The sequence below is a fragment of the Peromyscus californicus genome, unplaced genomic scaffold (assembly GCF_007827085.1).
Source record: "Peromyscus californicus insignis strain IS unplaced genomic scaffold, ASM782708v3 Scaffold_8__1_contigs__length_139910024, whole genome shotgun sequence".
Classification (NCBI taxonomy): domain Eukaryota; kingdom Metazoa; phylum Chordata; class Mammalia; order Rodentia; family Cricetidae; genus Peromyscus; species Peromyscus californicus.
The window spans coordinates 127,570-199,658 of NW_026294606.1; the positions used below are offsets into that span (position 1 = coordinate 127,570).

The 72,089-nt window shown below is 38.3% G+C and overlaps 1 protein-coding gene across 1 annotated transcript; it reads right to left on the reverse strand.

The window, feature by feature from the left end:
• Positions 1 to 10,415: 10,415 nt before the first annotated feature.
• Mfsd14b (major facilitator superfamily domain containing 14B) lies at positions 10,416 to 56,884 on the reverse strand. Its single transcript, XM_052727730.1, has 12 exons — positions 56,415 to 56,884; positions 41,329 to 41,424; positions 30,924 to 30,986; positions 30,222 to 30,349; positions 27,587 to 27,701; positions 22,507 to 22,725; positions 21,011 to 21,124; positions 18,975 to 19,046; positions 17,337 to 17,449; positions 14,935 to 15,032; positions 13,178 to 13,320; positions 10,416 to 12,193 (listed from the first exon to the last, which is right to left on the reverse strand). Exons 1-12 carry the CDS (start codon positions 56,526 to 56,528, stop codon positions 11,945 to 11,947), a joined length of 1,524 nt encoding a protein of 507 aa, XP_052583690.1. The 5' UTR covers positions 56,529 to 56,884; the 3' UTR covers positions 10,416 to 11,944.
• Between the last annotated feature and the right edge of the window lie 15,205 nt (positions 56,885 to 72,089).

Genomic DNA, 72,089 nt, shown 5'->3' on the forward strand with positions numbered 1-72,089 from the left:
ATTGTCACAATTGTTCTTATACTATACATTGTTTCTATAGCTGAAGTTTTTCTGTGTCCCAGCCTGAAAACTTCAGCTACAAATGGCACCAAAACATGGGTCCTAAAACCTGAGAAAGCTTTAAAAAACAAAAAACATTTCTAAAACGGAGCTAAAAATAGCTTCCTATTTGTGTCTCTAAGAAAGCTGTGATACAGAGTCTTCATAGTCTGCAGACTTGAGCTTTTCTATGGCTGGTTCATGGCCCGTGCGGGCTTGATCTGCAGCATGGCAGATTTCTGCCACAGTACACAGATGCATCTCCAAGCCACACATTATACTGTGTGGTACATTTAGCCTTTGCTAGTACAGACCAAAAAAAAAAAAGAGGTTTCTGGGCTTCCCACTGCTGGATGGAAGCATAGACCTACTGCTTCTCAGAGTTGGCGCTGAGCATGGTTCCCAGAGCTGGCTGTAAATGTAGTTCTGCCATTTTGGAAAGCTGAGGTGGGCAGAGCCAGCAGCCAAAGCTGCCATTTCAGTCCTAGTAATGCTGCAGTTCAAAGCAATAGATACACAATAAGGCAGATTCAGATGGAACAAGACTTTAAATGGTTTACAGTGTATGTAAAAATATACATAGGCTTGGAAGAGAGAAGAAAATGAATATAGACAGTTATATAAAGAAATAGTTTTAAAAAATAAAGTCTTTAAAGAGACAGTAAAAGTAGTATAAAAATAAGCCACATAAAGAGAATCTGGATTCTGTTGTCTTTGATATTTTTAACTGCAGATAAACATTTGATTGTAAAGGTTGCTCAGTTAAACCAATATGTGTGTGTGTGTATACATATATATATATATAAATTTTATATATATATAAATAAATAAATTTTTATTTATTTATTTATTTATTTATTTATTTATTTATTTATTTATTTATTTATTTATTTATTGGTTTTTCGAGACAGGGTTTCTCTGTGTAGCTTTGCGCCTTTCCTGGAACTCACTTGGTAGTCTAGGCTGGCCTTGAACTCACAGAGATCCGCCTGGCTCTGCCTCCCTAGTGCTGGGATTAAAGGCTTGTGCCACCACCACCCGGCCCAATATGTATATTTTAAAGGTACTTTGACTTCAAAATTTAGATCTAAGGATATGTTGCTTTGGAAAGGAGGCTCTATTTTTGTTTCCACAGGAAGCAAGAGGCTAAGGATTTGTTCCAGGTTAAGATGGATCAGATTTGATCAAGCCAGACCTCCTGAACCTTAACAGATGGTACCTATCAATAAAGGTTATAGTTGGTCTTCCCAGGGCTTGACCATTATCTCAAATTTTCTCAGGATCCCCATAAGACTACTAGCACCCCCTATCAGCAAGAAGTAGCCTAGAAAACTATGCCCACATTCCCAAAAAATGGATTATGGATGTTTGTTTTTGTTTAGGTTGTTGGTTACAAACTGTTACTGATTATAAATGCAGTCTCTTTCTAAAGAAGAAAAGGGGATAGTATAGATATGATAGGATGAAAGGGTAGATTATTGAACCTACTTTTAAAGAGCAACAACTTGTTTAAAATGTTTTATATTGGTATAGATTTGTATATTGATACAAATTTAAAGTTAATTTTGTTAGACTGTATATATATTTCTACTCTTGTTTAAGGTATGTTTGTGCAGCTAATTTAAATTGTAAGGGATAATTAAGAAATACAGATTAATAATTAGTCTTCTATGATAGTCAAACTTATAGTCATGTTAAGTTTTCTAGGTATACATAGATATATTTCAGATAGATAGGTAATCTTCAAACACTTCAAAGACCTACAGAATATGGCATTTAAAATGTTTTAAAAACTTAGACTTTCTGGACAGTGAGACATGTCTGCTCCTGGCAGGACTGATTTACTTCAGAGAGGAGGATGGGCATTGAAGACACTCCATATGAGTTTATCTTCTTCTTGACAAAACTAGCCATTTGGGCAAAAAACTATTCTTGCCTGGTCTGCTTGAAAAATGTTGTATAGCCAGGCGGTGGTGGTGCACATGTTTAGTCCCAGCACTTGGGAGGCAGAGGCAGGCAGAGCTCTGTGAGTTCGAGTTCAAGGCCAGCCTGGGCTATAGAGTGAGTTCCAGGAAAGGCTCCAAAGCTACACAGAGAAACACTGTCTCAAAAAACAAAACAGAAAAAAAAAACAAAAAAAAGAAAAGAAAAGAAAGAAAAAGAAAGAGAAAAAGAAAAATATTGTATCAACTGGACATGCAGGACCCATAAAAAGGATGATGAATGAACTTTCCAAGGCAAAATGGTCCTTCAGGTTCCTGCTTCACAGAAGAAACTGCCAGACAGTCTATGGGACACAGAGAGAAGGGACTGAGAGACTCAAGGCCTGTAGGCTAAAGAATCAATGCCCCAACATTGCAGAAGAACTATGGATGACTGTCTAGGCAGGCAGCTGTCCCTGCCATTTTCAGATTTTTGAAAGTTGCTTACAATGCACTTCCTGTTTACTTAGGTAATATTGTATCCTTCTGAGGTCTTTGATGTAGTTGAAGACTAGATAGTTATAATTTTCCTTGGTTATGATAAAAGATAAATTAGATATGAAACCTTAGACTCACAAATATAGGATAAATAGAATATTTTCTTTGAATTTGCCAAATATGAATAGACCAGATATTGTAACTGTAATTCTCACTTGATAATTGTTCTATTATATGTAATTTTACTATGTTAAAGTGAAAACCTTCCTGTTTAATTAAACAGAAAAGGGGAAATGCTGTGGGATAATGCTTTTGTACACTGGTTTAATAAAATGCTGATTGGCCAACAGCAAGGCAGAAAGTATAGGTGGGATAAGCAGACAAGGAGAATTCTGGGAAGAGGAAGGCTGAGTCAGGAGACACCAGCCCACCGTCCAGGGAGCAGCATGTAATGGCACACAGGTAAAGCCACGGAAAACGTGGCAACATATAGATTAACAGAAATGGACTGAGTTTAAGTGTAAGAGCTAGTCAGTAGTAATCCTGAGCTAATGGCCAAGCAGTTTTAATTAATATAAGCCTCTGTGTGTTTACTTGGGTCTGAGCGGCTGTGGACCAGGTGGGACACAGGAAAACTTCCAGCTACAGTTTCTATTTTTGCATAACGTGTTACCTCTACAACTTGTTTATTTTTATAATGTGAAGATTTAGTCCTTAAGCTATATAGGTTAATAAGAATTACAGGTTAATATCACCTATGTTTGTCAAACAGATTATAGCCATGTTAGTTAGGTTTTCTAGGCATGCAGAATTATGTTCCCAAATAGATAGGTGATCTTCAAACACTTCAAAGACCTACAGAACATGACATTTAAAATGTTTTAATAACCTACAATTCTTTTGATGTGAGACACATCTGCTCCTGGCAGCACCAGTCTACTCCAGAGAAGATGATGAGCACTGAAGACACTCCATATGGAGTTTGCTTTCTTCTCGGCAAAACTGGTCTATTAGGCAAGAAACTACCTTTGCCTCAACTGCTGACAGAAAGTATGCTGTCCTTTCTGGGCAAGCAAGACACAAAGAAAAGCAACTGCCAAACTTTGCCAAGATAGGGTAGGACAGTCCTTCAAAATTTTCTGCTTGTTAAAAAGATGAAGATATTCTGGGCCTATAACCCAAAGTTGGATGCGCCAACATTGCAGAGAAACTTTGGGTGACTTTCCAGGCAGCCAGCTGTTTCTGTCATTCCTTGCAACTTTTGTAAGTCTCTTCCTTGCACTTCCTGCTTACTCAGGTAATATTATTTTCCTTTTCAGGGTTATCTGAAGACTCAGTAGTTATAATTATAATCCTCCTGAATCTTAGCCAAGGACATATGTGGTGGTATTGTGTTCCCCAAAATATTGTGTACCTTAATAAACTTATCTAGGGTCAGAGAACAGAAAAGCTGCAAGATACTTAGGCTAGAAAATGTTAGCACACGCCTTTAATCCTAGCATTCCAGAGACAGAAATCCTTCTGGATCTCTGTGAGTTCAAGGCCACATTGGAAACAGCCAGGCATGGTGACTCATGCCTTTAATCCCAGAAAGCAGCCTTTAATCCCAGGGAGTGGTGGTAGAAAGCAGAAAGGTTTATAAGGTGTTGAGGACCAGAAACTAGAAGCATTTGGCTGGTTAAGCATTTGGCTGGTTAAGCTTTCAGGCTTCTAGCAGCACAGTTCAGATGAGACCCATTCTAGATGAGGACTCAGAGGCCTCCAGTCTGAGAAAACAAGACCAGCTGAGGATCCGGTGAGGTGAGATAGTTGTGGCTTGTTCTGTCTCTCTGATCATCCAGTGTTCACCCCAATAACTGGCCTCAGGTTTGATTTTATTAATAAGAACTTTTAAGATTCATGCTACAGACATATAAGGTAAAAAACTTAGATTCTTCAGGAAAGGACAGCTATTAGAGTAATCTCTATAAAAATTGCCAATTACCTATGGTCTGGATGTCTAGGATGTATTCCTTACTTGATAATTGTTCTTGTATGTAGTTTCAATTTTTGTTAAGATTATTACCTTTCCTTCCTTCTGGACAAAACATGTTAATAGTTTTTATTGTATATAGTTTTTACTAGGTTAGGATTAGAACCTTCCTTTTTATTTTAGACAAAAAGGGGGTAAGTTGTGAGAATTCTGCCATTTGACCCATTGACCAATTGAATGGAGCATTTTGGCCTTATGGATATGGTCTTCTCTGAAGATTTGTGACCCCTTAAAACCGTGAATCAAGGGTTGCAAGCTCTTTTGCTTGGAGCAAGGGTGAGCAGCGGAGAAGCATAGCTTACCATTTTGCTTTCATCTCCCTTGCGCATAACCAGCAAGGCAGCAGCAGCTGAATCAGCAGTGGTATCTCAATTCTGTTCTGTGTTTTGAGTGTACCTTATTGAATTCATTCCTTAATAAACCTTACCTGGCCCTATACTTCAGTGTCCCACATTAGCTAGGAGTTCACACACTACTGGACACCTTCCCACTTCCACCACCACGCACCTCACAGTCCTAGGGATCCAGCCATGTAACTCTTTGCCACACAATAGCCTTTCTATACTCCTAAGTATCAAGCCTTGCTAGATTTTCAGCTAGAATCCCACATAAACTGTTAGGGATTAGGCCCTGAAGGTATCTGACCACCATCATACATACATTTCTAGAAATCCAGCCTTGCTGGACTTCCAACCAGCATCTACCAGTCATACACTGTTAGGGTTTTAGGCCATGATAAGACACTTGACTACCACCCAATTTACCCTCTTAGGGAATCAGGCCATATGGGATACCCACCACAATCCTGCTACTCTAGGTGTGAGGTTCTGCCAGGTCTCAACCTGTGGTTTAGGACCCCTTTGGGAGTCATATATAAGATACCTTTCATATCAGAATCATACATTATGATTCATAACAATAGTAAAGTTATGAAGCATCAGTGAAATAATTTTATGGTTAGGGGTCACCAAAACATGAGGAACTGTATTAAAGAGTTGTGGGATTAGGAAGATTGAGAGCCACTGTGCTAGACCCTTCCTCTTTCTCCACATAAAGTGCTAAGGATATGGGATATGGCTCTGTTGGACATCTCACACACACACACACACACACACACACACACACACACACACACACACACTTTACCATTCCACATATATGTCTAGTTTTAGAGGCATGCTGGACACACTCCTGCCACTGCTTCACTTCTAGGTACCTGGATTTCTATCTAGCCTTCCAGGCTGTTGTCCCATATATAACAACAGCTATCAGAAACCACTGGACACCTTACCTTTACAGCCAGTTCATATACACTGCTAGTTATCAAGCTCTACTAGAGACCCCATCCTCTGATGTCCCATACATACTAGTATTTATCAGTTCCATCCTTCCTGCATAAGGTATTGGGTATTAGGCCAAGCTAGACAATCCCTCCTGCCCCCCAGACACACTACCTGGCACTACCACATATAAGCTTCTACATTATCATTCCCTGCTGGACATCTTACCTCTGGGTTGCCATCTCACATACACTGTTATCTTTCAGGATATGCTTGAACTCCACCCCATCCCCCATCCATGGAAACCTTGCATACCCTGATCCTTAGTAGCATAGCAGAGAGCAATGGGTGTTGGTTGGTACCTAGTAGGGCTTGATATAGAGTAGTGTATGTTGGTTGGAAGCAGCAGCAGTGAGATGTCTTGTAGAGTATGTTACGTAGTATTTTACGTGAATTTGTTGCACAAGTCCTAGTTGATCTTAATAAAAACCTGGAGCCAGATATCAGGGTGAAAGCTGAAAGATCAGAGAATCAGAGCAAGCCACAGCTACCACCTCTTACCTCACCAACTCCTCAGCCTGAAAGAGCCAGAGTTCCTATCTTCTCCCACCTTATATTCCTTTCTCTGCCCAGCCATATCACTTCCTGTTTCAACCTTCCTAGTGCTGGGATTAAAGGTGTGTGATCCCAAGTGTTGGAAATAAAGGTGTGTGTCACCAATGCCTGGCTCTGTTTCTCTTTTAGACTGGATTAATCTTGGGTAGCCCAGTATGGCCTTGAACTCACAGAAATCCAGATGGATCTCTCCTCTGCCTCCCAAGTGCTAGGATTAAAGGTGTATGCTGTAGCTAGAGTTTTCCTGCCTTGCCCACAGTCAGGACAAATCTCTGTCTACTGCCAGTCCCACAGCCACTCAGACCCAACCAAGTAAACACAGAGACTTATATTGCTTACAAACTGTATGGCCATGGCAGGCTTCTTGCTAACTGTTCTTATACTTAAATTAATCCATTTCTATAAATCTATACCTTGCCACGTGGCTCGTGGCTTACCAGCGTTTTCACATGCTGCTTGTCCTGGTGGCGGCTGGCAGTGTCTCCCTCACCCAGCTTCCTGTTCTCTCAATTCTCTCTGTTAGTCCCACCTATACTTCCTACCTGGCCACTGGCCAATCAGTGTTTTATTTATTGACCAATCAGAGCAACAGATTTGACATACAGACCATCCCACAGCAGTATGCCACCACTGCCTGGCTTCTATGTTTAATCTAGTGGCTTGTTTTGTCCTCTGATCTGCAGGCAAATTTTATTTGTTCAAAATAACATGAGTTACTGGTCCATAACTACTATCTAGCTGGGCCTGATACCCAAACATATAAGAGATGGTGACAGGAAGGCATCTAGCACGGACTTTAAATTATCAGTGTATGTTGGTCAGCAATAGGTGAAGCATGTCTAGCATGATCTGATACTTAATACTTTATGTGGGACAAACAGGATATATTCAGCTAGACCTGATACCCAGGAGTATGTGAAGTGATGGTGGGGTTGGGGGTGCTCAGCAGGGCCCAATACAAAACACTTTGGGGGGATTTTGGTGTAGGAAAGTGTTATCTAGCAATGTAGGTGGTGAGTTGTAACGAATGTCTACACAAGCTCTGGTGAATAGTAGAGATGCTTAGCAGCAATGGGGTGAGGTTGTCTAGTAAAGCCTGATACTTAGGACTTTATGTGGGACACTGTGTTTTCGGGGAGGGGGAGCCTTTTGGACTTGAAACAGCACTGTATGTGAGCCTTCAGAGTATCCAGCAGAGCCTGATTCCTAGCAATATATTTGAGCTGCAATGGTAGAGTGGTGGCCAAGAGGGTCTCTTACCTTGTAGCATATGTGATGATGTGGTAGGTAGGAGTATTCAGAAGGGTCTGAATCTAGTATATGTGAGGTTTTGCCAAAGGACAGTGTCCAGCAAGGGCCTGATAACTAGTAGTGTATTTCAGTTGGCAGAGGGGGGTGTAATGTTGTCTGATAAGGTCTGATATCCAAAGTGTATGTGGTACAGCTACAGTGGTGAGTTGCCCAGTAAGGCTTAATACTTAAACATTTATATGGGGTGCCAGAAGAGGGGTAACCACATAGAATAAAATCAAGCAGGACAGCAATAGTAGAGGGTATCCAGAACATACAAATGTAGCACAAATTGTTAGGTCTTATTAATAAAAAACCTGGAGCCAGGTATTGGGGTGAATGCTGAAAGATCAGAGAAACAGAACCAGGCACAGCTAACCTCGCCTTGCCAATTCCTCAGCTGATCTCATTTCCTCAAACTGGAAGCCTCTGTGTCCTCATCGGAATGGATCTCAGCTGAACTGCTGCTCAAAAGCCTAAAAGCTTAACAGACCCTAGTTCCTGGTTTTCACGTCTTATGTACCTTTCTGCTTCCTGCCATCACTTCCTGGGATTAAAGGCGTGAGTCGCCATACCTGGCTGTTTCCAGTGGGGCTTTGAACTCACAGAGATCCGAATAGATCTCTGCCTCCAGAATGCTAGGATTAAAGGTGTGTGTGTCACCATTTTCTGGCCTCTATGTCTATCTAGCGGCTGTTCTGTTCTCTGACCCCAGGTAAGTTTATTAAGGTACACAATATATTGGGGGACACAATATCACCACATACAAACTTCTAGTTATCAGCCCTTGCAGGACACCTTCCTGCTGTGGGATGGTCTGTATGTCAAATGTGTTGCTGATTGGTCAATAAATAAAATACTGATTGGCCAGTAACCACACAGGAAGTATAGGCGGGACTAACAGAGAGGAGAATTGAGAGAACAGGAAGGCGGAGGGAGACACTGCCAGCCACTGCCATGACAAGCAGCCTGTGAAGATGCCGGTAAGCCATGAGCCACGTGGCAAGGTATAGATTTATAGAAATGGATTAATTTAAGATATAAGAACAGTTAGCAAGAAGCCTGCCACAGCCATACAGTTTGTAAGCAATATGTCTCTGTGTTTACTTGGTTGGGTCTGAGTGGCTGTGGGACTGGTGGGTGACAGAGATTTGTCCTGACTGTGGGCCAGGCAGGAAAACTCTAGCTACACCTCCCACTCTATGTATACTTGAGGTATCAACCTCTGCTGCATTCCATCTCTGGTACATAAAAGCTTCTAGGTATCAGGCTATTGCTCCCTAGCCTATACCCCACATATATTGGTAGCTAACAGGCCCTGATGGACTCCTGCCGCTCAGTTGCAGCAGAAGACCTCATTATTTTGGAGATGACCATCAAGAACAGCTGCAGCAGTGGAGTGGAGCCAGCTAGAGCTTAGAAGACAAGCTGTGTGTGCTGCAGAGGGTAGAGGTGGAGAAATGACTCAAGCCCCTTGGAGGAGCCCAGATCATGCATGAACCCCACATGGAATATTGTGCTATTAACACTTTTGGAGCTTGGCTTTGCTTTGATTGTGACTGTGCCTTGGTTCTTCTCTCTTGAAGTAAGAAATTATTTACTTTTGATTTTACAGGAGCCCACAGTTGAGAGACTGAATTTTAAAAGACACAAGGTTTTAAAAGAGATTGGCTATTTTAAAGCTACTGAATTATTAATGTGTTCAAATTTGTAAGGACTTGGATTTTTAAAGTTACTTATATTTTTAATGTAAAATCTTGGAGATGAATGCAAAAGGAAAGGTTGTGGCTTAACAGTGATGGCAATATGTTTGTGTGTCAAGCGGATAAGAGGTCAATGCTGGGTGGTTTTATGTCAACTTGACACAGGCTAGTCATCTGAGAGGAGGGAACCTTAATTAAGAAAATCCCTCTATAAGATGGGGCTGTAGGCAAGCCTGTAGTGCATTTTCTTAATTAGTGGTTGATGGGGGAGGGCCTGGCCCATTATGGGTGGTTGTCATCCCTGGGTTGATGGTACTGGGCTCTGTAAGAAGCCATGAGGAACAAGCCAGTAAGCAACACCCCTCCATGGCCTCTACATCAGATAGGTTCCTGCTGTGTGAGTTCCTGTCCTGACTTCCTTCAATGATGAACAGTGATATGGCAGTGTAAGCCAAATAAACCCTTTCTTCCCCAACTTACTTTTTGGTCATGGTGTTTCATTTCAGCAATAGAAACCCTGACTAAGACAGGTAGTATCCAGCAGAACCTGACACCTAGCAGTGTATTTGGTATAGTGGCCTTGGGTAGAAGTCATCTCCAGAAGATCTTGATAATGAAGAAGTTTATATATGGTAGTGATAGGAGGGTGTCTAGCAGGCCATATAAATGTATACTGTACAACAGTATGGAGTTTCTGGGTGTGGATTTGTGGAAGTGAGTGCAGAGCCCATAAGGCATCAGGTTTCCTGGAGCTGGATGTGAGTGATAGATTCTGGGAAATTAACTCTTTCCTCAGCAAGAGCAGCAAGCATTCTCTCCAGCCTTTTATCTATTAGGAATAGGAGAGATACTTCTATACCCATAGCAGCATTGTTCATGTATGATTTACATTTGGTGGGTAGTTTTCAAGGAACTGTTAAAACCATTTTTTACAAACATTTTTTTTTAATTGGCTGAAGGATTACTAACTCAGTTATGTTGATAGCTACTCAAAAAGAACCCAAAAAAGTAATGACAGACTTGTTTTTAAGACATGTAAGTATCCATTGAAAATTTATTATGCATTAGGAAGCTTAACCTAAAAACCAACAGCATAGTAAAAAGATATGTTATATCTGTTCATGGCAGAACAGGCATCAAAATATATTTTCCTTTAAATGTATTCAGTCAGTACACAATCCTTTATAAAAGTTGTATATATTTTTCTGTCAACACCTTCATTATTTATATAAATACAAGATTTACACAGCACCCCCATCAAAAAATTAAAATCCTTACAAATATCTACATGTTTTCATACCTATAAAACTTTCAAAGGAGTGCTTTGTTAAAGATAGACCCTAGTTAATGGTCCATTTACTGTGCAGCAAAATATAAAATCTGTAAAGTTTTCTTTGTCCATAAAACACCTCAAAAATTAGCAAGATACTTATCATGAAACTGAGCTTCACTAATCCTTATATTTTTGAAAGGAATTTGATGAGCGCATTCCCATGAGATTCTAAATTCAGAAAAACAAACTGAGATACAGATTAGCTGAAAACGAACACATTCTATATTAACAGTTAAGGCAGGAGTATAGCAAGGAAAACAGAAGTAGGACATAGGAGACATGGGAAGGGGCATCCACTGCTATCTGTTACTCTCAACCCCTTTTAGGAATGTTCAAATTGTTAAAACAAAACAAAACAACAGCAAAAAGTTTTCTTGAAGTATACTCTGATTTCTTTGCTGCCACTAGAATGCTTCATGGTTGGCTGCTTTGCTTTGAGTAGGATTTTAGTATGTTGCCAAAGCTAGCCTCAAACTTGCAATCCTCCTTCTAAAATCTGTAAGCAGCTGGGCTACAGGCTTGATTTTTTTTTTCTTCTTCTTCTGTAAAATTACTTTATATACCAAGAATCTGAGCTGTTTGTTCAACATGATTTGAATTTTCTAAGAAAGATTTCCTTTATCTAATGAAGGTGATCATTGACCAACACTACTAAGGTTCATTTCAAGAAGCTTAAGAAGTAAAGAAAATAAAGAGAAAGCAAAAATAGGTTTTCATCTAACCTTTGGACAAAGTAGATCCCTGATACCAAGTGACCCTTAAGAATGGCCACTCATCAACACCTATGGACTAAGAGGAATAATTCACAGAAAAAGAATGAAAGAAGGCAGTTAACACTATCGTCCCATACCTTTTACCAAAAAGGGCACAGAAAAATTGCTTTCACTCTTATTCTAGTTACTGAAGGAAAGACAACCTTTCCTATCAGACATGATTTTTCTATTAAAAGTTTTAAAATCTAAATTCCAGATAACCTTGAGAGTTTCATATTATTTTCAGTGAAGCATTTTCAATCTTTCTTAGAATATATAAACAGGAAGGAAAAGAATGGGAGTAAAGAAACAGGAAGAGGCAGGAGAGTGAAGGGCACAGGCATGAGAAGAGTAACTTAGGAAACTTGGCCCAAAGGATGCTGCTAGCATTGCCCCGCCAGCACCATGAAGTCTCCAGGTGGTGTAGCTTCCTCCATGGCTCTCAGAGATGGTGTCTGCAGAACCTCCCTTACTGCTGGGTTATAGTTCAGTGCACTGATTTCCAGGCTCTTCAAAGGAGAGCTCCCAGATGCTGCTGTCTTGCAGTAATGGCTCAATGTCCTCATCACTGTCCCGTTCAGGCAGGATGCTTGGGCTGCCACTGATGCTGCTGTTATGTTTTTGAACTCCACTGGTTTTACGGTATTCGGGGATGAATAAGGCAACCAGAAAAGACATAAGAACTATACAGGCTCCAAACAAAAATGGCGGGCCTGGGATGAAAGCTCCCTGATGGATAAAAAAAACAAATGAAGACAGAAGTTTGGTTAAGTTTTTGTTTGTTTGTTTGTTTTGCTTTTTAAAGACACAGTCTTGTGCTATTTAGTCCAGTGTGGCCTTGACATCACAACTCCTCTGCTAATATCTCTTAAATGCCAGGATCGTAGGCATGCATTATTATATCCAGCATGGTTAGGCTCTTTTTTTAAACTCCAAGCTAGTTTTTAGTTTTTTTTTTTTTAATGCCACCATACAGTTAATCGTTTTTCAGTAAGTCTATATTTCATTAATCAAGACAAATTCTAACAGAGTTTAGTGTTTGAAAAATAACTCAGGGCAACCAATCACTGCTTTTTATATAATTTCTAACTAATAGAACCTATAGCCTATAAACTTACAGAAGCAGCAATTTTCTTTCTGTAATCTTATCTTGTGACCTCAGATCATGCATTTCTACATATGAATATTAGTAATTTCAGGTTCGTACAGAACTCCATATTAAATGTTTCTCTTTATAAAAAATGGAAGCACATTAGCTTAATTTTGAGCAAGTTTTTTTTTTTTTTTTTTTAAAGACAGGGTCTGTTGTATCTCAGGCTGGCCTCATACTTAGATAGCTAAGAATGACCCTGAACTTTACTTTCTGATTGTTAGAATTACAAGCATGCACCATCACACTTTTGAGTTTTGTACATTTTAGGCAAGCACCTACCAACTGAGCTATATCCCAAGTCCCTTTGGCTAGATTTTTAGGTAATTTCACATCTTATTTAGGTTAAACTTAGCCACATAATAGCATACTATTCATAGGGACTATACAGGTGAAAAGAGAATCTAAATAAGGTACAGATACATTTTAACCCTTTCTGATTCCAAGCAATGAACACAGAATTTGCTGCTGTCAAATGCAATGATAATAAATAGGAATCTAAAGCCACAAGATTGTGCTATAATCAAACAGAACCATTATTATAACACAGATCATCAAATTACCTGTAGGGGATCATCATTAGAATTCAATTCTGGGCCCAACTCGTTCAGTTCAACATGGAACATGTAGAATATGAAGCCATACAGTGCTGGTCCTAGGCCATTGCATAGCCCTCGTATTCCTGTTATGATCCCCTGGGCAACCCCTAAACCACAACAAGAAGGGAGTCAGTTGTCTCAGAAAAGTGCCTCAACATATGGAGCTTATCTAGTACTCTCCATCATATTATGACACACAGATTTGGCTAGACTGAGCCATCATCATAGTATAGTCATTAGAGTTCATTATGATATTTTCATTTATTATACAAATGTTTGCTTGGTTACACTATGTCTATTTAATAGTACTCTCTGTACTAAGGTGGACAAGGAGAAAAAAATTCAGTTTCTGAAAACCTTTTGTACTAGATCTACCATTTAATGGGAAATAAGAAAATATTAAATTATTATTTCCTTATTAGGTACTTTCAATTTTTCTACTGATTAAGACTTCCTTTCTGGGCTCATTTAGTTGTTCATTTACAATAAAAATATGTCCTCCATTCAGACATCCTTGGCCACATGTGAATATGAAGAGGCTCCCCCTGGCCTTGAGTTATCATCTGCAACCTTCCATCTCATGCATATGTCCATTCAAAAATTCTGGAAGCACCAAATTCTAGATACCTCAACTTTCTAATACAGTAAGCAAAACATGAGTTTGAACCAAATGAATTCAATAGATACTTCTGTAGGCAAAAAACAGGAAAGTATAATAGTATTCATACTCAGCTGAGTTACTGCAGTTAATAGTGACAATACAAAGGGTGCCACTGAAGTCCATAAATCTAAGAATGGATATGTATAACAGCAAATTCATTATGTGGGAAAACAGGTGTAATGATAATGAATAAATTATCTTTTAAAATTTAATTTTTGTTGAAATTTTTAAAAGTCCTGTTAAGAATTTTTAAAAATTTCCCTTTAGGGAAAGAGATGCAGCCTAGTATATTCTAGGCATTTTGGGTTTGTTACTGGCACCAAACCAAACCACTATGTACATTTGTGTTGTTACACAAACACACACACTCCTCTAAAATTCTCCATTTTCCTGAATACAAATGAATATTACAATGAATATTTACAATGAAATAAAAATATAAAACAATAAATGAGATAAAATCTCCTACTTCCTGACAATAGTATGTATGAGATAATGTATGAGAGCTAAAGAAGAAAATAAATCAAAACTGGCCGAAAAGGAAACAGCAGAGGAAGGAAGAATAAAGTTTGCTTTCTACACAGCAATTCTAACTTACTTCATCTCTCCCTATATCCAATTACTAACAACCAGAGTTTTCCTAATCTCTTCAAAGATCCATTTCTTAAATTAAGCTCCTGAGACTGAATTATTTCAAGTTAACTTTTAGCGACTATGTGGATATTACATTGCTAATTTGCTATTATTATTTAATACAAATCTGTTGAAATAAGATTATAAGCTGGATAATTCATATGTAATCAGAACTGAGACTAGAAATGGATCTTTTCTATTTCTAACTATTACTAATAACCAGAATGGCTGAGTGTGGATTGCTAAAATGTGAGTGTGAGCAAAGAGGAAAACAGAACTTCTGTTCTTGACAAAATGAGTAGGTATGCTCCTGTGAAAGGGTCCCACTGCAGTCAACTGCTCTTGTTATGGAGAATGAAGGATTTCGTATTTCAGGGAAGAGAGGTTCCAGCTGAAGGTACAGAATGTAAGAGGTACCAAATCTCACCTTGTTGATCTGACTCTGCATTCCGAGAGATGAGGGCACTGACTGCTGGGAATGTAATGCTGGACATGGCAGCCACAGTTCCTGCTGCCCACATCATCCTGAAAATATTAACGAAGGCTGCAGTAAGGTTTTAAGGTACTTTTGATCAATATAGTCAGTGGTAACAGTGCAAATGCTTTGTATTTCCTCATGTTTCATTTTATTTATTTTACCCTCTTTTAAAAATGAATTTCCTGGACAAGGCATAGCTTTCTCAGTAATTCCAGTAATCTCAGCATCCAAAAGGCGTAGGCAGAAGCAGTAAGAGTTCAAGGCCAGTCTGAGCTACAAAGTAAGTCTCTGTGTGAAAGAATTCACACCACAAATACTGATCAGAGGCTGGGATGCAGATCAAAGAATATTTTACTTCCTCAAAAATCTCTTCTCCCAGGTTGCCCCATTGTCATTTCCAAGTATAGGCTCAAGTTCTTAAAAGGATGTCTATTCTTTTGTTTTTAAATAAACACCACATCTCTATCTGCCCTCCTCATTGTCTCTCTATTTCTTGAAAATTGATCTTTCACAACTGCCCTTGGGCTGTGTGGTCTGTCAGGCTTGATAGCACTGTCTGTTACCAAATGAATAAACAAAGACTGTTTGCTTCAGACCTCTGTCCTTTTCTCAGTGGAGAAAAAAAAAGGTTTATGTGTGAGTCATGATAATGTATGAGAGCTAAAGCAGGTCCAAAGGCTCTTGTGCCTCACTGAGGGGGTGGTCTTTATTGACAATCAAACATTTTATCATCATAAAGTCTTTTTAACACTTAAAGTGTTTTGACTAGACTAGCTAAATACTGAACCAGAGTTCATAGGACACCCTGCCACATACACACAAAAATAATAGAATAATAGAATCATCAATCTAGTTAATCTTAGGCAAAATGTAACACAGAACAAATGGTTCAAATGAAATGAAATTCAGAATTTCACTATCTGCTTCCCAACTAACCTCTAACCAATAAAGCATTTCTAAAAGCTCCATTTATGAATGCAAATGAGGACTAATTCATGTCTAAAATGCAGACTGAGACTCTGCAGTATTTGGCAATAAGGTACCTAAGAATACCTGCCATACAAGAAAATGGAACTCAGGACTTTGTTTTCCTTTTTTCAATAGGCCTTAATTTGGCCTTTCTTCCCATTTACAGGAAGCTAAAATATGAATACTTAAAAGAAAATTGATGCAGGATACTTACATGACTTTGGAGGAGATATTGGTATTCATCAACTGATTTATTTTATGATAATTACTGCCTAAGTTAAGTATACCAGCAAAGCATGCTGTAATCTGTTGCTATTCAGTGTCTTTTGTTTTGATTATATGTCATATCCTGAAAGTGGATAAATGTGTTTAAGAAGCAGAAGTACAGCTCTAAACAGGACATCCATATCACACCTCCTCCCACAGGGCTCAGGGATCATTTGAAAAAAGGTAAGTCAAAAGATTTTAACAGCCAGAGGTAGTGGACATGTTCAGTGAAGCAGGATTTGCAAGATGTGACAGCACTGTTGCACACATGAACTCACAGCAAGACTTGCACAAGATCCAGTCAGCCAAAATACCAGCATGAATGGAGGAGAGGCTCATGAAGTCCCATCCCAATCAGAGGAGCTAATGACAACTGATGGCTTCTAGGGGAAAGGGGTGGTGGTGGGGGTTAGTTTTCTTCAGGGATGCAGCCCCTGAGAGGTTACTCATGCTTCAGTAGATGTCCTATATCTCTGCATACACAAATAGTACCAAGTGGACACAGTGGGTTTAAAAACAAAAGATCACATGAAGTTAGCGGAAGTGGTGGTGGGCACAGGGGAAAAACTAGAATGAGGGAAATGGGTAATATATCTGATCAAAACATATATACATGTATGACATTCTAAACAATTAAAAGAAAAAGTAGAAACAAAGCCAGACATAGTGGCTCAAAACTATAATACCAGCATTCAGCAGGCATAGGCAGAAGAACTGCTACAAGTCTGAGGCCGGCCTGGGCTACAATGTTTGATTGTTTCAAAAAACAAACACAAACCCACCCACCGTCAAAGAGAGAAAGGAGGGAGAGGAGGAGAATGTGTGTGGGAGAGGGGGGAAATCATGAGTGCACAAGAACTTTATTGGAGGGCTGGTAGATGACACACATTCAATTAAGCAATGACTCCAGAATTAGTGAAATCTTTACAAGTCATCTCGAATCTTATAGCTTCACTCCTGCCCAAGGGTGAAATGCTGAATACATCAAATAGTGAAGTAACCCTTCTTTTAACATAGTCAAATAGCTTTAGATCCCTTAAGGCTCATCACATCTGTAAATATTCACTGCGTTTTGCTTGCTTGTTTTGATAATATGTGAATTAGGGGAGGCTTACCAGGCCTGAGATCCAAAACCATACCAGGCAAGTTGGAGCATCTGGAAACCCAAGCCAAGGAGGACAGTATTCTTATTCCCTAGTGAGCTCATCAATTTGCTAAGGAAAACTGTCTGTAAAGGAAAGAAGACAACCTTGAGAAGCCATATAAGCACATATGAATTTGATCACAAATTCAAATTCAGAGCATAAACTCTTTTAGTGAAGTCCACTCACTGATGGCCAAAGACTTTTAAGGGCACACTCTGTTTATAACCCACGAGGGCAGGCAGTAGTAGTAACTCTTCAGGGGTGGAGTTCAAGGGCTCCAGTGCTGGCCTTTGACCTCCTTCCAGAGAATCCTATCTAACTGGTCCTCTGCTAGTACCTCCCAAAAGGTTAATATAGCTGCACTCCAGTTATCATGACTGAGAGGATTATAACTTAGTTTTCTTTGGGGAAAAGTCAACAAGCACTTAATGTCCAGCAAGGTTTACTATTCACTCATAGTTAACAATTTCACAAAATCAAGAATGATATGAGCTTCATTTTTAATAAATATATATTCTGTTAAATATAGCTTGTAAGGACAGTATGGAAAGCAAGATAAAGACACAGGCAAACAGCTAAGGTTAATGTAAAAAACAAATGAAAATCATAATCAACTTGGAAGTTTAATATAATTTTCACTTGCTAATACAGCTAAAACAAAAACATCAAGGAAACAGGTTTTGTTTCTATGTACTCCTAAGAGCCTTGTCATTCTTTCATTTGGTAGGACCAGTTTGTTTCCCAGACTTCTCATTTCCTCTGCAGAGAGTTAATCACAGGAGAACATGTAGCTTGGCCTAGATAGCCATTTCAAGGAACAGCCTCTGGGCAATCCATATAAGCTACAGTGACTCTCCCTGAAGCACAGCAGGACATATACCCTTGCCTTTCTGGATTGACAATCATAATAGGTGGAAAAGTATTTATGGCTATTCACTCACTATATATATTCTAATTTGTGGATTCTTATTTGTTTAGTCCTGGAGACACAAGGATCTAGAAAACATTTATTTCTATTAATTTTCACCGTTAAAGAAACACTGAAACACATTCTGCTGGTTAATTATGCAGTATCTGATTATTGTTCCTGTGAAATAGTTTTTATACCTATTTGTTGCTACCTGTGTGTACACATGTCCCAGCATGTACATGGAGGTCAGAGGAAAACTTGCAGGAGTCAGTTTTCTCCTTCTACCATGTAGGTTCCAGGAACTGAACTCAGGTTATTGCTTGGCAACAAGCATCTTTTACCAAATCATTTCACCATCCCCTTAACCCAGTTGTTTTGGAAGTAAGTAAGAAGAATGGATCCAGTGCAAATTACAAATAATATCTTAATGAAATCTGTATGAAGTTCTGAACTCTGAGGATGTTAATATTTTATGTACAACCAGTTCTGTGAATTGTGTCCCTGTCAGCTTCCTGAATTTGGTGAGGTTCTCTACATGAGCAAGGTATGTCACAGCAGGAGCTAAGCAGCTGAGCCAACAGTGTGGAGAAACTCTTTGAAACTTGTATCCTTAGCTTCCTATAGATCTGAGGTTATCAGGATTGGGGGTGGGGGAAAGCTTTGTCATTTTAAGCCACATGTTGTAAAAAAACACTCACCTGAGCCACAATGGACAGAATTCCTACCATAGCTATGAATGCTACAATTTTCACAGATCCAAAACCTATGACCTGTAGAAATGAAAAACAAACAAATCACTTTTATAATAGAGATATTAGAGATATAATTAATAAAAAATGATTTCTCTTTCCTATTAAAACTGACAGGAAAAAATAGTTGAGGAAAGTTCAAAAAAGCAGTAGAAATTAGGGCAGTGACAGAAGCTGAAAATAATTAACCTGTAATTTATATTTAAATCTGAAATAAAAGTTATAAGTAAGCACAAATTGTGAATTTTTTGAAAATTTTATTATGCCTATTGTTAGTATTTCCTTTCTTAATTAGTCTATCCCAGTGTGGCGACAATGAGAGCATACAATATAGAGTGTAAAAGAAAGCAATTAGACTTTTAATATTGCCAAGGTAGAAATGAAGTTATTAGTGAAGTTAGTAGCTCTTGAGTCTGGTTGCATTTTAAAATTATGTGAGCAACAGAGGAAAGGAAAGAAGGGGAGAAAAGAGAACAATAGGATGCCAGAACCCCCCGAAGACCAATTATATTGGACTCTGAGGTATGGTCCAGAGACGGGTGTGCCATAAATGCTCCCATATACTTCTACTATGTAAGCAGCCAAGTCTGACTGGCAATTGACCTCTAAACATCTAATTGTAACAGTAACTATGAAATGACTAATAACTTTTAAAAGGATACATTACTTTGTCTTCTACTGAAATTCTATAAAATACAGGAAAATACACTAAAAATAACTTTATAGATTCTTCTTATTTCATAAATGAGTATCTTCCTCCCAATCACAATTAAATAATAAAAATACTAGAGCTAGAACCTCTGGCTCTTCTATTACTACCTAATCATATTCAATTACAAAATCTGGAACTGGTAGGGTAGCTTATGCCTATAATTTCAGCACTTAGGAAGGTGAAGGCAGCCTATTATTAGCTTTATGCATAACTGCTAAAACATGGAAGCAATACCAAGAGTGAACTTATCATAAACTATAGACTGAGTGGTACTTATGTATAAAAGTATATAGGCTCATGAACCGTACCAAATGAACCATTTTGGTACCAGTTGTGTACCTATGGGGAAGAGATATTGCTGTGGGATGTTCTGTGTGGCAAATGTGTTGCTCTGATTGGTTGGTAAATAAAACACTGATTGGCCAGTAGTGATGCAGGAGGAATTGTGGGCGGGACAAGGAGGAGAATAAAGCTGGGAAGTGGAAGGCTGAGTCAGAGACACTGCCAGTCGCCATGATGAGAAACAGCATGTGAAGATGCCGGTAAGCCACGAGCCACGTGGCAAGGTATAGATTAATAGAAATGGATTAATTTAAGCAGTAAGAACAGTTAGCAAGAAGCCTGCCACGGCCATACAGTTTGTAACCAATATAAGTCTCTGTGTTTACTTGGTCAGGTCTGAGCGGCTGTGGGACTGGCAGGTGAGAGAGATTTGTCCTGACTGTGGGCCAGGCAGGAAAACTCTAGCTACAAGATATGACAGCTCTTTATCTTCTCTTAATTTGGTTCAATCTAAATCCTATTTTAGACAAGGGTCTCAGAGCCAGACTTGGTGGTGGATGACTTCAATCCCAGCACTCAGGAGACAAAGATAGGTAGATTTCTGTGAGTTTAAGGTTAGCCTGGTCTACACAGTAAATTGTAGGCCAACTAACCAGGTATACAAACTCAAAAGCCTCAGAATTTTGTTTCCAATAAATTCTCTCTTTATAGGAACTTTTCCACAGTAGATGTCTTACTATGTTCTTAAATCCTGGATATAAGGAACACCCCTGCCTCAGCAAGAAGCTAGGCATGGTTAGACATACCTGTAGTTCCAGTTACTTATGAGGCCATCACTGAAGTCATCATTGGATTACAGGTTCTTACTTTGTGAAGTCTCTAGAAACAAGGTCATATTTCCTTTTCTACAGTGGTTTCTCCAACCTATCTTAGACAAATCCAGTCTTTGATAATCTACATGTTAAAAGGCTACTAGGGACCTACTACTCACCTGCCTGAGATAGAGAAAAAAGCTCGAATACTGTCCAGCTTCAGGAAGGTATGAGAGAAACACTGTGATGCAGATGAGTAAAACTGTAGAATCTTTTCCAACTTTCTTTAATGACTGGGATTAAGCAGAAAGCAAAAACACAAATGTCAGTGTTCATGTATCTCCTTCAAGAGATCCTGAACATCCTATAAACAGGCCCTGAAAAAAAATTTCTACACAACTCTCTAAGAAAAATCAATTCTTTCTCTGGATTTGTAAAGTAACTTCTTTTAAGTGATTTTAATTACATGGTTTTCTTTTTTTCTGACATAAGGTCTCATGTAGCTAAGGCTGGCTTCAAAGTTGATATGCAGCTCAAGATGAACTTGATATTCTGATCTTCTTTTCTGCCTCTCTCATAGTTTTCATCATACATAAACTCACTGTATTCTTCAAACTGTAGATAGTCAAGTTGCCCAAAACCAGGAGGACAATTGGTATGTCTAAAACTTTTATTTGAACAGGAGTGACAAGTGTCACAGCAACAAGGTCACCATCTATAAACTTTCTATAATCAATGCCCAAAACAACTAACGTCTACTGAAACTTTACTACACCAGACATTAGACCAGTTAACTTATACATGTTAACTGGGGTCCTCACAGCTGCCCTGAAAAATAAGCTACAGTAGTTCTATTTTACAGAAGTTTCTACATGCAACTTGATCATTACAAGGCAAAAAAAAAAAAAAAAAAAAAAAAAATTCAACTTGCAGGTTCTCTAGCCCATTCCTGCTTCCTTCCCCAAACCCCTCTCTCACCATCTAACAATATAACTAACACACAAGAGGAACAGGCAAGATCAAAAGAAAGTACTCTGAGTGATCATTTCAGAAAATAATTTCAAGGGATTAGGGAAATGGTTCAGTTGGTAAAGTGCCTGCTGTACAAGTATAAGGAGTATAAGGAGTCAAGTTTGATTTTCAGCACCCACATAAAAAGCTAGGCATTATGGTGCATGCCTATAACCCTAGCACTGGGAAGGCAAAGATCCTTGGTTTGCAGGCCAGGTAGTCTTGCTAGATTGATGAGCTCCAAGTTCAATAGAAACCCTGACTCAAAAAAATAAAACCAACTGTGATAGAGGAAGACATCAGACATCTACCCCTGGCCTACACAAGCTCACACAATGTGGTTTACAATTGTTCTATAGAAGTAGGTGTGGCAGGGAGAGAGAGAGAGGTAGAAAATCTTTTCTAGCACTATTTCTTGTTAGTGTGGTATACTTCCTACTACCTCCCTCTCCAACTATCTTCATTCATTTTATTAAATAATAAAAACAACCATGTCCTTGAGGATAATATTTTGTCTCTTATGATTTACACAGCTTAATTATATACCTCAGTCTCTCAGCCTCTTACTTGTAATTAAAGTTTTATACACACACACACACACACACACACACACACACACACACACACACACACAGGAAGTAAGTATTTTCATGTCTTAATTTACCGCAAAAGGATCTGCTTGTTTCCAAGAAATCTGAGCTCCCCAGGAAGCAGGTCTAATTTTGTCTGGTAGAGATTCTGGAACTGCCACCAAAATGAAGCAGATGTCTAGGAGAGCCACCACTGTGGCTACCAGCACAACAAGGCTGTCTCCATAATTTGCAGAGAGGTATGTTCCAATGGCTGGGCTGCTAACCAGACTAGCTGCAAAGGTGGCTGAGACCTATGGGAAAAAGCACAGTCATTTAAGATCCTAAATATGAACATCAGTGGAGAGAACAAGCTCTTTCCCAGAGTCCCATTTGCTGCAGGTATACAGCTAGATATCCCCCCCTCCATGATTTACTTTATGAGTATTTTGCTTGAGTGAATGCCTGGTACCCACAGGGGTCCGAAGAGGAACTGGAGATATGGATGGTTATGAGCAGTCCTCTAAAAAAACAATTGCTCTTAACTGCTAAGCCATCGCTCCCTCTCTTAGATTCAGCAAGACAAATGTGTTGCATACAAATTTTAAGAATAAAAGAGGGCCAGGTGGTGGTGGTGCATGTCTTTAACCCCAGCACTTGGGAGGCAGAGCCAGCCAGATCTCTTTGAGTTCAAGGCCAGCCTGGTCTACAGAGCAAGATCCAGGACAGGCACCAAAACTACACAGAGAAACCCTGTCTCAAAAGACTAAAAAAAAAAAAGAGAAAAAGGAAAGTAAGTTTGCTTAAAAACATATTCACCCACTGTTAACAAAGTAGAGATATTCTGGGGAGCTTTAATTAAAATATGATATAAATTAACACTGTAGAAGCTTTCCTCATAAAACATTCACTGGTTTTGTCTGTTTAATTGGAAAACAGAGATGTGCAAAGAAGGTTATGAAAACAATTCCAGCAGGGCTCAGTGGCATGGCGCTTGCCTAACATGAGGCATGGTAGTTCACGCCTGTAATTACAGTACTTAGGAAGGCCAGTTCTAGGTTACATAATAAGACTGTCTCAAAAAAAAAAATTTTTTCGGAAGAGCTAATGATGAAATCTATAAATTTCTCAGGTACTGTACCTGATTCATCCAAAAACACTATATTTTCTCACATACCCATTTATCTCTTTATGACCATTTCATTATTACAGTAGGTGAAGGGATGTAGCTGATTTTAAGAGAAAAAGCTGTAACCAAAATAAATACACTAGTAAAAATAAAAAAGGCTGGGGATATATAGCTAAGTGATAGAATGTTTGGCTAGCATATGCAAGACCCGGGGTGTGATCATTAGAACCACTCATACTAACACCCACACAAAAGAAAAAAAAAAAAAAGATTTGTGGAGAGGTTGAAGCTTGCTGGTTAGAGGCCACAGCTGGTGAGCCTTATTACACTGCACCCCTATGTTCTCCATTTAGAAATACAATGTAGATATTCATTCTCTAAATTATAAGCAGATTAGAGTACCAAAAACATACCAATAAGATATTAAAACTAGAAGATTCTATTAGAAACAAAATAAATCACGTAAGGACTCAGTGAGTTAAGAAAAAAAACATTATAAAGAGAACATGAAATTGGAAGATGTGATGGGGGGTTCTGGGAGAGTGTGGGATGGATATGATCAAGATATATTATATACATGTATGAAATTTTAAGAGTAAGTGTTATTTAAAATGAAACACTAGAAATCATTGTATCTGACTATGATTCCCAGTAAGCCAATGACATTTTTGTATCATCTATTATCCCACAATTGAATATAAAAATATAATACATATAAAACTAATGCTACATTAAAAAGCTTTAAAAGCCAAAAACAATAGAAAAAAGACTTCTGGAGTAGGATATAAAGATATGGAGAATTTTTTTTTTTTTTTTTTTTTTTTTTTTGGTTTTTTTCGAGACAGGGTTTCTCTGTGTAGCTTTGCGCCTTTCCTGGAACTCGCTTTGTAGACCAGGCTGGCCTCGAACTCACAGAGATCTGCCTGCCTCTGCCTCCCGAGTGCTGGGATTAAAGGCGTGCGCCACCACCGCCCGGCGATATGGAGAATTTTAATTTAGGAAATAAAAATTTCTGAAACTCAGTATATATCAAGTATGTGATGATGACAGAGATCTTACCACTTTATTTGAAAAAGTCCAGGCAGCCACATAACTGCATCACAAATTGCAAAGACATGCAAACAGCTTTGGGAACAGTGCTATACTCTTTTTAGTTGCTATGTGAGCACTAACTAGGGTAGCATCCTAAAGTATCAAGGAAACAATGTTACTTAGGTTTTTATGAGGTCACAGATCTCAGCACCTGAGAATACTGCTAAGTAGGCTACTTTATGGTTCACAAGGACAATACTTTTGCAGTTTTTGTTTAAAATTATCTAAACCCACAGTTAACAACAATCATTAAGACTGTTGTGGTAAAGTCTTACCACAGATTGATTTACCAGATGCAGTGAGGAGTAACTTACCAATAGTATAACTCATTGCTATGACCCTTAAAGAACCTCTTTCTTGGTTTCCTAAAGGAGTTTCAGAAAGGAATGCATATTTTAATCTAAACTGGATATGAAAAGTACCCTTTAGAATTTATTTAACACATCTTGAAAATAATCGGCAGGAAATTCTCTGCAAGCTAGATAGGCTGTAAGGGAGTTAGTGGCAAAGTCTTAGGCCTGAGACAAACCCAGTAGCCTACTTCTGAGCTGTAGAAACTAAAGAGATCACATTTTAGAATGACACTGTATTAGCTGAGATGTTCACTCACTGGCTTCTTGCCATATCCAATGAGTAAGCACTAATCCTAACTGCCATCAACAACGAGAAACTGAGCTGGTGATTAAGTAATTACATGACAGTCACTTTTGGTGACTATCAAAACCTTTTTCATAATTAGCACAAAATTACTTTTCCACTGAAAGCAAAAAATAAACAGCTTTGAAAAATTCCCCCATAAGGAAAAGATAAACAGGGCTGACAAGATGGCTCAGCAGCTAAGAGTACTTGCTGCACAGGCCTGGTAACCAGAGTTTGATTCCTAGGACATGACAGAAGAGTAGTGACTTCTGAAAATTGTTCTCTGACTGCGACATGCATGCTATGGCACTTGAACACACACACACACACACACACACACACAGTAAGTAAGTAAATGCCAAGAAAGGGAAAAATGTTTAAACTTTTAAGGAAACAAAATGTCTAGTTGGTCAGACATTATATGATGTATATACATCGAAACCTTACATGAGCAATCTTCTATTAATATGTTCAAGTTTTATGTTCTCATGTATCCACTAACATTTTTATAGTCTAATAACACTATGGGGAAATTAGTATGTATGTCCACAGACATTTCCCATGATGGAGAATGTGGAGTAGAAAGCTGCACTACTATAAGGTATAGGATCTTGGTGTTTCACAGCTCTGATGGCTGACACTTACAGCCCACCTTGAATATTTTTCCTTCTTCGAAGCCTTCTTATTCACTTTTTCCTCTATCCTGCACAGTATTATGCTGTGGGATGGTCTGTATGTTCAGTGTGTTGCTGATTGGTCAATAAATAAATCACTGATTGTCCAGTGGCCAGGCAGGAAGTATAGGCGGGACAAGGAGGAGAATAAAGCTGGGAAGTGGAAGGCTGAGTCAGAGAGACACTGCCAGCCGCCACGATGAGAAACAGCATGTGAAGATGCCGGTAAGCCATGAGCCATGTGGCAAGGTATAGATTTATAGAAATGGATTAATTTAAGCTGTAGGAACAGTTAACAAGAAGCCTGCCACGGCCATACAGTTTGAAACCAATATAAGTCTCCTTGTTTACTTGGTCGGGTCTGAGCGGCTGTGGGACTGGCAGGTGAGAGAGATTTGTCCTGACTGTGGGCCAGGCAGGAAAACTCTAGCTACAGTATTACACAAGTGCCTTCAATTTAGGATGAAGTATGAATAATATTCACAGGAGATAGGAAGGGAGAGAGTGAGCAGGCAGTAGTCAGAGGGGAAAGAGAAGTTTTCTAATCATTGGTATCTGAAGTCAACAAACTAAAGTGTTTTGTGGAATAGTAGTAACTTAAATAAAACTGATCACTGAATGTACTCATTTAATCAGCCAACAGGAATGAGTACGTAACTCTATTCTAAGAATCAGTATTATAAGAAAATGGTACAAGAAAGAAAATAATTACCTGGGTTTCTGGCATTTATCTTCCTTTAATCTACTACTCTCCACTGTCTAGCCAGATCACTTTTCTTCTTACAAAGTACACATATATCCCAGATGCTAAACATGTGTCTACAATTGCTCATCAATGTGAGTACATGCTATCTTATTTCTAAACCATTTGAAAGCACCTTGCAGAAGGCAGATCTCTGAGTTTGAGGCCAGCCTGGCCAGCCAGGGATACATGGTAAAACCTTGTCTTAAAAAAATAAAAAATGAAAACAAAAAGAAAGAAAAGTTAACTTGCAAAGATGTGATCTTCTGCCCTTCTGGCCCAAAATGCTTCTGCTGCCATCTTCTAATAGTTCTTTCTTCTCCTATACAACTACAATATCATTACCATGACTGAGTAAATGAGATTGTCTAATGTTAAATTATCAAAAAAAAATGTCTCTTAAAACTTTTGATATTTATTCAACAACCATTTGCCAAATGAATAGCCTTTTGTTTTCTATAGTGTTATGTTTCAAATGAGTGCCTGAGGCACATTGTTGAGATTCGCATATGTCTCAAATCTATTTCTGATGTTATTTTAAACATCAATTTCTTGTCAATTTTTAATAGATTGCTATTTATTACTCTAGTTTTTATAAAGTCTACAAGCTGGGCATGATGATGCATGCCTATAATCCTAGCACTCTGGAAGTGGAGGTAGGAGAACTGGAGTTCAAGGTGATCCTCAGATACTGAGTTTGAGCCTAGCCTGTCCTATCACAAAATAACAAAAATTTCTAAGACAGGTAAATTGCTACACAATACAATAAATTACTAGCCAATACAATAATATAACCCCAGTCCTCAAGGACTATGAAAGGAAGATTCTAAGTTTGAAGTCAACTTGGCCTAGGTAAGTTTTTGTTTCAAAACAATCAAACAAAGAGTTTACCATCTTACCCATCCATAAGCAGTACTTCTTTCGTGCTCTTGAGTGAAGTCAGCTACATAGGCAAATATTACAGAGAAAGTGACTGAGAAGACTCCAGATACAGAAATCATGCCAAAATACCACCTATAAAAAGATTGTTTAAAAAAAATGTTTAAGAACATCATTTTCTACTAACTGAAAGATTGATTATAAAACTCTTGAGCAATTAAAATAAAGTCAAAGATATCATGTGGATATTATAAACTAATGAAAATAAACTCAGGTATCTATATATATTTAAAGATAAATATAAAATTAACTGGAGTTTTGTCAATACTGAAAGGAGTACATGTTGACCTAAAAAAAAAATGGCAGAAGAGAAAAAAAAGGGAAGAGATTAAATAAAAGTAATAGTTTTAAGTATAGCTGTAGTTTTAAAGGTAGGAAATACAATAATGTTTCAAATTTCTTTTTTAAGAATCTATATAAAAACAGAGTATAGCAAAAAATGTTAATATAATTCAAACCAAAAATTTCTATAATATGCATAAATATATTGAAAAACATCCACAAATAGCAAAAGCCAGAATATTACAGAACACAAAGTGGAGTTTATCTATGATGTAAAGATATCTTAATATTAAAAAATTACTAAGTAATTCCTTTAATAACTAAGTAATTCTGTAATATAATTAACCATGTTAATAGTCTTTAAAATTTTTTAAATTTAGCTATTACTGTTAATTGAATCTCTCTATATATATGGTGTGAGAGAGTACAGCCATGCATGTGGCATCATGTCCTGTGCAGGTCAGAAAAGAGTTTGGTTCTCTCCTTCCACTATGGATTCCAGGGATTGAACTCAAATCGTCACGCTTAGACATCAAATGTTTTCACTCACTGAGCCATCTCACAGGTATTGTAACTGTCTTAAGGGGACAAAAAAAGAAAACAAAGCAAAACAAACGACCCCCTCCCATCTATGCTAAAAGCCATCTAAAAACATTTCATATCTAATTCTGATATCTAATCAATAAATCTTTATTGTAAAAGCAAAAACCCTTGAATAAAATAGAAATAAAGGGCTGAAGAGATACACTGGCTGCTTTTCCAGGACCAGGCTTAATTCCCAGTAACCATATGTCTGCTCACAATTGTCTGTAACTCCAATCCCAGGGGATCCAACATCATCTTCTGCCCTCTTTAGGCACCAGGCACGAACATGGTGCGTAGACATACATAAAGGCAAAGTACTCATTCGTATTATATTTTAAAGAAAAATAAAAAAAATGAAAAAAGAAAGAAAGAAAGAAAAGGCTACCTTGAGGCCTAATGACAAAAAAATTACAAGTCTTTACAAAATAAAAGAAAATCCCACAATCAAAACTTTAGTTAAACACTATTCATTAGTTAAGATTTTAAAAAGCAGTAAAAAGCATAAAACTAGAAGGAATAAGGTAAAATTATTTATATTAATTAAATTATGACATCAATATACCTAGAAAAGCAAGCAATTAGGATAAAAGGCTATTTTGTATTATAACAAATGAATAGAATATATAAGAATAAAACTAACAAATGTCCAGGATTTAAATAAATATTAAGCTAACAAAGGGGACTTAAAAAAAATCTCTAATTTATCAGAAAGACATGATGATACATTAGTATTCTAAAAGAATTGACTACTTGGTAGAAGATAAAATTATTATGGTGTCCAACAAATTTACAAATATTAACAAGAATTCCTGATAATCATATGAAAGTATTTTCACACAGCAAGAGCATCTCAGAGCATCAGGAATACTGGCTAAGATACTATCCCATGGTCTAAAAATAAAAAATTAAAATTAAAAATAAAGGAAAACAAAAAAGCTTGAGCAAATCCTAACACTTCTGTGGTAATTAAATTACCTGGATTCATCATACTGAAGAGGAAAAATAAATTCAAATTCATATCATGATTTAGAATAAGCTAAGGGTTTTTATGGAACATACAAATAGTGACTCCTATCTATTCTTATATAAATAATGCTCATTCAGTGCCACAATGCAATGAGATGACAAAAATAATACATTCACAAAGTCAGCCAGGCCACAGTAGTGAGGGCAGGAGCTGTTAGTGCACCTTCAGCACTGACCTCCTAAAACTGACATCCCAGCATCTACAGCTTCTTCTAGGGACACCTTGAATTTCTTCAACTAAGTCGAGTAGTTTACTTTGAAATTGTTAAAGAGTGCTCTGTAGATCAAAGTAAAGGGTGAGTTCATAAATGATTGGGATTGAAATGTTTTGGATTTTTTTCCTTTTTGAATTTGGCATATGTATGATGAGCTATCCTAAGAATAGGTCCCAAGCGTAACATGGAAATTATCCATATTCTACATACTCCTTATACACATAGTCTAATACACATAGTCTAAAAGTCATTTTATTCAATATTTGAAATATTTTTTCATTATTTTTATTTTATACTTGTTCATTATAAGGTAAAGTTTGTATACACTTGAATCAATCAGATTTGTGAAATGTCAGCGATCAAAAAGTTTAGGATTTTAGATCATTTCACATTTTGGATATTTGGATTAGGAGTGGTAGTCAACCTGTTTTTATTTACATAGGACTCAAAACAGACCAGTATGACAGTGAAGAGTTCAGCAACTCACCAAGGGCTGATCCTCATCAATGGGATAGGGAAGCAGGTAAAGAAGACTGTGCCAAGGAGAAAGGGTTTCCTGCCCAACACATCTGAGAGAGCTCCTATGAGGGGAGCACTCAGAAAAGAGAGCAGGCCCTAGAGAACAAACAGAAGCAAAGGTTAGATTTAAAATATGATCCCTCTATTACTTATAATTCTTTCTTTCTATATGTATTAATTAATGTTGCTTAAATTAATAAAGTATAATTTTAATTTGAATTATGTTGTTTAACACACAGTATAATGCACAAATATCATACAAGCTTGAAGGGCTAAATAGAACTGTTGCCTGGCAGAGCAATTAAAGGTTTATATAATAATTAAACATTTGCAGATTGTTATGTATATATAGATAAAAATGACCTAAGTCATTTAGAGTATTCACTGGGCTTTTTAATGTTAAACTATTTTATGCCTTACAAGTATTTGTGTTGATTTTTTTTTTTTTGGTTTTTCGAGACAGGGTTTCTCTGTGTAGCTTTGCGCCTTTCCTGGGACTCACTTGGTAGCCCAGGCTGGCCTCGAACTCACAGAGATCCGCCTGGCTCTGCCTCCCGAGTGCTGGGATTAAAGGCATGCGCCACCACCGCCCGGCCTGTGTTGAATTTTATTCTGACTTAATAGGGATTCCTAGTTTTGGTTCATTATAATTTCACACAATTTTTCTTACCTTTACACCTTGAATGAGACCATTCATGAGGAATGTGTGTTGAGGAAATGTTTCATGTAAAACCTATAAAGGCAAACAAACATCAAGACATATTCAAATATAAATTTAAGATAAAGATCCCCACCTGTAGCTTGAGTTTTCCTGCCTGGCCCACAGTTAGGACAAATCTCTCTCACCTGCCAATCCCACAGCCGCTCAAACCCGACCAAGTAAATACAGAGACTTATATTGGTTACAAACTGTATGGCCATGGCAGGCTTCTTGCTAACTGTTCTTACAGCTTAAATTAATCCATTTCTATACCTTGCCACATGGTTCGTGGCTTACCAGCATCTTCACATGCTGTTTCTCATCGTGGCAGCTGGCAGTGTCTCTCTGACTCAGCCTTCCACTTCCCAGCTTTATTCTCCTTGTCCCGCCTATACTTCCTGCCTAGCCAATGGCCAATCAGTGTTTTATTTATTGACCAATCAGCAACACATTTGCCATACAGAACATCCCACAGCACTTCCCCCCCCCCTTTTTTTTTCAAAAAGGAAGGTTTTAACCTTAACAAAGTAAAATTAATTATAATTTGGGAATTTGGGCGTAGCTTCTCTTACTACTTCCTGCTGGAGGGGGGCGCTGTATCTTATGGGGACACAAAGAAAATTTTAGGATTATGGAATAGTCCATGAGGCTGTATTGTCTGAGCCAGATGCCTTCAAACCATTCTGGATGTTGGATCATCTGGGCCATGGTGTCATCGGAGACCTTTCAGGGGGTCTTGGCTGGTCAAACCTGATGTATCTTAATCTGGAATAAATCCATAGCCTTTGGCTTTCTGTGGGAACAAAAGAGACTCTTTTCCAAAGCAACATATCCTTATATCCAAATTTTGAAGTCAAGGTACCTTTAAAATATACATATTGGTTTAACTCAACATCTTTTATGATCAAATGTTTTTCTGCAGTTAAAAATCCCAAAGACAACATAATCCAGATTCTCTGTGTAATATTCATTTTTACGTGGCTTATTTTTTATATTAATTTTACTGTCTCTTTAAAGACTTTATTTTTTAAAACTATGTATTTGTTTATATAACTGTATATATCACTTTTTTGTTTCTTTCAAGCCTACGTATATTTTAAACATTGTAAACTATTACATCTGAATCTGTCTTATTGTGAATCTATTGCTTTAAACTGCAGCAGCTGTGGCTGCTGGCTCTGCCCACCTCAGCTTTCCAACATGGCGGTGGTTTACCACCAGCTCTGGGAGCTAGCGTGGGTCTATGCTTTTATCCAAGCAGCATGTAGCCCAGAAACCTCTTTTTTTGTTTTGTACTAGCAAAGCCTAAATCCACCACGCAGCTTAATGTGCCACTTGCAGAGGCCTCATTCCCGTCATACAGCAGGTCGAACGCACAGGCTAGGAACCCACAAGTAGCTCAAACCAGCAGCTGCCGCTCATTTGAGAGAGACAATTAGGAAGCTGTTTTTAGCTCCGATTTAGAATCTTTTTACTCAGGTTTTAGGTGGAAACTCTTGCCACCACGTTGGACGCCATTTGTAGCTTGAGTTTTCCTGCCTGGCCCACAGTCAGGACAAATCTCTATCGCCTGCCAATCCCACAGCCGCTCAAACCCAACCAAGTAAATACAGAGACTTATATTGGTTACAAACTGTATGGCGATGGCAGGCTTCTTGCTAACTGTTCTTACAGCTTAAATTAATCCATTTCCATTAATCTATACCTTGCCACATGGCTCGTGGCTTACCGGCATCTTCACATGCTGTTTCTCATCGTGGCAGCTGGCATTGTCTCTCTGACTCAGCCTTCCACTTCCCAGCTTTATTCTCCTTGTTCCTGCCTATCCAATGGCCAATCAGTGTTTTATTTATTGACCAATCAGCAACACATTTGCCATACAGAACATCCCACAGCACCCACCTCTATTATTGGAAGGCTAAACAAGATGAACTATATAAAATTATAAAATATTAATGAATTCTTAAACAACAACAATGAGAAAAACCACTCCAAAAAGAGCTATAAAGTAAAGCTATAAAGCTTTTGTCTCTCAAAAACAAAGTAAAACAAAACACAACACCTTGAAGCCATGAAAAGTTAGTAACACTTTTGCTTAAATAATAAAACACTAAGGTAAGAACTAGACAAGGTAAGCCCTAGCACTCATAGGTGCTTTTGTCATAAAATATTTAGAGCATGGTGTACCCATAAAGTCCAGAGGAAGGCATCTGATACCCCAGGGCTGGAGTTAAAGACAGTTCTAAGTTGCAATGTGGATACTGGGGACTCAATCCTAGGTCTTTTGAAAGAGCAACAAATACCCATAACTGCTGAGCCATCTCTCCAACCCCTTTAACTATTCTTAGGAAGAAATATTCATCCATCCATCCATCCATCCATCCATCCATCCATCCATCCATCCATCCATCAATCTCTATTTCTCTCCCATCCCTATACACAGAGCATTGTGTTTCATTTTTTTTTTACAGTTGAAGTATTAATAGAAGATGTTGACAGAGAACTTTCAATAAATTAATTTTCCAGATCTCCAAAACTCCTAAATGAAAGGAAAAACAAAACAAAAACAGCTATAAGGAATGCATTATTAAAATCAGTCACACACATACACACACACACAAAACAAAAACAGAAACAAAAAACCAACAACTCTCCCAGATATATCGTTGTCAATGCCTTTGTAGTTGGCCACAAGATAATCACAAGCATGGTCCTCAAAGTGGGCCATTTACAGAATTAAATGGAGTGGAATTCAAGCCAAACAGTGCTTTAGATTACTTAGAGCCACTAAAAGCAGCAAAAAGTCTTTTAACTACATTGTGAAATCCTTCAGTATTCTAGAGAAAACCCAAGAGTGTCTATCCATTAACAGATCAAGAGTTCCTAAAATCAGTCCTTGCACTAAATGTTAAAGAATAGGAGTTTCAGCCGGGCGGTGGTGGCGCACGCCTTTAATCCCAGCACTCGGGAGGCAGAGCCAGGCGGATCTTTGTGAGTTCGAGGCCAGCCTGGTCTCCAAAGCGAGTTCCAGGAAAGGCGCAAAGCTACACAGAGAAACCCTGTCTCGAAAAAAGAAATAGGAGTTTCTACTAGGGCAGACTCCTATGCTAATATACTTTCAAAATATCCTTTAGTTTCAGCTAAAACTGTATGGTGCAGATTGGGCACATGCAGGAACATACCCTCCCCAAAGTGCCTCACACCCTTATGAATAAGTAAGTATAGGCCTCCTCAATAATTTCTTCACCATCTCATGTGGTTCTCCAGTTTCTCACAGCAACCCATAGACTTTAAAACATGGAGCTTGAAAGACTATGGCTAACTGGCTAGTAAAAAGACCATGACTACTGTTGTTGAGGGTGCAGGCATTGGAACTGTAACAGCAGCACACTCTCACCCAACTTCACACATTTACATTTGCTATGGATATCATTCTGTATAAATAAAACATTGATTGGCCAGTGGCCAGGCAGGAAGTATAGGTGGGACAAGGAGAGAGGAGAATTCTGGGAAGTGGAAGGCTGAGTGGGAAAGAGATTGCCAGCTGCCGCCATGACAAGAAGCATGTGAAGATGCCGGTAAGTCACGATACATTATTTGCCTAGTCCCAGAAAACATCTCTCTCTCAATTCCTCATCTATACTCTCACTTATAAATATAAACAGATACATCAAATTCAGTAGAAAGACTGAGAAAAGTTGTTGAAATGTACCAAAATGACTGACAAAAAAGGAAAAGATAATCTACCTCACTTCTAAAAGGTTCGATTAATACAAATCTTAAAATAAAAATGTTTCTTCTCCACCAGAATGAAGATCTCCATCAGTTGTGTATTACAAACAACATTCTCCAAGGTAGAACTGCACCAATGTCACACAAAACAAAAAGGTCTTTGTAAATCGATTACAGAAGGAAATAAAGAGATCCAGAAAGAAAAAAAAGGGCATCAGAGTGGAGAATCAGAGGAAATCCAACTAAATATCAATTATAATATTAACAATATACTGTTTAAAAACTGGTAACATTTAGCTGCTTTATACCAACTAATCACAACTAAAAAGCCATTCTAAGCACACTAAGCACACAAAACACCATGCTAGATATGGCCCAGGGACTACAGTTTACAGACCACTAACTTATGGAGAATGCTAATTTGTTCTAATGACTTTGTTTCCGGTGTAATTGATGCCAGAGGCAATATAATGATGCATATATCACAAATTTGAAGACAAGGAGACTAACTAATAGTTATTTTACGCTGTCTTGTCACTTCTTTTTGTAATTTTATTGTAGATTAGCAAAGCTGGAAGTCAGCTGTTGTCTATGTTAAAGTATTACCTTGTTTACATATATAAAAAATACATGACAAATGGAACTGGAGAGATGGCTCAGCAGTTAAGAGTGTTCACTGTTCTCATAGAGAATCAGTGTTCAGTTTTCATTATTCACATCATAGGGCTCACAAGTGCTTGTAACTCCAGTTCCAGGGTATCCTATACCCTCTACTGCCTTCTGTTATAATTCCCAGCCAACCCCCAGCTACATGACCGCACATGCACTGTTCATCAGTCAGGCAGAATGCTTAGTCACCACAGGGCCTTACCTTCTACATCTGTGTGCTGGGTGATCACGTAATCTGCATGCAGTGTGATCAGGTAATCTAAAAACCCATATGCAAATGCTTGCGGGGGGAGAGACACCTATAAACGGGTTCTACCCGTTCCCCACTCTTTCCTCACCATTCATTTCTAGTAGGTCTACTGCACAATCCCTCTTTTCCCTCCCCTAATAAAAACTCTTATAGTGGGTTCCGTTGTACCTCATGTTCTCTTGTACCCGGTAAATAGTGCCTCAAATAAATAACACCTTCCACTGGCACACATGTACAGGCATTCATTTAAATAAATAAACTTAAAATGTGTGACAGACAAAAATATGTATTAGTAAGAGAAATAAATGCCAAGAAAAGCCCATTGCATCTCTTTGATTAGATTAATGCTTTGTACACCGTCAGTTACACAATAGTAAACAAAGATTTAACAAATAATATTGATCAAATAGTTAGTGAGTGATACTTACTGACTTTAATAATTATCATTTACATAAATGAGCCTGTAGGAAGCACAGCTTAGAGTATGCATTGGAGAAACCAGGATTGTCAGTCATGTGGGCTTATTTTCTTCAATGGAAAGAAATGAATGATTCCTGGTCACCTGGAATACTAGAGTGGAGCTGTCAAACAACCTGGTAAGCCTTTGCTATTGTATTAGGAGCCAGCCTCTACCTGAATTTCCCTCAAATCTTGAGAATTGTTTAGGCCCTAATCCTGAGCTTTGTCTCTCAGTGAATAGAAACGATATGAAAGAGGTCCCATGTACTTTGCATCCTCCCAACAGAATCTATTCTTATGGTTATTACAAATACTTCCTTTCTAGGCCCTATCCCTAAATTCTGTTTATCAGCCAATATAACCCATTCTTATCGTAAAGGTCACAGTGCTTTGCTACTTTGCTAGGGAGTTTCATTGTAGTCATGTCTAAAGCTTTGTTGTGATAACTCTCACGCAGAAACCTTTTTCCAAAGCTTTACTATGCTTAAATGGGTAAGAAAAACAAACCCCAAAGTCAGACTGGAAATTTTGACCCAGTGCCTGCAAAGATGGTACTAACTGGAGTTTCATTCTTCACCTCTCTAGGATAATCTCCCCGCTGTGAGGCTTGCAGGGTCCTGGATAGGAGGCTCATTCTGGAAATTTTATTTAAAAAAAAAAAAAAAAAAGAAAGAAAGAAAGAAAGAAAGAAAGAAAAATAGAAAAAAAAACCCCTACAAAATCCAACAAGTACATCTACTAAAGCTAACAAGTCAGTCTGTGGCATCTCATGATTCTAGAAATCAAGATAGTATACATGTGACTCTAGTTACAACATTGACTTTACTGGGTTTTTTTTCCCCCACTACATGAAGAGTAAATTATCCAACAAAGAGACTATTTAATGTGACCAAAAGGTCTAGTAGTCAGTTGTACCTCATTCCAGCCATTGTAAATCCTGGAAAGACACACTTATTAAAGAGACAAGAAAGCTAGTCAAAGATCAAGTGATAGACAAGAGAAAAATGTATGTTAGTCAAATGAAGGAATGAATGGGCACATTATCTTGAGAGTCAGTTAAGAATAAAGGATAAGAGAAGTGAATGTCACAAGAAAGTGTTCAAAGCATAGTCTGGGTTTTTCAGACCACCACATGAAAAAGATACATGAGTAGGAAATACTCAATGCTTAAGTGTCTACTGAGGTTTCAAAGTCAGCTTGAAAAATAAATTCTATAAATTAAAAGAAATGAAATTCTAGTTTCTAAGACTATTAAATATAGTTTATTCAATTAAGCAGTTGATTTAAATGTACCCTAGGTATTAGTTTAATCACATTATTCATATTACATTAAGATTAGACCCTCAAAGAGCATGTAAATGAGGGACAGGTCTTTTTGATGTGCTAATACTACTAGTAGTACTAGAAGGTAGGCCCACATGAAGCAATTTCATAAAACTGCTACAAGACATTAGTGATGCAAACTTTATTTATATTATCAAATAAATGAATTAAAACAGTAAGCTAAGCCATGGCTACCTAAGATAAGTAACATATCTCAAAGACTGTGGACCAAGAAGTTAAACTGGACAAAATATTAATACGTATATAGTATTCTAAGTTTCCAAATCATGATCCCAACACTGTTTTTTTAGATTCTTCTATTTTTGCCTCATTAAAAATTAAAGAGTGCTGTCCGCTTGCTACATTAAGATTAAAAAACGAAAAACATATGCTATCATCTTAATAGTTAAACCACTGTGGGTGATGGTTCAAGATGCCAAGGAATAAACAGAATGACATACAAACATAAAAGAAGATAAATGAGTACTAGCTGTGACTAAATAAACCCTAATTTTGTTCCTTCCTTATCAAAGAATCACAAATTATCACTTAAAAAAAGCAATCAAAAAGGACAGAAATAAATGGCATATGCCAATGCAAAATGTTTTTCTTAAAGAGGAAGTCAATCTCCTTAATCAAAAATCAGAACAGTGATAACACACTGCAGGGTGAACAGTAGGGGAGAAAGTCAGGAACCAAGAGAACACATTCAGGCAAGTTAACCAAAAGTGAAGAACCCACAGAAGAAAAATTAACACACTCACTCACTTAGCTACATTTCTTAAATAACATTACAACAGAATTATATTAGCAACTGGGTACTCCTCACACTTACATATTCATTTTAAGCAAATTTATACAAGCAGCATAACTGCTCAGAAACTCAAGAGGCTGTAGAGCAGCTTCTCAGCTGGCTGTTTCAGAGTCTGCCAGGAACATTCCACCACCCCAAAAATTATCTGCTTTGTACATTAGAGGGAAATTTAAAAGGCTAGATAAGATATATGAGGGAGGCAGTGGGACACAGCCAACTGGAGAGAGTAATGTAAATGTGGTATAGGAGTCTGCAGCTAAGAGATCCTCTATGTCCACTTCTCCCTGGGCTCATTTGCATAGGGAAGCTACATGGGATTCTGGAAAGTGTCCCATAAAACTTGAGTGTGATAGAAGGAAAAGGGTAGGAGGTAGGAGGAAAAAGGAAAATATAAGAAGCTGGAGAAAAGGCCTCAGACCCCTCCTCAGAGTCTTAGTCACAGAAAGTCCTCCACATATACTAATTCCCAAAACACTAGAGAGAAGGTTGTAATTTGCACATGGGGGTTATGAGGGGTGAGCACATACTGGGGAATTCTGTCAGAAAGTGGACTTACTATAGAAACTCTACTAATTTAACTTGTTTGAATTACAGAGACCACCAGTCCTTTCCCCAGAGACAAACAGTATCTTCTCAAATAGGAAGAATCATTGGCAGAGATCATGATACTATTTTATTGCTCATTTTTATTTAATTTTCTCCCTTATTTCAATGTATTTACACTTTTATACTTTGTTCATCATTGTATTTTAACTTTTATCTTGTTAGGTAAAGTTTTAACATCTGTTTGTGTACTAATTCTCACACCTCTAGCCCCATAAATTTTTCTACTGTCTTACTTTATTCTGTCCTTCCCAGCAGCTATGAAAAAACAGCAAACAAACAAACAAACAAACAAAAAACCAAACAAATGAAAAGAAACCTATAAACCATGGTTTCATCAACCAATACCCAAGTACAGCTGCCTCTCAACCTTTAAAGGGACACAAATGAAGGGCACAGATGTTTGCTAATACAAGTTAACACCAGAGCTGTTGTCAAATTGTTGTGTAAGCTATTGCAGTCAGCTTCTCCCTGAAATAGCAGTAGGAAACAAATATCCAAATGAAGACAGGACACCAGGAGGATTCATGTAAGCAAAACAAAACAAACAAACAACAACAAGAGTGGAGAAAGGAGGAGGGAGAGATAAAACTGAAGGACACCTCCATCCCAACAGATGTGCAAATTACAACAAAGAAACCAACCCTCTACAGGTTCACAACTCCTCAATACTGGAAACAAAAGACAGGGAGATAGTTAAAAACGCCAAATAAAAAGATTTCAGATTCCTACTTTTCAAATGATCAGTGATCATGGAGAAGACTCAAGCAGATGAATGAAGTAAGGGATTCAATTCAGGATGACCTACTCAAGAATATTACCAACATAATTCAGCAAGGAAGTTAAGAAAGGAGTTCAGGAAGGAGAAACTCAGCAAGGAAGTTCAGACTCGGAAAGGGAATTAAACACAAATTCTGGAAATGAAAAAAAAATCAATTGCTTAAGTAAAACAAAAAAAAAAAAAAAAGGAGGGTGGAAAACATCATAAGCAGACAAGATCAAGCAGAAAAACAAATTTCAAGGATGGAGAACAAGGCTGAGACATATGTACAAAAAAAAAGTCAAGAAGTATGATCAAAACTTCTAAGTCTGAGATATATTCAAGAGACCAAACCTGAGAAATCAGTGGGGCAGAAGAAGAAACTGAGGGCCATGTATTTAGGTAAAGATAATTTATTTCATGAAAACACATCTGAACATGTCTCAAACCTAGAAAAAGAAATGGAAGCCTAAATTGATGAGCTATATCATAGTCAAGATGTTCAAAGTACAAAAGAAATAAATAACATTAAAAATTAAGGGTTGTTGATGATGTTTATACTCAGCAATGTATAAAGTCTTCTATAAGCTAAGTGGTTAATGGCCACCCTGTAAACCTCTGTATTTTCAAGATTTAACTGAAACAAAAATTGCACATATGAAAAGGAACTTTCTGGTATGGCAAAATAATGACTGAGAAGAGACAAGTATTACGTTTTTATTTTTATTTTTTTTGGTTGTTTTCAGTTTTTTTGAGACAGTATTTCTCTTTGCAGTCCTGGTTGTTCTGGAACTCACTCTAGACTAGGCTAGCCTCAAACTCAGAGCCCGCCTGTCTCTGCCTCCCCAATGCTGGGAATAAAAGCATGTGTCACTGCTCCTGGCCTATTTTTAAAAACAAGCAAAGACAACTGAAACTTAATTTCAAAGGCATTTAAAACGTACCTTAACTGTTATAATTCTTAAAAACTGTACCATCACTTCAGAGAACGCAGGTTCAATTCTAAGTACCCACGTGTCAGTTAACAACCATCTGTAACACCAGTTTCAGAAGATTTGATGTCTCTCACAGTAGGCATATCTCCAAAAGTAAGCAAGCAAGAAGTATATAGATATTGTTTTAGTTAGAGTCTCTAATTTTGTGAAAAGACACCATGACCACAGCAACTCTTATAAAGGAAAACATTTAATTAGGGTGGCTTGCTTACAGTTCAGAGTTTCAGTCCATTATCATCATGGTGGGACACAGCAGCATGCAGGTAGACATGGTGCTAGAGAAGTAGCTAAGAGACCTACATCTTGCAGGCAACAGGAAGTGGTCTAAGATGCTGGGGAGTACCCTGAGCATATATGAGACCTCAAAGCCTACCTCCACAATGACACACTTCCTCCAACAATACCACATCTACTCCAACAAGGCCACACCTCTTAATAGTGCCATTCCCTTTGGGGGGCATTTTCTTTCAAACCATCACAGATATACATGCAGGCAAGAGTCATATACATAAATTTTAAAAAAGAAATAAGAAATTAAAAAAATAAAGAAATTTAATACTTAGTTTAAAGAAACTGCTGTAGAAAAGTTATCAAAACCAGGCACATGATCATTCTTATATTCATCATTATGAAGTACTTATCAATCTTCTATTTATTGGGTCCTTAAATCAAAGGCCACTAACATCTGAATAAAGATACAATTTCAACAATGCCTTGAATTTCATATACAGCATGTCTAAAGATGAAAAACAAAGTTCAATGATACTTACAGTCAACATTGGAGTTGTCAACAGGCCCCATGCAAAGAATTCAAAGAAGATGACAATAGCAGCATGGAAAACACTTGGTTGGCCAAAGCCTTGTAGCTGAAAAAGAAAGAAAGCAGTTAAAAACAATAGTAAAGAGGCCTAACATGAAATGGCATGGGGAAATACATAAACTTTAGACCACCTATATCACTCAAGATAAAAATCATACTCTAGGGCCGGGCGGGTGGTGGCGCACGCCTTTAATCCCAGCACTCGGGAGGCAGAGCCAGGCGGATCGCTGTGAGTTCGAGGCCAGCCTGGGCTACCAAGTGAGTTCCAGGAAAGGCGCAAAGCTACACAGAGAAACCCTGTCTCGAAAAACCAAAAAAAAAAAAAAAAAAAAATCATACTCTAGGGACCAGGGATACAGCTACATATTAGTTATTTTTCATCACTGTGATAAAAACCATAACTAAAAACAACTTTTTGAGAGTTTATTTTGTCTTATAGTTGCAGAAAGAGAGTCTATAATGGCACAAGGCAAATGGAGCAGATGGCTCAGAGACTACAGAGAGACTACCAGGATACTTCTCATTCAAAACTATTCCACTCTCTTGCAGCCCCTCAGGCTCATAGCCATTATCATAATGCAAAATGTACTTAGTTCAACTGCAAAAGTCTGGTAGTCTTTTACAGTAACAACACCATGTTAAAGTCCAAAGTCAAAGCCAAGTAGTGCATACACCTTTAATCTCAGCACTGAGGGGGCAGAAGCAGGCAGATCTTGGGTTCGAGGCCAGCCTGGTCTACAGGGGAGTTCTAGGACAGCCAGGACAACATTGAAAAACCAGTCTTGAAAAAAAACAAACAAGCATTAAAAGGTTCAAAGTCTCTTTTGATACTCAAGGCAATTTCTTAACTGTGACCTCTGTAAAATCAAAAGGCAAATTACACACGTCTAACATACAATGGTACAGAATACACAATTCCTTCCAAAAGAGAGGAATAAAACATGACCCAAACCCAGCAGAACAACCATCACCCTGTAGCTCCATGACCTTTAACTCATGCTTTAGTTTCAGGGAGCTTAGAAGGCTCAGTCCCTCTAGCATCTCCTACATCTCAGTGTTCCTACTGTAACCTAGGCTTCTTATATAGCTTCATTCAATGGCCTCTTAGGGACTTCTTGCAGCAACTCCAACACTGCCACATGTTGCCTGGCCTCAGTAGCTCTCTGATCATGGAGGAAGAACCCAGGACAACCTGTCTCTCATACCTTCAAAGACAGCATAGTACAGCTTACACTACTAAATTCCTACTAATTCTAATACCAATTTGGGATGAACCCTTATCTCTTTTGACTACATTAGCTGCAGGTTTTGTAAATTGTAACAACTGCTTTCCAGGAGAAAACAACAACAAAAACCCTAGGGCAGCAGTTTTCAACCCAGTGGGTCACAAATGACCTTTTCATAGGAGTTACCTAAGATCATGGAAAACACAGATATTTACATTACGATTCATAACAGTAGCAAAATTACAGTTACAAAGTAGCAATAAAAACAATTTTATGGTTGGGGGTCACCACAACATGAACTGTATTAAAGGGTGGCAGCATTAGGAAGGTTGAGAGCTACTGCCTTATCCTTTCAGGAATTGGAAGTTTAGCTGAGAAAGTATTGGGGGCACCAGTCGTACCCTCAAGGCACCCTTCCCATAGTTCCAAACACAGCAGGAGGCCTCTCCTTAATGGTACTAATCTTTTACTTTTTCAGCACAAGCTTTTGCTATAACAAGGTTTCCTAGTATTCCTTTTCAACTTCCTATCCTTGGTCCCCCTTTACACTGATATTTTCTAAAGTGTTTCCAGTAAATTTATGACTTGTTTCTATTTATCATCTAACTCTGTGGAATGGAAATATCCTTAAAAAGTAAAGTGTTCTGCCCGTTATGTTCTCTGATCCATCCCAAGCAATTACTCTATAAAAGTCAGTACTGCATAAACTGGAGACAGGACTAGTTCATGATATGGTTTAGGGGAAGGATTTTTTTTTTTTTTTTTTGGTTTTTTTTCGAGACAGGGTTTCTCTGTGTAGCTTTGCGCCTTTCCTGGAACTCGCTTTGGAGACCAGGCTGGCCTCGAACTCACAGAGATCCGCCTGGCTCTGCCTCCCGAGTGCTGGGATTAAAGGCGTGCGCCACCACCGCCCGGCTAGGGGAAGGATTTTTATTGTAGATATGAGAGAGAAAAGTCAGAGGCATCTAGAAGAGTCCAGAGCAGAGATAGAAAGAAGTAGACTGAACATGGCCAGCAGACTGGACCTGGCCATGAACGAAGCAGGAACAGAGCAGGTGGGGAGGGAGGAGGGCACTGAGAGGGGGAGGAGGGAGACACAGAGAGAAGGTTAGAGAGAAAAAGCAAAAGGGAGACAAAGAGTGAGAGACTGAACCCAACAGAGGGCATAGCCAAAATACTAGGGCTATAAGAAAAATGAGTAGCTGGGGTAGGGAAGCTCCTGAGCTGGAGGGAGTTTAGGGCAGGGGAGATGAGAAAGGCGAGGATACTAGCATGGACTTTGAAATGCATAACGGGTACTTGTGATACTGAGATAGCCTGGAGGCCAGTGTGATGGTTTGAATAAAGATGTCCCCATAGGCTTAGTCATCAGGGAGAGGCACTACATGAGAAGGATTAGGAGGTGTGGCCTTGTTGGACTAAGTGTATCTTGTAAGAGGTAATGTATCACTGGGAGTGGGTTCTGAGTTTTCAAAAGCCACGCCTAGTGGCTCTCTCTTCCTGCTGATTGCTGATCCAGATGTAGAACTCTAAGCTACTTCTCCAGCACCATTTCTGCCTGAATGCTGCCATGCTCCCTGCCATGATGATAATGGACTAACTCTTGAAACAGTAAGCAAGCCCCATCTAAATGCTTTCTTTCATAAGAGTTGCTGTGGTCACAGTTTTTCTTCACAGCAATAAAACACTAAGACAGCCAGCATGTGCTTTGGTATGCTAATAGGCACTATAGATAAACATTTGTCCCTCCTGCCAATGATAAGGGAAATGGTTCCTTATGGTAGAGGGGAACCAAACCAGCTTCATAAGTTCCTGAGGAATGTTGGCTTTTGTCTAACCACCAGGATTTGAGGAAATAGAGTTTCCTTTAGATTTGACAAGTATTCAACAAATATTAGTGGTGTGAATGGGAATGTAGAGCACATACCCTAGTTCTGAAACAACCTTCTTGGTATTCAAATTTAACAGTGTCTTGAGCTAAAGAACAGCTATGAACTTCAATCCTAGTAGGAGATAATTCTTAGTACTATCTGCATTGACTGTAATATTTGTACCACCTGGTCTCTTGGATAATATGAGTATTCAGATAAGAATTTGTGCAAGAATAAAAAAAATCTGTTTCTTCTAAAGGACAAGGAGCACGAAAGCCTCCTGAGGCCTTTGGTTTGTACCTCTAGTTTGCCATGTCCCAGAGTAGAATAGCTGGCCTTTTCGATGGAATGGATAGATAAATAAACTTTAGAAGCAGCATTTAATAAAGGACCAGTGAAGCTATAGTGTGTATTAATGTCAGCCACATAACTGAATGGTCATCATGCAACTGATATATAAAAAAATTCTAATTATGTAGTTATTTTATTAACTCCAGGTTTACAGAAAGACACTGTATAAATTTGCCTAGATATAGTAATGTGAATTAACTTGACACTTCCTATAGTGTATAACCATAAGCCTGTCACATCACTGGTTTTGGATGGAGACCCAGTCAAGATGTTCACTAACAACTGTCCAGTGCCACAGAGCTAACTGAACTTCTGAGGGAGCTGTGTTACTGTCTCAAAATGTTTGGCTTAAAGATCCCTCAAAGGGCCCTCAGCAAGAAGGTGAGGGTGAGAGGGAGATGATACTATCCTATCCTCTCACATACAGCTTCAGTGGTACACTTTCCTCTCAACCTAGGATTCTGCTTAATGAAGACCATTAGAATGCAGATATGTGGATACAATGCTGACTAACTATAAAAACAGACATATTGCAGTACTGCATATCTGTAATCCTAGCACTTAAGAAGCTGAGACAGTAGGATTGTGAGTTTAAGGCCAGCCTAGGCTACATAGTGAGACAACAAAAACAAAACCCCAAACTTGCAGATACATAATAAAGTCTATGTCCATCATGCCATTTTTAACACTTTGAAAAAAAAAACTACCTTGTTACTACCATTATACTTAAAATATTAATTAGAAATTATTTAAAATAACAAACATCTCTCCTAAAATGTAAGCATGTATTTTGCATTTTTAATACATCTATTAATTTTATGAGAATTTCATTCATGCTTACAATGCATTTTTATTATATTCATCCCCTCTTTCCAGATCCACCCCAAACTCCTATACCCTTTCCAACTCTGTATTCTTCCTTATTTTTATGTTTCTTCTTTTCGGGGGGGCAGGGTGTTTATTCAGTATGTACTTCTAGATCACAGTTCATCATAAAAGGAAGTCGGTGCAGAAACTCAAGCAAGTCAGGAATCTGGAGGCAGAAGCTGATGCAAAGGCCATGGGGTGTTGCTTACTGGCTTGCCCCTCATGGCTTGCTTAGCCTGCTTTCTTACAGAACCCAGAACCACCAGCCCAGGGGAAGGCACCACCCACAATGCACTGGGCCTTCCCCTATCAATCACTAATTATGAATGCTCTATAGGCTTCCTCACAGTCTAATCTTATGGAGGAATTTTGTAATTTGAGGATCCCTCCTCTCTAATGACTAGCTCGTGTCAAGACATAATGACATAAAACTAGCCAATACAACTGACCCCTTGTCAACTTGACACACAAACACATCACTTTTCAATTAGAACCATTCCTTTCTTATTTATCCCTAAGGTGGCATATTAATATTGATATTGCAATATAAAATATAAAAAACTTTAAATTACCACAGTCCTTACAAATTCAAACACATTAGATGTTAAGTCTCTCTTAAAAATATCAAATCTCTTTAAACATACAAAATCTCTTTAAAAGTTCAAAGTCTTTCTGCTGTGGGCTCCTGTTAAAATCAAAATTCAGATAAATACTTTAAGAGGGAAGAATCATGGCACAATCACAATCTGAACCAAGAAAAACCAGACTCCAACAATATATATTACTCAATGTCCAATTATCTGGGAATTCACTCACAATCCCCTGGGGTCCTCCAAAATCACTGCACACCTCCTGCCCTTGGCCCCAGGCTGCCCCTCCAGCTCATCTGGCAAGACCCTTGTGCCTGCAGCCTATGGGCAGTGCTGCAGCCCCATGCTCTCCTCCCCACAGAAGAGCAAGCAGTGTAAGCTGCAGCAGCACTGGCTCCATGCTAGAGGCCGGCCTACTAGTCTGAGTCTCCCAGCAGACTGAGGACCTGTCCTACTCGGTAACAATATGTTCCTTTTTGTCCTTCTTAAACAAAACAAAACAAAACAAAATGTGCTGCAAATATGATCACAAGCATGGAGCCAAGTGGACTCTGCCTTTCCCTGGAACCAATTAGGCAATTATATCAGTTGAGCTGGATCTAGGGCAGCCTCTCTGGGTCAGCTGTCTCCTCTTACTACTTTTCCTTGTCCCCTCAAATCTTTGTTAACCATCCACTCATTGATATTTCTACACTCACCCTATACTCCACTGAAGAACTTAAAAAATAACCTACAAATTGCTGTTAACCATGGACCTTTTCACAATATGACTCTGTGGCTGATTCCATCAAAAGGGAGTCTAAGGCTGGAGATGTATATAGCTCAGTGGCAGAGCAAATGCTTAGCCTGGAATGAGACCTTTGTTTTAATCTCCAGCACAATTTAAAACAGAAAAATAAATTGTGGAAGTCTGTATTTCTTCCTCCCTAGATAGAGGCTGGCTCAGCAACTTGTTCTGACCAACAGAAGTTAAAGGAAATAACACAGGCTTGTGAACTTAAACATTCTGAGTTCAAGACCACCATGTGGAAAAAATGTCTTGTAGTCACAGGAAGGTAAGAGCACAGAAGCTTACATGAGCAATCATCAAGCTGTCATATTTTGGAGGTAGTGATCTAAGATGGCTTATTCTTATCCATCTTCCAGATAATGCAGAAGCACGTGAAACCAGCAGAATCCTGATCTGAATTCCACTCAAATTGGTACACCCAGAGAACTATCAACAGAGGAGGTTGATTTAAGCAGCTAAGTCAAAGCAATTTGTGCAGCAATTGCTAACTACTATAATCATATCTTTGTCCTCATGATAAAGATGAAACTTTTTATTGAGTCTTAAACCCTTATCCAAACTAAGTAAAAGGCAGAGAGAGAATATCCAAATTAACAAAATCAGAAACAAAAAGGGGGACATAACAGCAGACACTGAAGAAACCCAGGTCATACTTCAAAAACCTATACTCCACAAAATTGGAAAATCTAAAAGAAATGGACAAATTTCTTGATAGGTACCACATATCAAAATGAAATCAAGACCAGATAAACTATTTAAGTAGACCTATAACCTCCAAAGAAATAGAAGCAGTCATTAAGTCTCCCAACCAAAAAATATCCCAGAACCAGATGGTTTCAGCTAAGAATTCTACCAGATTTTCAAAGAAGAGCTAATACCAATACTCCTCAAATTGTTCCACAAAATAGAAACAGAAGGAACACTGCCAAATTCTTATGAGGCCACAGTCACCCTGATACACAGACCACAGAAAGACTCAACACAGAAAGAATAACTGAACAATTTCCCTCAAGAACATTGATGCAAAAATACTCAAAATACTCGCAAACCAAATCCAACACATCAAAAAGATCATCCACCATGATCAAGTTGGCTTCATCTCACAGAGGCAGGGATGGTTCAACATACGAAAATCTATCAGTGTAATTCACTATATAAACAAACTGAACAACAATAACAACAACAACAAAAACCTCCATATGATCATTTCATTAGATGCTGAAAATGCTTTTGACAAAATCCAATAAACCTTGATGATATAAGTATTGGAGAGATCAATACAAGGAACATACCTAAACATAATAAAAGCAATAGCAATTGCTATTGCTAATAGCAATAAATAGCAATAGCAAGCCAACAGCCAACATCAAACTAAATGGAGAGAAACTCAAAGCAATTCCACTAAAATCACAAACAAGACAAGGCTGTCTACTCTATCCATTTCTATTCAATATAGTACTTGAAGTTCTAGCTAGAGCAATAAGTTAACTAAAAGAAATCAAGGAGATACAAATTAGAAAGAAAGAAGTCAAAGTATCACTATTTGCACGTTATGATAGTATACATAATGACCCCCAAAATTCTACCAGCATACTCCTACAGCTGATAAAAACCTTTATTGAACTAGCTCAGTACAAGATTAACTACATTACATTTTGAAGGACATACTAACAAGTTCCAAGGGAGAAGGGTACTTCCTGTCTTCAAATACAAGCACATTAAGCATGCTACAAAATGGATTAATCTTGGAAACATTAAGTTAAATAAGCCAGTCATAAAAGCATAATATGTGACCTCAGAAACATGAAATATTTAAAGTAGTCAAACCCATAGAAACAGAAAGTAGAAGTGGCCAGTGGCTGAAGGAAAGGTTGCTGCCATTTAGCGAGAAATGAAGAGTTGCTTAATGGACGCGGAGTTTCAGGGGTTTTTTTTGTTGTTGTTGTTTTGTTTTTTTGTTTTTTTTTTTTTTTTGAGATGTAAAAAGTTCTTGAGATTGATTGCATAACAATGAAAATATGCAATGAATAAATTTTGTTATATGTATTTTTCCACAAGGATGTGCGCAGCGAGCGCGCGCGCGCACACACACACACACACACACACACACACACACACACACACAGAGGGGGTGGGTGGGGAGAGAAAGTATATTGCCACGTAAAGGGGCGCCAAAGCACATTTTTGTCTTTAGGCTACACATTTTTAGTAAAAGAAAGGTAAGGGAGGAATGAAGAAACTGAGGACTTTGGGTATCCACAGTATTTTTTTTTATAACTTAGGTGGCACTGGTCCTAACCCTGATTCTGGTGATATAGGATGGTTATTCCCTCAAGGTGGTAGGGTTGCATCATTAAGTTTGAGTATAAGCAATTTTTAGCTCAAAGCAGAAATTCATGTTAACATACCACCTGGTTGGAGGTGGGGTGGGTAAATCAAGTATCATAATATGCTGTTTAATTGTTTTATAAACTTGATACAAGCTAGGGTCATCTGGGAAGAGGGAACCTCAGTTGAGAAAATGTCTCCAAAAAACTGGTCTGTAGGCAAGTCTACAGGGCATTTTCTTGATTAATGATTGACATGAGAGGCCACAGCACATTGTGGATCGTGCCACACTGAGCTGGGAGTCTTGGGCTACATAAAAATTCAAGCTTAGCAAACCATAGAGAGCAATTAAGTAGGCGTCACTCCTCATAGTCAGTGCCTCAGTTGCTGAGAACAAATTTATGACCTGCTAGAGTTCCTGCCTTCCAAAAAATGATAGGCTGGGATTGAAATGTGCAAACCAAATAAAACTTTTGTTCTTGTGGTGATTTGAATGAGAATAACCCCACAGGTTCATATATTTGAACACTTGGTCCCCAGTTGGTAGAACTGTTTGAGAAGGATTAGGAGACATGGCCTTGTTAGAGAAGGTATGTCACTGGGGAAAGTTTTTGATATTTCAAAGTTCCATGCCATTTCCAGTGTGTTCTCTTAGCCTCCTGCTTTTGGACTGAGATGTAGGCTTTCAGTAGATCCTGTCATCATGCTTTTGTTCTACTATCATGGACTCTAACCCTCAAAAACCATAAGTCCAATTAAACACTTTATTTTATAAGCTGCTTTGGTCATGGTGTTCTGTCACTGCAATAGAAACCTAAGATATTTCCCAACTTCCCAAGTTGTTTTGTTTGTTTGTTTGTTTTTGTTATGATGTTTATCACAGCAACAGAAACCCTAACTGGAACACATAACCAAGTCACTCATCATCAAAGTTTCTCCCAGACTCTATAAGCACTCCAACTAGGCAAGTACTGCAATGAACTTAGAAGGAACAAATAAATTCTAAGAGATGGTTTGGCCTCTTCTTTTAGCTGCTGAAACAACGGTCCTCAAGAGATCAGAATGACTGCACAAGAATCTTTCTGTGGAAAAGGAAACAAAGCCTATTACCAACCAGAGGAGGAACTTGTCACTCAGAAAGGGATTACACACAGATATGACCTGTCAGAATACCTTGTAGGTATTCTGGAAATTAGATAACGATCGATCAGTGAGAGGCAAGACTATACCTTGACCAGGACTGCTTGTTTTTAGATAACTTTTGCCTTCTATTTTAACTTAAATCTCATGTCAGGAAATAATAAAAGATAAGAGAGTCACAAGACCTCTTTAGCTGTTCTTCCTCCCAATGAAGCCACAATGATCTAAGTTTTCTTTTGCTGTTCTGAGACAGGACCTCATGTAAGTACAAGTAGGCATCAAGCTGGCCAAAGATAAGTTTGAAGTCCTGTTTCTCTAGTTTTAACATCTGGATATTACATTACAGACCTGAGTGTTTCCATCTCCCTATTTTATGATAAGCTGGCACTCTATAAACCGAGTCACATCCACAGCACAGCAACCCAGCCACATCAAATGAATCTCCTTTTTCTGTTCTGCATTAATATTTGTATCTATTTGATCTATTGAGGACCTATAGTCAAGCTTATTTATGCCATATTTCATATTTAATAATTCAACTAATGCCTATGACCTCTACAATGCATACATTTCAAGTAGATTAGGTTTGGAAAACTGCTGACATTCCGTGGCTTTGCCCCAAATTGCAGCATTTTGTTGGCAAAGTCACCAAAGTTTTGAACTTCAGGTTTTCAATTAAAAAGCAGGAAGAACAGACATTTAGGAGGTCAAAAAATCCCAGGACTGTGGTATAGTACTGATATTGTACTTCTAACATTAAAAAAAAATATAAGTATATTCTAATGGAATATAGGCACTTCACAGTTAGAAAGAACTGCCACAAGATTCACAGAAACATAAAAAGGGAAAGAAATTTTACTGCTTATCCAGATTAATTATCTTCTCTACAATCATTTTTTTCAGTACTGTATTAGGTTAGATGTACTTATTAAATTGGATAGACTATGCATTCATTAAATACTTATAATCATTCTTCACAACTTTTCAAACCAACCATTTACCACCAACCAAAAACTTAAGCAAATCATAATACCAAGAATTACTTCTGGCAATACTCCCCTCTCTACCAACTTTCATTAACAGTAAAAACAGTCACCTTCAAGTGACTAACTCAACACCTATTTGTTGAGCTCTACTGGTATTAGCTAGATGCAGAGGGACAATGGTGCACAAAGGAAGAAATGATTCCAGTTCTCACTTCCTGGAATGTAAAGTTACCAAGCAAACATACTCACTAAGTATAAGAAATATAGACTAGTGACAGTATTCCAAAAGGCACTGAACAAAATCCAGGCAAAAATTACCCTATAACAACAGTAGTAATAAACAGACCTGTCCCTAACCAAATCACATAATATATACAATTATCTTATCCTTTTGAGATGGAAGCAATTACCTACATTTTACAGATGAGAAAACTCAAGTGTAAACAATAAATGAGCTGTCACTTAATCAAGATGATCACACACCTTCTGAGTGTGTGTTCCTATCAGTTATAGTATGTTGCCTATCCTCAAACAGAATCAGCATATACAGTGGCAGGCAGCCTACATCCCAGAAACCTGAACAAGAAGTGACAGGAATCAACATTAGTCAGCTTCTCAAGTAAAGCAAAATTCAGATCTTCACTTACCATTCACCCTTGTTTCTTACATTAAGAAGTCTGGCCTGGCTACTGTGGAAATGGCCAAAAGGTCAGTCCCCATCAATGCTTTACCCCTTTCTCAATATAAACTGAAAAGTTCAGATAAGTAGGGCATTAACTTTTCTCAATCTTAACTGTCTGTTGGAAAAAGATTGTTGTTCCACACATGATCCCCAACTTAAAGATCAAAGAACACAGCAAATACCAATCCAATCCCTGCAACTATGGAAGACAAGGGAGATGCTGTCGTTTTTGTAGCATTTGTCACCAGCTATTTGTCCTCCATGCCACAGCCTGTTTTCTTTCTTTAAAGGGTGCCCAACACTAAAGGGCAGACAGCATGGCCACTTCAATTGGAGAATAAATCATATGCATTTTATGAAATAAAAGGTTATTATTTTTTAAAAGGGGGAGGGGGGATACAAATGTGTTTCTAGTACCAGACAAAATGTTATAGTCCCTTGAAGTAGCCTATATTAATTTAAGAAAATAGCCTATATAAGAAAGTAGCCTATATTATTTAAGAAAAGGAAAAAACTGTCCTCGGAACATTGAATTTTATGTGATTGCCAGTTTTGTAATATAAAATAAAAATTTAGCTATGGAAAATAAAGTTCTATAAATCTGTGTAAGCCAGTTGTCTATAGCTAATATTATATTTATTATATAGTCAACCTTCCAAAATTTGTAAGTTCCACATCCATTCACAGACTCAACTAACTATGGATTGAAAATAATAGGAGAAAACTAGAAATTCAAAATTTTTCTTATCATTATTCTCTAAATAATCATATAGTAATTATTTATATAGCATTTATAGTGTACTAAGTATTATAAGTAATCCAGAGATGGTGTATCCAGAGATGGTATATAGACATTTCTTGGCCTGGTAAACTGTTATACAAGTGAAAAAAAAAGGCACAATAAATTATAAATAAATCTATTTTAAAACAAATCTTTAATATATATAATTTTACTATTTATTAAAGGTGAAAGAAATTTAATAAAAAATGGATATGCTTTATTTTTACTTAAAGAATTAAATATTGATATTCCATAATGCAGAGTTGATTTATATTTTAGCTTTATAATTGTCAATGCTGAGACTGATAAGCTTTTCACCAGAGTGCTAAGAACATGAATTCAGGTTTGCATGCCTGAGCAGCAAATACTCTTACCTACTGAGCCATCTTAAGAGACAACAATTGTCACCAGAATATTACTGATTTTCTGAATCTCCTCATCAGTGCTCTTTACTGAAATTCAAGTATTGGCTTCTTAGAGTCCATTCTATGAACATCTTGAAATATTACAATGAATAGTATATTTTCCTTGCAATAAATCATTAATGGTCATCAGATGCCCAAGAATAAATGACTGCAAAACGGGCTGGAGAGATGGCACGAGCTGTTAAGAGCACTTGATGCTCTTCCAGAAGACCCCAGTCTGATTCCCAGTACCCACACAATGGTGCACAACCATGTCTCCAGTTCCAAGGGACCCAATGCCTTCCTCTACCTCTGCAGACACTAGGCACTCATGTGGTACATACATACATACATGAATCCAAGCAAAACACTCATACACATAAAATAAAATAATCTAAAAAAATTAAATAACTGCAAAACAACTTCCTCTACTTGGCTATAAAAGTTATATAATAGAAAAATCTATATTCAATAATTAAAATAGTTTTGACGAAACACCTCAAATTGTGTGTGAATTCATAGCAAGAAAGGACAGAAAGAATAAAACGTAAGCTTGATTAACAGGCACACCTCTCTTTTAGACAAAAGATCTCATAGAAGAAATGCCTGATTCCATGAATGCTTAAGTCTCTTCTATTTTTCAGAAGACGTCTTTTTGACAATGTTTTACATATATCTTTCTGCCAAATGATATAGAAAAAAAGTTGTTGATGGAATAAGAGTTCTGTGCCCAGGTAGTCTTTCCTATGATTAGTAGTAATACCAAAGAATCCAAAAGTATAAATATACAGTAACTAAAGAAAAAGAAAATAACTTGTTAGAATAAAATCAAATCATTGAAGTTGTAGGATACAGTACTTAAAAGCAATACTGGAAAGAAACTACAAAAATTAAACATGCATAATTAGGGGTTCTGGCATATGACATAAACATCTATGATTAAAGGTATTCATTGTTTTTACATCCTCCATTGGGCCCTGCACATGCCAATCATCTCATTAACTATAGGAAAACAAACAAACAAGAAAAACAGTATTCTCATCAATCAATAATGACCATAACCAGAGATGAGGAAAGATTGGGAGGAATTTACCTTTGTCCAAAATAGGATAAGCATTAGGATCTAAAGAAAGGTTAAGGAATAAACAAAGTCAAGGTTTCTTTGAGTAAATATCCCACAAAAACTCCTGGCTGGCTTTTATACATATACATATACATATACATATACATACAAATACATTATAAACTTTAAAAAAAAAATTACACACATGCAAGGAATACCAAGAATATCCCCCAGATATTTACTCAGGCCTTATCAGGTACTAGGTTGCAGCAACTCTCACAATCTATGAGGTACATACTATTAGGAGAGATTATGTAACTCATCCAAAGTAACATAGATAATGAAGATGGAAACTGGAATTCCAAGTATGGTCACCTAATTATTATGCTAAGATGCTTCCCCTTTTCAGTTTACTTCTAATTCTGAAAGCCGAAGAAATACAGACTATCAACTGGGGAGAGGATGGGGAAATGGCACTACATGCTAATTCTCACTAACCAGCAATGTGGAGGAAGGCAGACTGGTAATAACCAGAGTCTCATCAATAGAGGCAAAAAATGCTGAGGAACTAAACCTAGAGATACAAAGGAAAGAACAAAAAGCTAAAATTTGTACACATAGATGCAATATTGTAAATATAGGAAGAGATGAAGGAAGACACTTCTTAGGCTAGTGGCTTGGCCACTAGTTAGTAATTACTGTCCATTGGAGGAAGACAAAAAGGGGAACTGGTGATTTAGTTTCATTTAAAGGGTAGGAAGAAGTATTACCTACTTAATGAGAAATACAAATTTTATACAACTCAGCCCACCAGGTAAGCTTTCCACATTAGAAAAGCCATAGCTTTAAAAAAATGATCCCTCCATGTTTCTTCAATACACACTCATTTTACACATTAGGCACCGAGTGGCAACATTCCATAGAATTAGGACTAGAAACCAGCTCTAGTCTAGGTCTAGAATGTCAAGGAAATGAATCACAAGAATGCAGACAGAACCTTGCAGACTTGTAAGCCCTTACTAAATATTACGTGATTGTGCTTTACCTCAATATTTTTGTATGTATAAATTTTGACATAAAATTTCATTCCAAATACTGCTCCTAATTCTCTACCCTCCCAACTCTACCAAACGTGAATTCATATAATTAAACAAGCACTTGTAACCACTTAGTATTCTTTAACATACATTAAATATGCAAGCATAAATATTGAAAGAATTGACAAAATTGACTGCATATATCTTTCTTAAAATTCCGATTTCTCATTTAACAAACTTTCCCATGGTAGCAAGAGTTTGTACTCAACTCCCTGCAACATATTTTTATGTTTTAAGTCCTAAGTAGATCCTTTCCCAAAAAATCTTTTTATACTTAGGACTGAAGAAATGACATTTTTTTGCTTAGTTTCCCACCACAGAAAACCAAGGTGGCACTGACTAAGGTCCATACTGTGAATTCAGGCCAATGAAAATAAGCTTTCCTATGCTGCTGTCAAAATCATCTCAACTTAAGTATCGCTAGAGATCAGGCCGAAGTTACTCCTTCGGGTGCACAGATCATCAGCTTCCTCTCAGTCAGTAGACCACACTCTTCTGCAGCCCAGAGGAGGAGGAAGGATCAGAAAGGCGCCTCCCACTTCTACTTCCAGCATCCCTGTAGGCTACTCGGGAAACTGAGCCAGATGATGATTTTTAAGAACTTCCTATCCATTTGTCTAAGTTGCTTTGGACAAAATCTGAGCCCAGAAGATTCTGTCAAGTGACACAGAATGGAGAACTCTGGGATACTATAATTTCTTACATTTACTGTCCCATATCTGGTTGCTCCTGAATCAATAACAAAATCTACCAGAGGGGCAAAGGAGGAGTCACTAGGAAACCTAGCTTTTCAAAGAACCTAGCTCTCCTAGAAAAGGCCGAAATCCCAGCGCCCCGGTCCAAGCCCAGCTAAAACTCACCCAGCTGCCGCTCGCGGCCTGAGAGCTCCCGCGCTTCTCAGGCATGGCTGACGCCTTGGGTGAGGCCACCGCCTTCCACCCCGGCTCCTCCGAAGACTCCCCGTCCGTGCTCATGCCGCCGTCATGCCCGGGCAGGTTTGGGTAGCTCCAAGACACCTGCAACGCCGCAAGTGCGGCGGCGGGGCCCGCGCCTTCATGGGCTCCGCGGTCCGCGGCGGCCTGCCACTCAGGCGGCGGCGCCAGGGGCGACGCCGGCTGCTGAGGGGACGCCGAGGCTGGAGCCGTGCAGGAAGCGAACAAAACCCTTGACGATACAAGGTCCGTGAACACAGGACCCCGACACTGGCACTAAGCAGTTATCAGTGACACCAGAACGATCTGGGGACAGCGACCAGCCCAAAACACTAAGCAAAGGCGGCTCCCGCCTAGAACGCCCACCCCTCTCAAGTAGCTCAACCAAGCTCCGCCCCAGTCTGCGTAGCGCATCAAAAACGCGTCATCTCTTAGGGACTCCAGGCCTATCGAGACTGAAAGGACCCAAGGCTCTCCTGATTACGCTAGTCTGGCCAGTGAGTCCTAGGGATCGCCTGTTTCCTCTTACCCAGGGCAATGATACCAAGAGCGCGTCAACACACCGTTCTTTTTATGTGGGTCTTAGGGATCTGACTTGGGTCCTCAGGCACCTTAGAAAACTGATTCCCCCCCCCCCCCCCCAAGTAAGTTAGATAATTGATAATAGTTGTAAAAATGGACAACCTGACCCTGGATCTGGAATTCTGAAATGGGGAAGTGGTATACAATAAAGAGGATTTCAGAAGCCTCCAACCTTGCACTGATTAACGGAAAATTCCACAGGGTATATTGTTCAGTGGTAGAGCACTTGCCAGGTATTCACTTGGCTCTAGGTTCAATCCCCAGTAAAACACACACACGCCAAAACAAACAAACTGGGACTTTCCCTGTATATAGCCCAGGCTGACTTTAAATATATGATGATGATTCTGCCTCAGTCTCCCCATGTACTAGATGTAGGTTTGAGTCACCACACAGGACATTGTTCTCGACTGCTAAATATAACTGGAGATGATATGTTAAACAAGCCAGGTACATTTTTGTAAATTATACTGTTATCCGAGTACATGCCATTTTTGTAAATTATATTGTTAATCTCACAGATGTGAGGAGAAAGACCACCAACCCAAATTATGGCCAAATTAAAGAAAGGTTTACTGGAGCACACATCAGAGCCAAATCAGCAGCTGTCTCTCCCTAAGGTGGGGTTCATGATACCAGTCCCAAGCCAATTTCTCAAGCCCTTTATATAGGGCAAAACCATAGGGTAGGGAATTTTTCATATAAGCGTGGTTACAATGTGAGACCAGGCATTTAAGGGAAGTGAGTTATAGATCAAAGGGTACAGAACACTTCCAAAAACAGGTAGCTCTCCATAGGGGTTGGTTTAGAGTGCATTCTATGGTTACTGGGGTAGGGTATAGTCAAGCTCAGAGAAACAGAAACTCAGGTTTTATAGTAAACAGAAACTTAGCTTGGCTACAGACTTAAAATGGTTCCTAGGAACAAAATGGAGATGGGCTGGTGTCTCAATCTCCTTTTATTGAGCCAAAGTTTTCCTGCCTATTTCACACGTTTGTTAATTCTGATTCTGCCCTCCATACCAAGACAAAAACATCTAATACCATTTGTTTAAAATGCCAGTCTGGACCTCTCATCTTTCAGATATTCCTTTATTAAATTCCAGTCTGTGAAAATCCCAATTAAAATGCAATGTTTTAAAATGTAACCTTGAAGACTGGAGAGATAGCAATAAGAGCACATGCTGCTCTTGCAGAAGACAGAGGTTCTGTTCCCAGAACCCACATGTGGCAACACACAACTGTCTGTAACTCCAGTTTCAGGAGTTCAACACACTCTCTAGGCTCAACATGTACACCGCACACACACACACACACACACACACACACACACACACACACACACAAACACCACCACACACACACACAGAGGAAAAACACTTATACACATAAAAATATATAACCATGTCTGATGCCTTGATGTGGAGAATTAGGGTATGGGACTCTCTATAGAGAGAGTTCCAGGACAGCCAGAGCTACACAGAGAAACCCTGTCTTGAAAAAAACCAAAAGGGGCGGGGGGGCGGGGGACAGCGCTGGCTGCTCTCCAAAGGTCCTGAGTTCAATCCCAGCAACAGCATGGTGGCTCACGACCATAATAATGAGATCTGGTGTCCTCTTCTGGCATGCAGATAGACATGCAGGCAGAAAACTATATATATAATAAATAAATAAATCTTTTAAAAGAGAGATTGCTCATTGCACGATATTTAAGCCATAGGAATTGATTGTGTACTAATTCAAATGGACACCACGGATTCTACATAATTTAGCATCTTATAGATTTAGAAAAATAATGGTTCTTACTACCAGATATTATGTTTGATCCAGGAGTGGTTTGTATTGACTCATAGCTTAAATTCATATTAATGAAAAGACACACAAGAAAAAAATCTATCTCCTGGTGGAAAATAACTTTGGGTTAAAAAGGGAAATGAAAATTATTTCTTTTTACTAGATTTCCATGATTCTTATATGATTCTCCAGACAGAGAGAGAGAGAGAGAGAGAGAGAGAGAGAGAGAGAGAGAGAGAGAGAGAGATCATTGTTTCCCAAATTTGCTTGTATATACCACTTTTATTCTCAGAACACTGATTAATATCTTACAGAATGTGTAGAACATGTTATGAAACGTAATGATTACATTTATTTTTAAAGATAGGTGTGAAGTCATAGAAAGATACTTTTTTAAAATGATAGCATAAAGGTGTTCAGGAGATTCCCAGTGAATGAATTAGCATTTTATAGGAAAAGATAGGTTGGGCTTGATGATAAATGGCTTTAATTCCAGTACTCTGGAGGCAGAGGCAGGTCAAGACCATCCTGGTCAATTTAGGGAGTTCCAGGACAGCCAGGGCTACATACTAAGACCCGATCTCAAAGAAAGGAAAGATAGAAGGTTGAATTTCCCAGGTAAACAAAGAGTTAATTCTCTAATGTGTATAAACCATGTAAAAAGCTAGGAATTCTTTGCTATCATCCTAGTTTATCATATTGGAAATATATGCACCTGCTAATTGCTGTCCCTGCATTATTTACAATAGTAGTGATACTATCTCTTTGCCCAAAGTAGGAACTGTTGTTAATATAGGTCAACCCCTCCTTATCCTATCCTCCCACTCATGATTACTTATCAAATCTTGCATATATCTCACTCACCTCCTACCCTTTTTTTCCCACGCCTACTATATACAAGCAACCATAGTGTCCTATTTATCACAAATCACTCTGTGCTTGCTCCTCACTACAGCATTTCCTTAATTCATGGCCTTATTACTTGTGTATGTAGTGTCTTTATCTTTTAGATCCATTTCCACATAAGCATACATTCTCCAGACAAAACAGGTCTTCCTAAAACACAAAGGTATCTTATTGTGTCACATCTATGCTTTCATGCAGTATAGGACTGCTCATTATTATGACCTGTGCAGCTTAGGATCTGACTTCTTCCTGCTTCTCAGCCTCATTTGACACCATCTATACCCATGTCTTATTGTTCCCTTGCCCAAATCCTCCTTTTCTCTGTCCTCTCCAGCCTGGTTACAACTCCTGTTACATCAACACTCAGCTCAGGTATCTTTTCCACCAGATCTTTCCATGATGGCCCTCAATATCGCCTTTCATTTGCTTGCATCCTCTGTGCACTTTGTGTAAGATTTTTCTTTAACATTTACAGAATTACATTTTGGTAGAAAAATGCACACAAAAATACTGAGCATATGCCTACACTAAATTTATTTCACTAATAAAGGAACCCAGGCCAGGTTTAGTCTTATAGTCCTAGCACTGTAGAGACATGCAGATCTCTGTGAATTCGAGGCCAGCCTGGTCTACATAGTGAGTTCCAGGACAGCCAGAACTACATAGTGAGACCCAGTCTCAACAGAAACAAAAAAAAAAATGAACAAAACAAAAACCGAAAGAACTCATAAAAATGGCTTAAAGAGAGAATTTGGAAAGCTAAGATTGTTAAAGTTAGTGCAAACATGATAGAATAGCATATTGCGTAATTGAATTGAATTGAATCTGTGATGATGTAGATTGAACACACAGGTAACTGCATGTTAGGTAGGTACTCTACCACTGAGCTGTACCTCCAGCCCAAGATTTGAATTCTAAGAAATGGCTGCCATATTAGATACAGCCCTAGTTAATTAAACTGTAGAATTTATCATGTAAGTTTTCACCCCAGAAAAGACAATCAACTAACTCATCATTTCTGCCTAACTTCAAACTTTTTATGGATGCTAAATACCAAGGCCTAATGAATAATATAGTGCCAAAGATAAATAGTCATAACGACTTTCTAAAGATGTTTAGATGGCTTGTTGGAAAATTATCTTCTAATGTGACACTAATTGAAATGACATCTTTCTTTTATTCCTAAATTTGTAATTTATCTTAGCACTGTGTTTTTTTTCTTTTTCTTCCCTTTTTTGAAATAGACTACTATATATCACAGGTTGACTTGAAACTCATGAATCCTCTTGCTTCATCCTTCCAAGTGCTGGGTTTACAAGTATGTGCCACAACAGTCAGCTGTTGTGTGATATTTTGATCACATTCTAAAAATAAAACTTGTTTTAAATCAGAGGGCAGAGCCACTAGCTGACCAAAATTAACCATAGAGATTTTGGAGGACTGAGGACAGATAGAGAGACAGGAAGTAGTAAGGCAGGGCTTAGAGAGGATCTTAGCCTTTTGGATGGAGGAATAGAAGAGATAAGAAGTCACTAGTCACTTCTCACCGCATCGCTGATCATTTGGGTTCTTATCCCGTTATTTGACTCCTGATTTATTATTGATAAAGAATAATTAGATAAACACATGAGCCAGCAGCAGAACGATACTTTTTAACTCATTTAATTCTAGCCCACACTATGAACTCAGGGAACCTACAGCTTTGGTGTTCAGTCTAGAGTATGTATTTTCCTGGGGATATGTAAATAGTTTCTCAGAGTTCACATGGCCCCAAATAGTCTGCAAATGACCAATTACTAAGCCTTTTGCCCTAGAGCAGTGGTCTCGACCTTCCTAATGCTGAGACCCTTTAATACAGTTCCTCATATTGTGGTGACCCCCAACCATAAAATTATTTTGTTTCTACTTCATAACTATAATTTGCTACTGTTATGAATCATAATGTAAATATCTAATATGCAGGATATTTGATATGTGGCACAAAGGAGTTGCAACCCATAGGTTGAAAAACACTGCGCTAGAGTGTACTCTTTCCTATAGTCAACCTGCCCCCGCAAAGGTGTCCTTTTTCTAAAAGTTCTTCTTTTAGAACACCTCAATGACTCTTTTGCCACTTCATTAATGCCTCCTATCATTTCTTATCTTAATCATGGAGCATATATTGGTATCTCAGCACCTTAAGTTCCAGGCAAGAAGAACAACACAGAAAAGAAAATGTTGCCCCAATAGCATCCTTTTAATGTGAGACAGACCCTTGTCAAATCTCTTGTCAGAAACTCTAAGTGACATGTTTATTTTAATTGGACCATAGAATAAGAACTTTCATAGGGTGTGATGATAAACATCTGTAATCTCAGCATTTAGGAGGTAGAGACAGGAAGATCAGGAGTTTAAGACCAATCTTGGCGACTTGGGACTCTGTCTCAAATAAACAAAACAAACAAACAAAAACTCCAAGAACTTTCTTTCAGATTGTGATTTATATTTGATTAGTGAGTTGATAGTGAGTACTGGCTTTAGCAAGTAGGTCACAGGATAGTAATATTTCATAAGGTACACAAGTTAAATGAGCTGAAGAATCTAACAAAAATATGTTGAAAATCTGTCTACAATATCCTGGGAAGTATATTTTTTGTATCAAAAACAAATTACAAAAAAAAAATTAATGGTTCCATTTAAAACTCTGTGCTGTGTGTGTGTGTGTGAGAGAGAGAGACAGAGAGAGAGAGAGAGACAGAGAGACAGAGAGAGACAGAGAAAGAAAGAGAGAGACAGAGAAAGAAAGAGAGAGACAGAGAAAGAAAGAGAGAGACAGAGACAGAGAAGGGTGGTGGTGGATGGAGACAGACTGAAACAGAAACAGAGATATTGAATAGTGTTGTGGAATATTATTTTAACTAGGCAAAGATGTGTTACATTTGTTTATGTTGCAGAATATTACTTTAACTGTGTAAAGGTGTGCTACTTTTGTTTATGTTGCATTTGTTTAATGATGTAAGGATGTGTGTTTAATTATGTAAGGATATGTTGCATCTGTTTCATCTTGTCTGGCTGAGGCACCTGATTGGTCTAATAAAAAGCTGACTGTCGCCGGGCAGTGGTGGCGCGCGCCTTTAATTCCAGCACTCGGGAGGCAGAGGCAGGCGGATCTCTGTGAGTTCGAGGCCAGCCTGGGCTACCAAGTGAGTTCCAGGAAAGGCGCAAAGCTACACAGAGAAACCCTGTCTTGAAAAACCAAAAAAAAAAAAAAAAAAAAAAAGCTGACTGTCCAGTAGCTAGGCAGGGGAAAGGATAGGCGGGCTAGCAGGCAAAGAAAATAAATAGGAGGAGAAATCTAGGCTAGAAAAAGAAAAGAAAGAAGAATGAGAAAAGGAGGAAAGAACAAGGGAGACGTCTAGGGCCAGAAGTGAGGCAGCCATCAGCCAGCCAGACATAGAGACAACAGGAAAGTTGGAAAAGGTAAAAAGCCCAAGGCAAAAGGTAGATAAAGAAGAACAAGTTAATTTAGGTTAAAAGAGCTAGCCAGAAACCTACCTAAGCTAGGCCGAGCATCCAAAGCTAATAAGTCTCTGCATCACAATTTGGGAGCTGGTTGGTGGCCCAAAAGAAAAAGTCAGGTACAGAATAGTTTGCGGATTTTTGCATTCTTTGTGGGTTGTTGTGTTACCAATATATCACGTATCTGAAATAACTAATTGATAAGGATAAAAGGCTTCCCTCATGGTTTTAGAAATTTCACTCCAAAGTTGAGCTCAACCATTACTTTGGGCACCTACTGTCAATAGCAGGGAATATCTGATAGAGCAAGCCCACATACAAAACAGAAAGCAAAAGAGAGGAGGAAGAGGGGCCAGGAGCCCACAGAACTCTTCAAAGACATGGCTTCAGTGGCTTAAGAGCCTCCTGTTAGACCCTATCTCTTAGAGATAGCACCACATTGAGGACCAGCCTAAGTCTTTGGGAGATATTCAGGACTTAAAACGTGGTGACCAATTAGCAATAAACTGAAAATCTCTAATTAAGAAGAAAATACTAGACATGTGAACTCCGGTTGAAATGACAGGTAATTCTAACTTTGGCCTTTGGTTTTCTGGTATGTAGTCAGTGAATTGTATTTGAAACTATTAAAAGGTACTAAATGTTGATTGTCCAAAAAATGTTTCAAGAATCTAGACTTTTTTTCTAAGTAACTTTTTTTGCCTGGATTGTTTTTAGAAAGCACGTTTTTCTGAGTTCATTCATACTGTAGAGTGTATATCTTTTTTTTTTTTAAGACAGGGTTTCACTGTGTATTCCTGGTTGGTCTGGAACCTACAGTGTAGATCAGGTTGGCCTAGAACACACTGGTCTCTCCCTCCTGAGTACTAGGATTAATGGTATGTTCCACCATGCCTGATTTTACACACACACACACACACACACACACACACACACACACACACACACACACACACATATGTAAGATATCCCTGTTTTCAAACAGAAATCACTGTTTTCAAATGCAAAGTTGCATTGCTATTTATTGATTACTATCATCCATTTCCATAACTATTAAGCTTCCAAACTTGAACTCTGAATCCACAAAAAACTGACTTTGTACTCCCCATTCCCTTTTACCCTTGGAGAATAACATTCTTCTATTTCTGCAGTTTTGATTATTTTAGATGCCTCAAATAAATGAAATTATTCAAATTTACCCTTTTGTGTCATTGGGGTTCATACGTTTGTCAAATTTCCTCCTTTTAAAGCTGATTCAATTAAATGCACATACCACATTTAATTGTGCATTTTCAATTCTTTGGTACCTATCTAAGGAGAGGACTTATTAGCTACTTATTTCTTGTTTAGCTTTTTAAGGAGCCACCAAACTTTTCACCTGTAGCTGTCCTAGTTTACATTTTTGCCACCAGTGTAGGAAGGTTTCACTTTCCACATTCAAACCAATACCTATTATTTTCCAGATGGGGACATATATCAGTGGTAGAGGATTTACCTAGACTCATGCAGACCTGAATTCATTCTTCAGTATCACAAAAATAAAGCTATAAAAGTATTATTGGGACTGGAGAGATGACTTATCAGTTAAGAGCACTGGATGCTCTTCAAGAGGACCCAGGTTCAAATCCCAGCACTTGTACTACAGCTCACATTGGTCTGTGACTCAAATTTCAGGAGATCTGCAGGCACCTGACATACAAATGGGACACAGATATACATGCAGTGAAAACAAACAAAAAATAATCAAAAAACCTTATACACATAAAAGGTTTTAATTTAAAAATTATTATAGTTATACTGTCATTATCCTTGTAGACATTAAATGGTACCCTCATTATGGGTTTTATTAGTAGTATTCCTTGACAATTCCATATATGTATAAAATGCATTCTGGATGTACTTATCTCTCCACCCTCCCTTAACTTCTTCCACGACCTGCCCCATTCCACCACCAAATCCTCATTCCATTTTCATGTCTTTTTGTTTTTGTTTTGTGATCCACTGGCATTAGTGTGGGGGACTACCCACAACCCCCACATTTTCCCAGAGTGCTCTTAAGTGAGAGCAGTAGGAAATATTAGAAGAATTTAGAGTGTGGAGATAAACAGAAAATACAGAACAGCCTCGATAGGGCCTGGAACCCATTCCAGTGGGGCCCTGACTGTCTCTGCCCTAGGGTACTTATAGAAATGCCAAGGGGTGGAGCAAAAGACCTCCCCCCAGCAGAGCCAAGTGCAGACCATCTTAGACACCTGCACTCAGGCCCATAGTTCATTCATCCTCTCTATGCAGACCTGCTGGGTAAAGCCACTAGTTCTTTTAAATGACTTATGAAAACAGAAAGGAAGACTAAGAAAGGAAACCTGAAAATAGGTTCCCACACCTTAGCAAGGGCCACTTGAATGCATAGATCACCAGTGGCTACAACATCACTGAGGACAATGACTTACTCCTCCTCAGTAGCCTTTGATTGTCATTAGCTCTCCTGGGCCCCAAGAACTACTCAGCTATGACTGAATGTTTACTGGCTTGGCTTCATTTAGGTTCTATGCAGCCAATCACAACTGTTGTGAATTCACAAGTGCAAAGCCATATTGTGTCCATAAGACAGTGTTTCATGGTCCTCTTTTTTTTTAAGATTTATTTATTTTATGTATATGAGTGCTCTATCTGCATGTATGCCTTTATGCCAGAGAGGGCATCAGATCCTACTATAAATGGTTGTGAGCCACCATGTGGTTGCTGGGAATTGAACTCAGGACCTCTGGAAGAGCAGCCAGTGTTCTTAACTGCTGAGCTATCTCTCCAGCCTGTGGTCCACCTTCTTATTGCCAGTCTTTTATATTCTTTCTACCACCTCTTCTGATGTTCCCTGAGCCTTGAAGGAGGTGATATGGGTGTTGTGTTAAAGGTTCCCATTTTTTTGTTTTTATTTCTATTCCCCTAATGATATAAAACATCTTTCGGTGTATTTGTTGTATATTTGTATACCTTTTCTGGGAAAGTGTCTACTCAAGTCCTGAGTCTGAGGCAGGAGGATTGTGAGTTCAAGGCCAGCCTGTGAGACCCTGTGTTTAAAAAAAAAAAGTCAAAATGAAAATGAATCGAATACAGCAGATGTAAGAAACTTAAGCCTTCTATTAAGGAAGATATTTTATTTGGGTAGTTTGATTTGTAAGAATTCTTTATATATTTCAGACACTAGTCTCAAGATCTCCTTTTAAAAGATATTTTGGACCATGTGAGCTACCAAAGTTCTTTTAAATGACTTATGAAAACAGAAAGGAAGACTAAAGACTAAGAAATTCCTTTGTTTTGGGGAACTATAAATGAAAAGAAAGCTGTTTCTTGTTTTGCTTTTATCTTCTAAGGCCTGATTGCCCTAGCTGATTGCAAGAGACTAGCTGGGAAAGCAGTCTAACCACTCACCAATGTTAGCTAGATAGTGTTTCCAACCTGGATAGTGAGACTGCTCACTCACCTGGGAAACAGTCAATCAAAATATAATTCAGTCCAGATCAAACTGTCCCCTGTAACAGCCTTTATCATCTGACATACCAGTTGAGATAACAGAGCTGGGCCCCCAGGGTGTTGCCACTTGGCTCACCCTCTGAATTTCCCAACTGTCTCAGAAACAGGAAATGCTTTCTTCTTGAGGTTGCACTATGACCTGAAATGGGTATAAAAACATCTTTCCAAACAAGATGAAACCACTCCTTAAAATGAATTTTGAATACTTGAAAAAATAGGATGTAAATATTAGAAGATTTTTAAGAGGGAGTTTCAGCATGTAACTCTGGCTGGCCTTAAACTTACTTTATAGACTAGTATATATACAGTAGAACTTTCTTGATGATACATGGAATAAAAAAATCAATCATGGATGGCTGGGTGTAGTACTGCATGCCAGTAATCCCAGGCATCAACACAACTCCTGTGAACTAGAACCATTGTGGTGGTTGGACAAACTGTACCCTCATACTGCCTGTGCTGCTGGAAGACAGATCCAGCCAGCAGAGACCAGGACAGGCTGCCCAATCTGCAGCCATAGGGCCAGACATTAAGATTCATTTGTTGATGTTGTTCCAGGATCTCTAATTGTTTCAACAGTATTTTTGGCAAAATTATCATTTTTTCTGAGTTATTTTCATACCTTTATCAAAAATCAGTTGTCAGTTGGGCTTAATGGTACATAACTATAATTTCAGGAGGTAGAGACATTTGGATGAGGAATTTGAGGCTACCTGGGTATAGACGAATTTCTAAATAGTCTTATTAAATAGAAAACACAGAGCCAAATATAGGGGTAAAAGCCTTAGAGATCAGGGAAATAGGAAAAGCCACCAGCCAACCTTACCTCACCAACTCTGCAGCTTCCAAATGTGAGTTACTTCCTGAGTTAACTTTATATGCCTTTATATGGCTTGCTTTTCTGCCCTCTCATTGCTTCTTAGCCCAGCTACCTCACTTCCTTGTCACTGTCTGTACAGACCTCCAGGCCTCTATGGTTGGTATTGGGATTAAAGGCATGTGTCACTACACTTGGCTCTGTTCCCTAGTATGGCCTTGAACACACAGAGACCCTGCCTGCTAAGTGATTGGATTAAGGGCATGTGCTGCCTGACTTTGTTTACTTAAAATGGCTGGCCTTTTCCTCCTGATCTCCAGGCAAGCTTTATTTATTAAAGCACAAATAAAATATCACCACATTTCAGCACAAATAAAATATCACATTTCCCATTTTTTGTCTAATAAAAATTAAAAAAATAAAAAGTTATAATATAAGAAAAACTATATACAAGTACAATAACTATATACAATATATACAAGCAATAAATACATCAACAATGTCTAGTCCATTTGCATATGACAAATTCAGAAATAATATTCCATTATCTATTCTATTTTGGTGAGTCCAAAAGGTACTTAATTCACTTTCTATCCTAACTTATATTACCAATAGAAAACTGTCTTATGATGTCTTTCAAACTTATACACTTAATACCTCTTAGTGAGTTTCTTTTCTGAATTTCTTAACAAGGAATATTGTAACTACAACTATCTAATCTTCAACTCCCTCAGAGACCCAAGAAGGAAATGATATTACCTAGTAAAACAGGAAGTGCAAACAAGCAACTTCCAAAAGAATGTGAGTTGACAGAAACAGTCAGCTGCCTGGACAGTCACCCGAGGTTGAATTTTTTATAGACCTATTTTATATCCTAAATAATTAATAGAATCTCCTCTTTGTATTTTTTTTTCAGGAGCAATTTGTAATCTCCAGCAAGGCAAAACTTTCTTTACTTCTTCAAACATTTTTCTAAAGTGTCTACATTTGAATCAGATAATAAGATATCATCCATATAATGGTAAATTATAGATTGAGGAAACTGTACATGAATTATTTCCAATGGCTGCCAAACAAAATATCGGCATAGGATGGAGCTGTTTAGCATGCCTTGTGGGAGAATCTTCCACTGGTATCTTTTAACAGGCTGAGAATTATTATAAGTAGGTACCATGAAGGCAAACTTTCCCCTATCCTTTACTGGTAGAGGTATAGTGAAGAAACAGTCTTTAAATCAGTAAGTGTAATAGGTCATCCTTTAGGTAACAGGAAGGAAAGGGAATCCCAGGCAGTAGAGAGCCCATCTGCTGTGGGATGTTCTGTATGGCAAATGTGTTGCTGATTAGTCAATAAATAAAACACTGATTGGCCATTGGCTAGGCAGGAAGTATAGGCGGGACAAGGAGGAGAATAAAGCTGGGAAGTAGAAGACTGAGTCAGAGAGACACTGCCAGCCGCCACGATGAGAAACAGCATGTGAAGATGCCGGTAAGCCACGAGCCATGTGGCAAGGTATAGATTAATGGAAATGGATTAATTTAAGCTGTAAGAACAGTTAGCAAGAAGCCTGCCACAGCCATACAGTTTGAAACCAATATAAGTCTCTGTGTTTACTTGGTCGGGTCTGAGCGGCTGTGGGACTGGCAGGTGATAGAGATTTGTCCTGACTGTGGGCCAGGCAGGAAAACTCTAGCTACACCCATCAGCTAAATTACTTTATTTATGGCTCTCAAATCTGTCAGCATTCTCCACTTTCCAGATTTTTTTTAAAATAACAAATACAGGAGAATTCCAAGGGCTAGTTGATTTTTCAATATGTTGAGCATTTAACTGCTCCTGTACCAGCTGTTCAAAGGCCTGTAGTTTTTCTGATGTCAAAGGTCATTGTTCTACCCAGACAGGTTTGTAGTTAACCATTTTATTTTATTTTATTTTTTTGTTTTGTTTTGTTTTTTTCAAGACAGGGTTTCTCTGTGTAGCTTTGCGCCTTTCCTGGAACTCACTTGGTAGCCCAGGCTGGCCTTGAACTCACAGAGATCCGCCTGGCTCTGCCTCCCGAGTGCTGGGATTAAAGGCGTGCGCCACCACCGCCCGGCGTAGTTAACCATTTTAAAGGTAGGGCTGTTGGTACTTCTGAAAGATCAACAGCTGTTGTGCCCTGTTTTTGTACAGCCTGAATGGTCGGTGACTGTTCTTTATAATATCTTTTAATACTTTTCCCAGAAATATACATTGGTTTATGATTTGTTTCAGAAACTGGAGGAATGTTAATCTGGGTATTCCATTGCTGTAACAAGTAACAATCCCATAAATTCATTGCTATATTAGCCACATAAGGCTTTAATTTTCCTCTCTACTATTCTGGCCCTATACATTCAACCCATCTTGTCTTTTCATTTACCTGAAATAAGGTTCCAGTCCCTAAAAACTGAACATCTAACTCCTGAATAGGCCAATTTGGATGCCACAATTCTGGTGAAATTATTGTTACTTCTGCCTCTGTGCCCAGAATATCTTCAATTACAATATCACTTATTCATACTCTTAGCCTTGGTCTTTGATCATTTATTGAAGTCTGCCAAAATGTTCATTTTGTGGTTTCTCTTAGAACTTTTGTTTCATTATCTAAAGCTATTGTGTCATCCAGAGAAGTATGGATTTTTGCCATATGCACTAGGTCCTTTAATTGCTCTGGGAAGGAGTTTTCTCCATGGTGACAGGGAATGATTAAACCATGTTCAATATGAGGGCCTGCAAGAGGCCTCCATAAGGTGTTTCCCAATGGTAAAGGGTTGCCTTGCTTGTTCTTTGTTGATCTCCATTCATTGATCCAATGGTGACCTCTGCCACATCTTCTGCATAACAGAATGTTAGGGCCTTCTGTTTGAGTTATTCCTAGAAGAAACATTGTTTTCAGGAATGCCTTGCCTACAATTTCTTCTGAGATGACCTTGTTTACCACAATTAAATCATTTGACATTTTGGTTTTTCCTTATGCCTTTGGAAATCACCTCTCCTACCCAAGCATTATCATAGTCAAGAGACTCAGTATTGACCATATGTTGGATCCATTCTGCTATGGCTGCTGATCTGAACTTTGATGGCCCAATTATCCCTTTGCATTGTAAATTAGCATTTTCAAAAGTCAAAGATTGAATCAGTACTCACCTAGACTCTGGGTCTGATATCATTCCATTTATAGCTGAAGTCAATCTTTGTAAAAATTCAGTGAAGGGTTCTTCTGAGCCTTGTATAACCTTAGTATATGGCTCAGTCTTCTTTCCAGATTCTTGAATCTTGTCCCAAGCATTTCAGGCTGCTGTATGGCATAGGGACAAAGTGTGTTCAGCATGTGTAGCCTGACTATATCAGCATAACTTCCTTTATCAAGTATTTGATCTTGGGAAATCTCAAAACCTCTGGCTTAACCTTGCTGTTCAATGGCCTTAGCTACATCTCTCAACCAGTTGCTCCATTCTAGCTGAGGACCATATTCCAATACTGCTGTGACTAATTGTTTCCAGTCCTTTGGAGTAATTTTGTTCTGAGAGAACCGTGTATTCAACATCTGCCTCACATATGCTGAACACATACCATAGGAAATCACTGCTTCCTTAATATTCTTTAAGTCTAACATTTGTATAGGATCCCATGTATATTCTGTATATCCTTGGGGATACTTGTCATTTGGTTGCCTTTCATAAATGGTAACAAAATAAATCATGGGTGGTGTAGTAACAACCTTAGGCCACTCTTCTGTAATTCTATAAGGTAATGGTGTGGTTGGTTCTCCTCTGAATTCTTCTGTCTGTGTCTTAATGCTTTTATTATCAGTTCTAATAAATTGTTCTAAGGTTTGGAACTTACCAGTAATTGTCCTTTGTAAGGCATGTATCTCCTGAGTAGTAAGCTGTTCTAAAACTCACATATTATCAGTCACTTTTTTGTTATTCTCAACTGTAAATGCCTGATAAGTTTTTAGCTTATCAATCAAGGCTGTCTTATCCTCTTGGGTGACTGTAAGGCTTGCATATTATATTCCAAGACTTATAGCCTTTCAGCCAATTTCTCATTATCATTTTCCAAGGTCTGCATTTTTTTCAGTCAATTTCTCATTTTTAGCACTGTTATCAAACCATTTTTTTTAATTATAAGATGTGAATTGCCAGACTGATAACAATTATGACTGAAACTGTATTGATCTCAGCTAGGTTGCTTATCTTTTCAGTAAATTTTTCTAGCATTCCATCCATAAAGTTCCTGCATTGTAATATTTGTAGCCATTGACCTGGGAAAGGTTTTAAGATTGTACTTTCCCTTTATTCTTTTACTCCCGTCTTCTCTTTTTATTATTTATTAATTAATTTGTTTGTTTACCTTTTAAGAGTTGTTAACTTACTGCAGGTCAGATCCTCGAATAATTGTTGTAGCTGTAATTTGATGTTTGACCAGCAGATGGAGCAGATGCCTACGACA

Coding starts and splice junctions, on each gene's coding strand:
- Mfsd14b (XM_052727730.1), bottom strand. CDS start 56,528: ATGAGCACGGACGGGGAGTCTTCGGAGGAGCCGGGGTGGAAGGCGGTG. Junction 30,987..41,328: donor TGACAACTCCAATGTTGACT/GTAAGTATCATT, acceptor TTGCCTTTATAG/GTTTTACATGAAACATTTCC. Junction 30,350..30,923: donor GTCTCATTCAAGGTGTAAAG/GTAAGAAAAATT, acceptor TTTGTTCTCTAG/GGCCTGCTCTCTTTTCTGAG.